Here is a 63,380-nt window from a genome sequence, read left to right on the forward strand (position 1 = left end):
CGTCGTAAAACAATAAGGTTTCATTTTCAAAATGATGCCAATATGAAGTAAACATGTGGGGAGTGTAAATTAATAACTATTATGGGGGGTATCAGTATTTTTGTAAAAAGCAGAGAATTTCAAAGTTAAAAAATTGCCGATTTTTCCAAAATTTCCGAATATTTAGCATTTTTTTATATAGAAAGGTAAAATATATTGACTCCCATTTAGCACTGACGTGAAGTACAATATGTCACGAGAAAACAATCTCAGAATGGCTTGGATAGGTGAAAGCGTTCCAAAGTTATTAGCCCATGAAGTGGCACAGGTCAGATTGGCTTAGGCACTTGGGTACAAATAGGCCTAGGGCTGAAGGGGTTAATAAGCTACGTATATGTAAGGGCTATCATATCAAAAAATAAACTACAGACATGCATCTACCTAAAAATACCAAAGAGAATTAGTCACTCCGCTTGGTACCGATATCGTCAAATTTGGTTCTTGGCTCATGGACTATATGGTGGAAAATAAGTATTTGGTCATTAACAAAAGTTCATCTCAATATTTTGTTATATATCCTTTGTTGGCAATGACAGAGTCAAACGTTTTCAGTAAGTCTTCACACGGTTGGCACACACTGTTGGTGGTATGTTGGCCCATTCCTCCATGCAGATCTCCTCTTGAGTAGTGTGTAGTGATGAGCGAATATACTCGTTACTCAAGATTTCCAGAGCTTGCTCGGGTGTCCTCCGAGTATTTGTAACTTCTCGGAGATTTAGTTTCCATCGCCGCAGCTGAATGATTTACAGCTACTAGCCAGCATAAGTACATGTGGGGGTTGCCTGGTTGCTAGGGAATTCCCACATGTAATCAAGCTGGCTAACAGATGTAAATCATTCAGCTGCGGCAAAAGAAAACTAAATCTCCGAGCACTAAAAAATACTCGGGGGACACCCAAGCGTGCTCGGGAAATCTCAAGTAACGAGTATATTCGCTCATCACTAGTAGTGTGTTTTGGGCCTCTCTCTCCCGCACCCTGTTGTTGAAGCAGTGAGCTCAATGATGATTGCATGACTACAGGCAAGATTTGCTTCAATATTCCTTATATACTTTATACATTCATGTTCTGAGTCATATATCATTGCTACAGTTGTTGCGTGCTTGTACTGGATCTGACACAATACTCATCATTAGTGTTGAGCATTCCGATACTGCTAATATCGGGTATCGGCCGATATTCGCTGTATCGGAATTCCAATACCGAGTTCCGATATTTTTGCGATATCGGACACCGGAATCAGAAGTTCCTACAGTGCAAAAATGCAGTATAATTGAGTGTGGGCGGTACGTGGGCGGAGACTGAGTGTCTCTGTGTGGGCGGGGTCTGTGCGGGACCGTGGGTGGTCTGTGCGTGCCTACTGGCGGTCTGTGCGGCCTGCCGGGGGCTCTGTGCGGCCTGCCGGGGGGTCTGTGCGGCCTGCCGGGGGCTCTGTGCGGCCTGCTGGGGGATCTGTGCGGCCTGCCGGGGGATCTGTGCGGCCTGCCGGGGGATCTGTGCGGCCTGCCGGGAGGTCTGTGCGACCTGCTGGGGCTCTGTGCGGCTTGCCGGGGGGTCTGTGTGGCCTGTCGGGGGTCTTTGTGTCTGTGCAGTCATCGTCCGATGGGACTACAAGTCCCATCGGACAATGCCTGCTGCAATGACAGTAATTGACACGTAAGCCAATGATGGGACAGTAGTAGTCCCATCATCCGGCTAATGTGTTGAATGTTAAAAAAAAAAAAAAAACTCCAAACATAATACATACATGCTACATACAACATACATACATGCTACATACATGCTACATACATGCTACAAACTACATACATGCTACATACTACATACATACTACATGCTACATACATCCTACATACTACATACATACTACATGCTACATACATGCTACATAATACATACATACTACATACATACTACATACATACTTAATACATACGACATGCTACATGCATGCTACATACATACTACATACATGCTACATACATGATACATACATACTACATACATTACATACATACTACATACAACATACATACTACATATAACATACATACTACATACATACTACATACATACAGTGGGGCAAAAAAGTATTTAGTCAGTCAGCAATAGTGCAAGTTCCACCACTTAAAAAGATGAGAGGCGTCTGTAATTTACATCATAGGTAGACCTCAACTATGGGAGACAAACTGAGAAAAAAAAATCCAGAAAATCACATTGTCTGTTTTTTTAACATTTTATTTGCATATTATGGTGGAAAATAAGTATTTGGTCAGAAACAAAATTTCATCTCAATACTTTGTAATATATCCTTTGTTGGCAATGACAGAGGTCAAATGTTTTCTATAAGTCTTCACAAGGTTGCCACACACTGTTGTTGGTATGTTGGCCCATTCCTCCATGCAGATCTCCTCTAGAGCAGTGATGTTTTTGGCTTTTCGCTTGGCAACACGGACTTTCAACTCCCTCCAAAGGTTTTCTATAGGGTTGAGATCTGGAGACTGGCTAGGCCACTCCAGGACCTTGAAATGCTTCTTACGAAGCCACTCCTTCATTGCCCTGGCGGTGTGCTTTGGATCATTGTCATGTTGAAAGACCCAGCCACGTTTCATCTTCAATACCCTTGCTGATGGAAGGAGGTTTGCACTCAACATCTCACGATACATGGCCCCATTCATTCTTTCATGTACCCGGATCAGTCGTCCTGGCCCCTTTGCAGAGAAACAGCCCCAAAGCATGATGTTTCCACCACCATGCTTTACAGTAGGTATGGTGTTTGATGGATGCAACTCAGTATTCTTTTTCCTCCAAACACGACAAGTTGTGTTTCTACCAAACAGTTCCAGTTTGGTTTCATCAGACCATAGGACATTCTCCCAAAACTCCTCTGGATCATCCAAATGCTCTCTAGCAAACTTCAGACGGGCCCGGACATGTACTGGCTTAAGCAGTGGGATACGTCTGGCACTGCAGGATCTGAGTCCATGGTGGCGTAGTGTGTTACTTATGGTAGGCCTTGTTACATTGGCCCCAGCTCTCTGCAGTTCATTCACTAGGTCCCCCTGCGTGGTTCTGGGATTTTTGCTCACCGTTCTTGTGATCATTCTGACCCCACGGGGTGGGATTTTGCGTGGAGCCCCAGATCGAGGGAGATTATCAGTGGTCTTGAATGTCTTCCATTTTCTAATTATTGCTCCCACTGTTGATTTCTTCACTCCAAGCTGGTTGGCTATTGCAGATTCAGTCTTCCCAGCCTGGTGCAGGGCTACAATTTTGTTTCTGGTGTCCTTTGACAGCTCTTTGGTCTTCACCATAGTGGAGTTTGGAGTCAGACTGTTTGAGGGTGTGCACAGGTGTCTTTTTATACCGATAACAAGTTTAAACAGGTGCCATTACTACAGGTAATGAGTGGAGGAAAGAGGAGACTCTTAAAGAAGAAGTTACAGGTCTGTGAGAGCCAGAAATCTTGATTGTTTGTTTCTGACCAAATACTTATTTTCCACCATAATATGCAAATAAAATGTTAAAAAAACAGACAATGTGATTTTCTGGATTTTTTTTTCTCAGTTTGTCTCCCATAGTTCAGGTCTACCTATGATGTAAATTACAGATGCCTCTCATCTTTTTAAGTGGTGGAACTTGCACTATTGCTGACTGACTAAATACTTTTTTGCCCCACTGTACATACTACATACATACAGGGGCGTAACTACCGCGGTCGCAGGGGTCGCCAGTGCGACCGGGCCCGGCAGGTCAGGGGCCCGGCAGGTCAGAGGCACTCAACACCATGTTCAGGGGTGAACCTAGCCTCTCTGCTGCCTGAGGCGAACTGAAAAATGGCGCCCCCCCGCCCCCGTAATAAGATCAGTACAAATAAATCTGGTTTACTCTTTACTAGCCTAACCTGACGCACATGGAAAATACATACACTTTTAAATAGGAATATATTTGAAACATCGATCTTTACACTTCTTCAGGGACTAAATGCCGCCTGAGGTCAAGTGATCAACTTGCTTCATTTTTAGTGTGCCCTTGGCCGGGGAACAGTGCTTACTGTAGCGCTTCTTCCCCGGCAGGCATCTGTGTCGTACAGATGAGGCACACAGTTGCCACACGTATTACACACACGGACACGGATATCTCCAGTACCATTTTTTCCGGTACCGGAAATATCAGGATGTGTGAAACCAGCCTAAAGCCACATTCACACGTTCAGTATTTGGTAAGAATTTTACCTCGGTATTTGTAAGCCAAATCGGGAGTGGGTGAGAGATCCAGAAGTGGTGACGTGTTTCTTTATGCTTTCCCTCTGATTGTTACTCTCCTGGTTTTGGCTTACAAATACTGAGGTAAAATACTGACCATGTCAGTGGGGGGGGGGGGGGTGCGGGCCGCCCCGGGTGGCACAATGCGGGGGTGCCGGGGGCCCTGATCGGAGGGGCCGGGGAGCCAGTACTACTGGCCACTCTCCTCCAGCGATGCCGGCCTGATGCTTTCCTGCTGCACAGTAGCATAGCTACTGGGGGGGCAGAGGGGTCCATAGCCCCGGGCCCGGTCACATGAAGGGGCCCACCGGGAGCCAGGGCCATTTCTGTGAAGAGGCAGAACACCGCACAGGAGCAGAGCAGTATATTGTCTGCTCCCATCTGACGGAGAATCTGCACGCTGACTGTGACTAGCACAGTGGCCGGCTGCAGTCTCCCTCCTGCAGTGAATGGTGCTGCCCATCTGACCTGATCATGAAGCTTTTCCTGGCTGCAGTTTTCTTCACTCTGTGCACGCTGGGATTGGCTCAAGCACGCTGGGTCCTAGTGCCCACATGTTGCAGTTCAACTAGACACTTCCTGGTCCTGCCTGCAAACTTTATCAGTAAGTGCTGGGGATGGAACATTTTAGGTTTATTAAATTCAGGTATGTCACTGTGAGGTGAATGTGAGACCATTGGGGTGTTGTGGGTGAGGGGGACAGGGTACTGAGGGGGTGGATGTGAGATGATGGGGGTATTGGGTACTGAAGTGGGGGAGGGGAGACAGGGCACTGGGGGGTGAATGTGAGACCATGGGGGAGTTGTGGGGGCTGAAGGTGGGTGAAGTGGGACAGGGCACTGGGGGGGTGGATGTGAGTTGATGGGGGTATTGGGGCTGAAGTGGGGGAGGGGGGGACAGGTCACTGGGGGCTGAATATTATAATGTTTTGATACGATATTATATGTATTCCATCACATAATATTTGCTGTCTGGGGAGGCTGGAGATGGGGGGGGTCGGGGGCCTTTGATACGTACCACCTGGATCTTTTATGAGTATTAGTATAAGGAGCCCCCATATAGTAACCAGGAGCTGCATCACATTTACAGCACCACTCCAGCATTATTTTTTATTTCACTGCTGGAGCGGTGCTGAAAATCCACGTCCCCTGCCCTCTGTCTGATACTCACCTTCTGGCGTTTTCATCTGTTTTAGTCTCCGCTCGGCTCCGTCTCCTGCAGTTTGTGGCCTGTCCGAGGCTCCAGTGTTTTATGGAGCAGCGCAGAGGTCACTAATCAGTGTGAGTCTGTGGGAGCCTCGTTCTGGCCTCTCTCTCACTGTCAGGCTATGTGCACACGTTGCGGATTTGGCTGCGGATTTGCAGCACTTTTCCATGCGGTGTACAGTACCATGTAAACCTATGGAAAACCAAATCCGCAGTGTCCATGGTGTGGAAAATACCGTGCGGAAACGCTGCGTTGTATTTTCCGCAGCATGTCAATTCTTTGTGTGGATTCCGCAGCGTTTTACACCTGCTCCTGTATAGGATTGCGCAGGTGTAAATACGCAGGCAAAATCCTCACAAAAAACGCAGGAAATCCGCGGGAAATCCACAGGTAAAACACAGCACGTTTTACCTGTGGATTTTGCAAAAACGGTGAGGAAAAATCCGCACACGAATCCTCAACGTGTGCACATAGCCTCATAGTCTTACATTGAGCGCTTGTGATATAGATTCTCACTTCTGGCCTGTCAGAAGCTGCGCTCACAAGTTTGAGCTGTGGGACTGCAGCAGTGCCACAAAATAGTGAATACACCGGAGGATGAGTAAATGACCAGGGCAGGGGACTTGCGCTTAAAACACCACTCCAGCGGTGGAAAAAAAACCCTGCTAGAGTGGTGCTTTAATAATTTAATAATAAGCTATTTAGCACTATAAAGTTGATAAAGGCTTGGAATAAATGTCTGCAGTCACATTATGTAACTGCAGACTGCCAAATCATGACAGAGAGCTGCAGGCCCATCATACTGTGTATAAGGGAGCTGTGGGCCCATCATACTGTGTATAAGGGAGCTGCGGGCCCATCATACTGTATATAGGGGAGCTGCGGGCCCATCATACTGTGGATAAGGGAGCTGCGGGCCCATCATACTATGTATAAGGGAGCTGCGGGCCCATCATACTGTATATAGGGGAGCTGCGGGCCCATCATACTGTGTATAAGGGAGCTGCGGGCCCATCATACTATGTATAAGAGAGCTGCGGGCCCATCATACTGTATATAGGGGAGCTGCGGGCCCATCATACTGTGTATAAGGGAGCTGTGGGCCCATCATACTGTGTATAAGGGAGCTGCGGGCCCGTCATACTGTGTATAAGGGAGTTTCGGGCCCATCATACTGTGTATAAGGGAGCTGCGGGCCCATCATACTGTGTATAAGGGAGCTGCGGGCCCATCATACTGTGTATAAGGGAGCTGCGGGCCCATCATACTGTGTATAAGGGAGCTGTGGGCCCATCATACTGTGTATAAGGGAGCTGCGGGCCCATCATACTGCGTATAAGGGAGCTGCGGGCCCATCATACTGCGTATAAGGGAGCTGCAGGCCCATCATACTGTGTATAAGGGAGCTGTGGGCCCATCATACTGTGTATAAGGGAGCTGTGGGCCCATCATACTGTGTATAAGGAAGCTGTGGGCCCATCGTACAGGGGAACTGTGAGGGACATCATACTGTTTATAAGGAAGCTATGGACCCACCATACTGTGTATAGGGAACTGTGAAGGCATATTGTGCATATGGGAGCTGTTGGCCCATTACACTGTATATAGTAGAGCTCTGTCAGCATTACACTGTGTAAAGGGGAGCCATGCGAACATCATACGGTGTATCGGGGAGTTATAGAATCATCATACTGTGTATAATGGAGCAGTACATGAGGGAACTTAGGGGACATTATTAAATGTAAAGTGGGCACTTAAGCATTACTGTGTTGTTATAGGGGCACTCAGAGTATTGCGACCATCAAAGTTGTATATCATCACAATATGGCGGTAAAATCAATGTTCGTTTTTGTATATAGATTTATTTTCTATAACTGTGCTTTCATATTCTGAGGTTCCACTATATTCACCATTAGAGTGCGCAACCGTAACTGTAATCAGGGTTAGCTGGTTAGGGGCCCACTCAGATGTTTCGCCCCCCCCCTAAGTTGAAACCCTAGCTACGCCTCTGCTGCTGCACCATGTCGCTCAGCCATGTACGCAGGTCCAGAGGGGAGGAGGACGGTGGCGGCTCCTGGCTCTTCTGGAGTTGGGGTGCAGAGAACTGCGTGCTGTGCCCCGGCCCCCCAAAACTTGGCTGGAGGAGGAGGATGGGCACGATCCTCTCCAGGCTGCACATGGGTCTGAAGTGGGTTTGATCGCTGCCGTGTGCCTGGGGGAGGTAGGAGAAGGCGGGCATGGTGCAGGAGGAGCTGTGTGCGGCTGTCCCCGGCCCACACCGTGGCGTGTATATATACACAGGGGACCTGGAAATAGCCCATGTCATCAGAGGGAACAAATAGCATGGGCACGATCTGCTGCATCACCCACACTAGGGGGAAATACCTGCACTGTGCATCATCAGCTCCATGGTGCACACACATTCCCCACTAGTGCCTCAAACCTGCAGATAATAGGGCTGTGACGGGCCATACTGCACCCTAGTATTGCCCCTCTGCTTCACATCTGGACCTGCAGGTCGCAGTCCTCTTACTGCCTATGACTGGAATAGTTCAACAAGAATCAGGAATGAAGGCAAAGGTGAGTTTATAGTTAAAGGGTTATTCCCAAGAAGAAAGGAAGTCATCCCCTATCCTATCACTGATCACTGGGGTCCGAGTGCTGGGGCCCCTAAGTGATACAAGAGAATGGGGCTGGGAGCTGGGCTCGCCCTGGCTTGAGTGGAGGTGCAGGTGCTCGACCTCCGCTCCGTGCGTTGTCTATGGAGCTGCTGGAGATAGCCAGACCCTCTACTCGGCTTTAGGCATGGGTCACACCAGTGTATACTCTCTCATCGGAGAGAATCGAGCCAACTCAGATCAGTCAACAACGCACGCTTTTCCAGCATCTCTAGGTGTGTGTGTGATATCTGTAGTATGTGTGTGTGTGTGATATCTGTAGTGTGTGTGTGTGTGTGATATCGTATTGTGTGTGTGTTTGATATCGTAGTGTGTGTGTGTGTGTGTGTGTGTGTGTGTGTGTGTGTGTGTGATATCTGTAGTGTGTGTGTGTGTGTGTGTGTGTGTGTGTGAGGCAGGGGCGTAATTACCACAGTTGCAGCGGTCGCTGCTCCAAGCGGCTCTGGCAGGTCAGGGGCCCGTGTGTCCCCTTGAGCCTGTCTCCCTTGTCCCCTTATGCTTGTGTCCCTTGTCCCCGTGTGCCAGTCTCCCTTGCCCATTAGTCCCTGTGTGTCCCCATGTGCCTGTCTCCTTTGTCCCCTTGTGCTTGTGTCAGTCTCCCTTGCCCACTAGTCCCTGTGTCAGTCTCCCTTTCCCACTTGTCCCTGTGTCCCCTTGTGTGTCTCCCTTGCCCACTTGTCCCCGTGTGCCCCTTGTGTCAGGCTCCCTTGCCCACTAGTCCCCTTGTGTAAGTCTCCCTTGTCCCCTTGTGTCAGTCTCCCTTGCCCACTAGTCCCCTTGTAACCTTCTCCCCTGCCTCCTAGCCCCCATGTGTCCCCTTGTGCCTGTCTTCCTCGCTCCCTAGCCCCCTATGTTACCCTTGTGCCTGTCTCCCCTAGCCCCCTTGTGCCCTCTCCCCTGCCCCCTCGTCACCATTTGCTCGTGTCTTTCTCACTGCCCCTGTATGGAGGGGCTGCATTATACTATGAGGGAGGCTGCGTTGTATTCTATGCGGGTTACATTGAGTTGTATGGCAGGGCTACAAGGGGGGCCCCATTTGGAAGTTCGCACCGGGGCCCATAACTTTGTAGTTACGCCACTGTTGTATGCATACATACTACATACATACTACATACAATACATTCATACATTATATACAATACATACATATAGACATTCAGTACATTAAACATAGATTACATACTCACCATTACTTGTCACTTTGTTCCCCGAAGCCAGTGTCATCTGTAAAAAAGATTAAAATAACAAACAACCAATATACTCCCTGTCCGCAGAAATCCACGAGTGTCCCACGACGATCTCCCGTGGAGAACAGCAGCATCAGCTGGTGCGACCGCTCTCCAGGGGCTCCAGGAACACAATGACGGGAGGAAGGTATCCTTCCGCACTGTATTCCTCCGCCGCTGTAAAAAAAAAAAGTCCCTAGTCTCACTTTATGCCATTGCTGTGTGAGAAATTTTCCCAGGCAGCAATTGCCATAAAGTAAGACTTTAAATTCAGCCATTGTCTCCTGTCAGTGTGTCACTGAAGGTCCTATAGAGCAGTGACATCACCCGATGTCACTGTTCTATAGGGGAGATCGTCGTGGGACACTCGTTATTAATTGGACTACGGCGGACAGGTAGTATACGGTTTATTATTTTACGTTTTTTGCAGGCGCTGAAGTATGGTAAGTATGGTTAAATGAAGAATATTAAAATACTTTTTTCCTAATGTGTGTGTGTTTTATTAACCCTTTATTATTATTGGATTAATAATGGATAGGCGTCTTATTGACGCCTCTCCGTTATTAACCCGTCTTAATGTCACCTTACAATAGCAAGGTGACATTAACCCCTTATTACCCCATATCCCACCGCTACACGGGAGTGGGAAGAGAGGGGCTAAGTGCCAGAATTGGCGCATCTTACAGATGCGCCATTTCCGGGGCGGCTGTGGACTGGTATTTGTAGCTGGGGGGGCCAATATCCATGGCCCCTCTCTAGGCTATGAATATCAGCCTGCAGCTGTCTGCATAGCCTTTCTGGCTATAAAATATAGGGGGACCCCACGTCATTTTTTTTTGGGTCCCCCTATTTTAATAGCCAGTAAAGGCTACGCAGACAGCTGTGGGCTGATACTCATAGCAGGCTACAAATATTGGCCCCCGGCCGTCGGCTTTCCCCCTCTGGTGCAGTTTTTTTTCCGTTTTTTTTTAAATTAAACGCTCATTAAGGCCTCTTTTACCCTTGTGTCGGGCCGACGTACCGATGCACGTTGTGAAATTTGTGCACGTCATGGGCAGCGGATGCAGTGTTTCAACGCATCCGCTGCCCATTCTGAAGTCCGGGGAGGATGGGGCAGATTTTCGGCCGCGCATGCGCGGTAGAAAATGGCGGACGTGACGGACAAAAAAACTTTCACTTGAACGTTTTTTCGTGCCGACGGTCCGACAAAACACGACGGATCCATTGCACGACGGACGCGGCGTGTGGCTATCCGTCGTGATTCGTCGCTAATACAAGTCTATGGTTAAAAAAATGCATACTGTGAGCACATTTGCAGGATCCATTTTTTACCGCCGGATCCGATTTTTACCGCCGGATCCGTTTTTTTCCACCAGATCCTTTTTTTTCCGCCGGATTTGTTTTTTCTCGTATTAGCGCCGGATTGCGCCTGATGGCCACACGTTTCATCCGTTTTTTGCAGGATCCGTTGGCGCGGTTTTTGATGCTGTTTTTGATGCTGTTTTTCATGCAGTTTTTGGTGCAGCTCTTGGTGCTTTTTTGATGCAGGTTTTTGGTGCGGTTTTTGATGCAGTTTTTGATGCAGTTTTTGGTGCAGCTTTGATGCAGTTTTTGGTCCAGTTTTGATGCAGGTTTTGATGTGGTTTTTGGAAATAAATAAACGTAAAATGTGCATGATTTGAATGGAAACATGCATGAAAAAACGGATTCAGAGGCCGGATTCATCATGTCACGTCTCAGTTTCATATCTATTTTTGCCGGATCCGTCGTTGTGCGTTTTTTCGCCGGACAGAAAAAACGTTCCTCTTTTCCGTCCGGTGGAAACAGCTTTTTTTGACAGATCTGGCAAAAAACGGATGAAACGTGTGGCCATCAGGCGCAATCCGGCGCTAATACAACTCTATGAGAAAAAACGGATCCGGCGGAAAAAAATGGATCCAGTGGAAAAAAATGGATCCGGCGGAAAAAAACGGATCCAGTGGAAAAAAATGGATCCGGCAGAATAAAAAAAGGATCCAGCAAAAAAACGGATCCAGTGGAAAAAAATGGATCCTGCAAATGTGCTCGCAGGATGCGTTTTTTACTTGTATTAGCGACGGATCGCGACGGATGGCCACACGTCGCGTCCGTCGTGCAACGGATTCATCGTGTTTTGTCTGACCGTCAACACGAAAAAATGTTCAAGTGAACTTTTTTTTGTCCATCGCGTTCGCCATTTTCTACCATGCATGCGCTGCCGAAACTCTGCCCTATCCTCCCCGGACTTCAGAATGGGCAGCGGATGCGTTGAAAAACTGCATCTGCTGCCCAAATTTAACAACGTGCGTCGGTACGTCGGCCCGAAGCATAGCGACAGACCCGTACAGACGGAAGGGTGAAAGAGGCCTTAATGAGCGTTTAATTTAAAAAAAAAAAAATGGAAAAAAACGGCGTGGGCTCCTGCTCAGAGGGGGAAAGCTGACGGCCGGGGGCCAATATTTGTAGCCAGCTATGAATATCAGCCCGCAGCTGTCTGCGTAGCCTTTACTGGCTATTAAAATAGCGGGACCCCCCAAAAAATGGCACGGGGTCCCCCCTATATTTTGTAGCCAGAAAGGCTATGCAGACAGCTGCAGGCTGATATTCATAGCCTAGAGAGGGGCCATGGATATTGCCCCCCCCCCCCTGGCTACAAATACCAGTCCGCAGCCACCCCGGAAATGGTGCATCTGTAAGATGCGCCAATTCCGGCACTTAGCCCCTCTCTTCCCACTCCCGTGTAGCGGTGTGATATGGGGTAATAAGGGGTTAATGTCAACTTGCTATTGTAAGGTGACATTAAGCCGGGTTAATAACGGAGAGGCGTCAATTATGACACCTATCCATTATTAATCCAATAATAATAAAGGGTTAATAAAACACACACACATTAGGAAAAAAGTATTTTAATATTCTTCATTTAACCATACTTACCATACTTCAGCGCCTGCAAAAAACGTAAAATAATAAACCGTATACTACCTGTCCGCCGTAGTCCAATTAATAACGAGTGTCCCACGACGATCTCCCCTATAGAACAGTGACATCGGGTGATGTCACTGCTCTATAGGACCTTCAGTGACACACTGACAGGAGACAATGGCTCCTGCAGTGTATCACTGAAGTTACCTGACTTCAAAGTCTTACTTTATGGCAATTGCTGCCTGGGAAAATTTCTCACACAGCAATGGCATAAAGTGAGACTAGGGACTTTTTTTTTTACAGCGGCGGAGGAATACAGTGCGGAAGGATACCTTCCTTCCGTCATTGTGTTCCTGGAGCCTCTGGTGAGCGGTCGCACCAGCTGATGCTGCCGTTCTATACGGGAGATCGTCGTGGGACACTCGTGGATTTCTGCGGACAGGGAGTATATTGGTTGTTTGTTATTTTAATCTTTTTTACAGATGACACTGGCTTCGGGGAACAAAGTGACAAGTAATGGTGAGTATGTAATCTATGTTTAATGTACTGTATGTCTATATGTATGTATTGTATGTAATGTATTTTATGTAGTATGTATGTAGTATGTATGTATGTAGTATGTATGTAATGTATGTAGCATGTATGTAACATGTATGTAGTATGTATGCAGTATGTATGTAGCATGTAGTATGTATGTAGTATGTATGTAGCATGTATGTAGGATGTATGTAGCATGTATGTAGCATGTAGCATGTATGTAGTATGTATGTAGCATGTATGTAGTATGTATGTAGCATGTATGTAGCATGTATGTAGTATGTATGTAGTATGTATGTAGCATGCAGTATGTATGTAGCATGTATGTAGTATGTATGTAGTATGTTGTATGTAGCATGTATGTAGCATGTATGTAGTATGTTGTATGTAGCATGTATGTAGTATGTTGTATGTAACATGTATGTAGTATGTTGTATGTAGCATGTATGTATGTAATCTGTTTAATGTACTGTATGTCTATATGTATATATTGTGTGTAATGTATGAATGTGTTGTATGTAGTATGTAGTATGTATGTATGTAGTATGTATGTAATGTATGTAGTATGTATGTTGTATGTAGTATGTATGTAGTATGCTGTATGTATGTATGTTGTATGTAGTATGTATGTAATGTATGTAGTATGTATGTAGCATGTATGTAACATGTATGCAGTATGTATGTAGCATGTAGTATGTATGTAGCATGTATGTAGCATGTAGTATGTATGTAGCATGTATGTAGTATGTATGTAGCATGTATGTAGCATGTATGTAGTATGTATGTAGCATGCAGTATGTATGTAGCATGTATGTAGTATGTATGTAGCATGTATGTATGTAGCATGTATGTAGTATGTTGTATGTAGCATGTATGTAGCATGTATGTAGTATGTATGTAGCATGCAGTATGTATGTAGCATGTATGTAGTATGTATGTAGCATGTGTGTAGCATGTATGTAGCATGTATGTATGTAGCATGTATGTAGCATGTATGTAGCATGTATGTAGTATTTTTTTTTTTACATTCAACACATTAGCCGGATGATGGGACTACTACTGTCCCATCATTGGCTAATGTGTCAATCACTGTCACTGTAGCAGACATCGTCTGATGGGACTTGTAGTCCCATCGGACGATGCCTGCACACCGCGCAGAGCCCCGGCAGCCCATACAGAGCCCCGGCATGCCGTACAGAGCCCCGCACAGAGGCCTGGCAGCCCATACAGAGCCCCGGCACGCCCGCACAGACCACCGGCAGCCCATACAGAGCCCCGGGAGGCCCGCACAGACCACCGGGAGCCCATACAGAGCCCCGGGAGGCCCGCACAGACCCCACCCGCACACACAGACACGCACAGTGTCCGCCCACGCACCGCCCACACTCTTCCTCCCTCCGGAACAGGATGTAGAAGCACAGAAAGGGCTTATTTACATTCCGATATTTGTGTCCCATTGACTTGCATTGGTATCGGGTATCAGTATCGGCGATATCCGATATTTTTTGGATATCGGCCGATCCAATCCGATACTGATACTTTTGGATATCGGAAGGTATCGCTCAACACTACTCATCATATTAATTGCACATGAACCATACAAAGGATTTTTGTGGATATAGTCCGCGCTGCTGAACAAACGGAAATATAGATGTATTGATGAAAAGGAATGGTGGTTTTATTCAATGGTCGTTTTATTTATTCATTATTTTGAATAAAACCACCATTCCTTTTCATCAGAATAAAACCACCATTCCTTTTCATCAATATGTCCAGATTTCCATTTGTTCAGCATAACACAGTAAACATACCTGTGGGTGTTGTCTTTCTATTAATTTTCCCCATGTGTTTTTTTAATTGATTTTTTTTTTTTTTAATTCTATTAATAAAGTTCATTTTTTATATCTATGGCAAAGACTTCTATTTCTCTGTAGGTTTAGTGTTTGATTTGGAAGTGCCAATTATTTAGGCCTTTATTTATAAGGTTCATATACAACACCAAGAATTTTTAACCATTGCAGTTGTCATGACTGATTTGCATCTTGACCTATCTATGATTTAAGAATGTTAAAACAGTGGAGCAAGATGTGTATTGCACTCTGGGGAGTTTAAATAAAGTATCTCTGCCAAACCTGTAGTTCATTGTCTTCTTAACAAAGCCAAACACTTATCAGCACCACTCAGATTTAATATTATTCTCTCTGGGGTACGACCTCCGCCTATTTCCAGGCTCCTACAGAAGGCACATTAGCTGCTATCTGTGATACCACTGATGATCCAGGAAGAATACAATAGAATAATACAAAATGTATTCATTTACAGACTAAAATAGGATATAGATAGGAAGATTCTGTATACAAAGGATAATCAAAACAGTAATATAATGGAGGGGATATGAACGAGTAATAAGGAGAAAGTTAATATGGGTACCACTTACTATAAAAAGTAAAACTAGTAAAACAGAAAAGAAAACATTACCATAAAATACAAATGTACCATAAAATGCTTGATAATGAGCGAAGAAAATACTTTATTTAGGGGTTAGTGAAGGGGAAGAATTGTGAAAATCATCAAGTGACATAGTGACAAATAGAAGGCTTTGAGTGGAAGAAGATCATAATCGTTATTAATGCGAGGAAGGAGTAGCATTTTTAGCTAATAGGATGGGATCATTGTTTAACCTAGGAAGCCAAGTGCTGACAGATCGGGAGTTTGTGTTTCCCAAGTGGAAAGTTCTTTGAGGTGGAAGATTAGGTGGACCTTTCATAGCCATTCAGAAGAGTGGATTGTTTCCAGTATAGAGGAATTAAGTGTTTAGAAGTTGCCAAAAACAGTGCAATTAGGTTATGTTTGAATAGTTTATGGTTCTTGGAAGACAATACCACATCATCAGGAGACAGGATGAAAGGATGCCTAGATCAGGTAAGGTAGTTTCTATTTCTGATCAGACCAACTTTACTTTTGCACAAAACATAAAAAGTGTGAAAGTGTTCCTAGGTGTGGAGAGCAGCTCTAATAAATGAATGTTTGATTCCGCTAACGCTAAATGCCACAATAATTCAGGTATCTTATAATAATGGGAAGTGAATTTTCAAGATTTTTCTGGTAGAAGTATACATCTGGAAAAACCATGGGCGTTTAGTAAAGTATCTTTTTAATTTGTCAAAAAAGGCTATTTTAATTTTATTTTCCAGGAAAGTAAATAAACTAGTTTGCTTGAATTTGGCAGGGGGAATTAGGTGGTCATAGATTTTAGGAATCAACCTAGATATAGGGCATGTTAATTTTTAAAGTAAATCAAGGACCAGATTCTGGGATGTGGGAACTCTGAATAAAGGTTGGTGATGATACTTTGACATGAAGTGTTTGTAGTAAGTTGAGGGGTGACGTGAAGCAGTTGCTGATCCATAGCAAGTCTTTGGGTTATAATTAGAGAGACATCAACATACAGACATCAACATAAGGTTTAAAAAATAGGGAATAGAACTTATTGGAAATAAGGCAGAGGGAATCAACAAAATCCCTTTTCTACTTTAAGCTTAATTAATTAAATTAAGTTAAAGTTATTTCAGTAATAAAAGTATTGGTATAAGAGGAGAGTTGGTCCAGACGTATGGAAGGACATTTTGCTCAACAGAAGGCTTTCTACTTCTGTATCACAGTTTGGTTTCTATAGGTGTGAAAATCTAACCCATCCACCTAAGTGAATGGATTTACAGCAGGAATGGATGTCAGGAAGACCAAGACATACATGCAGTGGGGAAAATAAGTATTTGATACACTTCCGATTTTGCAAGTTTTCCCACCTACAAAGAATGGAGAGGTCTGCAATTTTTATCGTATGTACACTTCAAATGTGAGAGACAGAATCTTTAAAAAATCCAGAAAAGCACATTGTATGATTTTTAACTATGCAATCTCCAGATTTCACTCATTAAAATATTTTATGTGCCATCATCGGCGGCGCTAATCCAAGGGCAGGTAGCATTCCTGAAGCTTCACTGCCGGCAAAAGGGAATGGCAATGAAGGTATAGCTTAGTTCCTATTGCCTTCCCTATGAAGTAACTCACTGTGACGATATGTGCACACCGGTCACAAGAGGAAGTGAAACCACTTGAGATAGCAGGAGATAAGTGTTAAAAACTTTTTTTTAATAAAGTGAATGAAATGGAATGGAAGAAAGGAAATTATAATGAATTGAAGGTGGGGGTTAGGAGAGAGAAGATTATAATGAATTCAGGGTGGGATGTGGGAGAGATTAAGGTATATTATAATGAATTGAGGGTGGGGGTGAGAGGGGATATGACAATGAATTCAGAGAAAGGGCATGTAAATATCATTAATTGGGGGAGCAGAAAGTGCACAGTGGTGGGGCATTGAGGACAAAGGAGAGTGACTGGTAATGAATTGGGGGAAAGAGTTGTTAGTGGTAGTGCAGTGGTCTCTGGATTATAGGCCAGGGCAGGTGTTTCTGCTTATTGCAGCTCTATTAGGTATTTAGGTTTGTAGGATCCATCAATCCCTGCCAGTTGTCCATTGTATCTTGGAAGGATTGCATCTCTGTCTGGCTCCACTGCCCTGCTGTCATTTCAGCTAAGATAAGTGCCTTGTTTTGGTTCTCTGTAGCACGCATGCAGTGTGCTTTTATGTGCAGTGCAATCTATTGTGTTTTTGTCCAGCTTGACTTGTTTGGATTTTTCTATCATGCTGGTTTCTCTGGAGATGCAGATATACACCCTATGTCTTTAGTTAGATGTAGTATATAGTATTTTCTGCTGTGGAATTTTCTAGTGTTTTAATACTGACCGCTTAGAACTCTGTCCTATCCTTTCTATCTAGCTAGAAGGGCCTCTTTTGCTAAACTCTGTTTTTTCTGCCTGTGTACGTATTTCCTCTTAAACTCACAGTCAATATTTGTGGGGGGCTGCCTATCATTTGGGGCTCTGCTCTGAGGCAAGATAGGATTTCCCATTTCCATCTTTAGGAGTATTTAGTCCTCCGGCTGTGTCGAGGTGTCTAGGCCTGGTTAGGTACATCCCACGGCTACTTCTAGTTGCGGTGTCAGTATTAGGATTGCGGTCAGTACAGGTACCACCTACTCCAGAGATAGTCTCATGCGGCTCCAGGGTCACCGGATCATAACAGTACAATTGGCCAACAATGAGTTAAATGCATCTCAGAAGAAGGGAAGAAAAGTCCTGAGCCATTTTTTTTCTGCAGTCTGTTTTGTCTTTCCTTCCCTCTTTTCCTCTGGGTGACTGAGGAGCTGTGTGCTAGCATGGATGTTCAGGGATTAGCTTCTCGTGTAGACCAACTAGCTGCTAGGGTACAGGGTATTTCCGATTATATTGTTCAGACTCCAGTTTTAGAGCCTAAGATTCCTACTCCTGTTATTTTTTGGGGACAGGTCTAAATTTTTGAGTTTTAAAAATAACTGTAAACTGTTTTTTGCTCTGAAACCTCATTCTTCTGGTGATCCCATTCAGCAGGTTAAAATAGTCATCTCCCTGCTGCGTGGCGATCCTCAGGATTGGGCATTTTCCCTGGAATCTGGGAATCCTGCCTTGCTTAATGTAGAAGCCTTCTTTCAGGCTCTAGGGTTATTATATGATGAACAGAATTCTGTGGATCATGCTGAGAAGACCTTGTTGACCCTGTTTCAGGGTCAAGAAGCGGCAGAATTGTATTGTCAGAAATTTAGAACATGGTCTGTGCTGACTAAATGGAATGAGGATGCTTTGGCGGCAATTTTCAGAAAGGGTCTTTCTGAATCTGTTAGAGATGTTATGGTGGGGTTTCCCACGCCTATTGGTCTGAGCGATTCTATGTCTCTGGCCATTCAGATTGATCGGCGCCTGCGTGAGCGCAGAGTTGTGCGCGCTGTGGCGTTGTCCTCAGAGCAGATACCTGAGCCTATGCAGTGCGATAGGATTCTGTCTGGAGCTGAACGACGGGGATTCAGACGTCAGAATGGGTTGTGTTTTTACTGTGGCGATGCTTCTCATGTCATTTCGGTCTGCCCTAAGCGTATTAAGAGAATCGCTAGTTCAGTTACCATCAGTACCGTACAACCTAAATTTCTGTTATCTGTGACATTGATCTGCTCATTGCCGTCATTTTCTGTCATGGCGTTTGTAGATTCTGGCGCCGCTTTGAATTTAATGGACTTTGAATTCGCTAGACGTTGTGGTTTCCCCTTGCAGTCTTTGGAGAACCCTATTCCTTTAAGGGGCATTGATGCTACACCTTTGGCTAAAAATAAACCCCAGTTTTGGACACAGGTGACTATGTGCATGGCGCCAGCCCATCGGGAGGATTGTCGCTTTTTGGTGTTGAATAATTTGCATGATGCTATTGTGCTGGGTTTTCCATGGTTGCAGGTACATAATCCGGTGTTGGATTGGAAATCTATGTCTGTGACTAGTTAGGGTTGTCAGGGAGTTCATGGTGACGTTCCTTTGATATCAATCTCCTCTTCCCCCCCTTCTGAAATTCCAGAGTTCTTGTCTGATTTTCAGGATGTGTTCAATGAGCCCAAGTCCAGTTCCCTTCCACCGCATAGGGACTGTGATTGTGCTATTGACTTGATTCCAGGTTGTAAGTTTCCTAAGGGCCGACTTTTCAACCTGTCGGTGCCTGAACATACCGCTATGCGGAGTTATATTAAGGAGTCTTTGGAGAAAGCGCATATTCGGCCATCTTCTTCACCATTGGGAGCGGGATTTTTTTTTGTTGCCAAGAAGGATGGTTCCTTGAGACCTTGTATTGATTATCGCCTCGTGAATAAGATCACGGTCAAATTTCAATACCCTTTGCCTTTGCTTTCTGATTTGTTTGCTAGGATTAAGGGGGCTAGTTGGTTTACTAAGATTGACCTTCGAGGGGCATATAATCTTGTTCGTATTAAGCAGGGTGACAAATGGAAAACTGCGTTTAATACGCCCGAGGGCCATTTTGAATACTTTGTGATGCCCTTCGGGCTCTCTAATGCTCCATCTGTTTTTCAGTCCTTCATGCATGATATCTTCCGGAATTATCTTGATAAATTCATGATTGTATATTTGGATGACATTTTGATTTTTTCCGATGATTGGGAGTCTCATGTGAAACAGGTCAGGATGGTATTTCAGATCCTTCGAGATAATGCTTTATTTGTGAAGGGGTCTAAGTGTCTCTTTGGAGTGCAGAAGGTTTCTTTTTTGGGCTTTATTTTTTCTCCCTCATCTATAGGGATGGATCCGGTTAAGGTTCAGGCCATTCATGACTGGATTCAGCCCACGTCCGTGAAGAGTCTTCAGAAATTCTTGGGCTTTGCTAACTTTTATCGCCGTTTCATTGCTAACTTCTCCAGTGTGGTTAAACCCCTGACCGATTTGACGAAAAAGGGGGCTGATGTGACGAATTGGTCCTCTGAGGCTGTCTCTGCCTTTCAGGAGCTTAAACGCCGATTTACTTCTGCTCCGGTGTTGCGTCAGACAGATGTTTCTCTTCCTTTTCAGGTTGAGGTTGACGCTTCTGAGATTGGGGCAGGGGCCGTTTTGTCTCAGAGGAATTCTGATGGTTCCTTGATGAAACCATGTGCCTTCTTTTCCTGAAAGTTTTCGCCTGCTGAACGTAATTATGATGTCGGTAATCGGGAATTGTTGGCTATGAAGTGGGCGTTCGAGGAATGGCGACATTGGCTTGAGGAAGCCAAGCATCGCATTGTGGTTTTGACCGATCATAAAAATCTGATTTACCTCGAGTCTGCCAAGCGGCTGAATCCTAGACAGGCTCGATGGTCTTTGTTTTTCTCCCGTTTTGATTTCGTGGTCTCGTATCTTCCTGGGTTCTAAGAATATTAAAGCTGATGCCCTCTCTAGGAGCTTTTTGCCTGATGGAGGTCCTTGAACCGGTCGGCATTCTAAAGGAAGGGGTGGTTCTTTCTGCCATCTCCCCTGATCTACGACGGGTCCTTCAGGAATTTCAGGCTGACAAACCTGACCGCTGTCCAGTGGGGAAACTGTTTGTTCCTGATAAATGGACTAGTAGGGTGATTTCGGAGGTTCATTGTTCTGTGTTGGCTGGTCATCCTGGTATTTTTGGTACCAGAGATTTGGTTGGTAGGTCTTTTTGGTGGCCTTCTTTGTCGCGGGATGTGCGTTCTTTTGTGCAGTCCTGTGGGACTTGTGCGCGGGCTAAGCCTTGTTGTTCCCGCGCTAGTGGGTTGCTTTTGCCTTTGCCGGTCCCTGAGAGGCCTTGGACGCATATTTCTATGGATTTTATTTCAGACCTTCCGGTTTCCCAGAGGATGTCAGTTATCTGGGTGGTTTGTGACCGGTTTTCTAAGATGGTTCATTTGGTGCCTTTGCCTAAGTTGCCTTCCTCTTCTGATTTGGTTCCATTGTTTTTTCAGCATGTGGTTCGTTTGCATGGTATTCCGGAGAATATTGTATCCGACAGAGGTTCCCAGTTTGTTTCTAGGTTTTGGCGAGCCTTTTGTGCTAGGCTGGGCATTGATTTGTCTTTTTCTTCCGCATTTCATCCTCAGACAAATGGCCAAACCGAGTGAACCAACCAGACTTTGGAAACTTATTTGAGATGCTTCGTGTCTGCTGATCAGGATGATTGGGTGGCTTTCTTGCCATTGGCCGAGTTTGCCCTTAATAATCGGGCTAGTTCGGCTACCTTGGTTTCGCCTTTTTTTTGTAATTTTGGTTTTCATCCTCGATTTTTTTCAGGGCAGGTTGAGCCTTCTGATTGTCCTGGTGTGGATTCTGTGGTGGACAGGTTGCAGCAAATTTGGGCTCATGTGGTGGACAATTTGGTGTTGTCTCAGGAGGAGGCGCAATGTTTTGCTAATCGTCGTCGGTGTGTTGGTTCCCGGCTTCGGATTGGGGATTTGGTCTGGTTGTCTTCTCATCATGTTCCTATGAAGGTTTCTTCCCCTAAGTTTAAAAGATTTTGGATTCTCGTTTTTCGAGATGGAAGCTTCAGTACCTTGTCAAATGGAAAGGTTACGGCCAGGAGGATAATTCTTGGGTTTTTGCCTCTGATGTCCATGCTGCTGATTTGGTTCGGGCCTTTCATCTGGCTCATCCTGTTCGGCCTAGGGGCTCTGGTGAGGGTTCGGTGACCCCTCTTCAAGGGGGGGTACTGTTGTGAATTCTGTTCTTGGGCTCCCTCCGGTGGTTGTTAGTGGTAGTGCAGTGGTCTCTGGATTATAGGCCAGGGCAGGTGTTTCTGCTTATTGCAGCTCTATTAGGTATTTAGGTTTGTAGGATCCATCAATCCCTGCCAGTTGTCCATTGTATCTTGGAGGGATTGCATCTCTGTCTGGCTCCACTGCCCTGCTGTCATTTCGGCTAAGATAAGTGCCTTGTTTGGGTTCTCTGTAGCATGCATGCAGTGTGCTTTTATGTGCAGTGCAATCTATTGTGTTTTTGTCCAGCTTGACTTGTTTGGATTTTTCTGTCATGCTGGTTTCTCTGGAGATGCAGATATACACCCTATGTCTTTAGTTAGATGTAGTATATAGTATTTTCTGCTGTGGAATTTTCTAGTGTTTTAATACTGACCGCTTAGAACTCTGTTCTATCCTTTCTATCTAGCTAGAAGGGCCTCTTTTGCTAAACTCTGTTTTTTCTGCCTGTGTACGTATTTCCTCTTAAACTCACAGTCAATATTTGTGGGGGGCTGCCTATCCTTTGGGGCTCTGCTCTGAGGCAAGATAGGATTTCCCATTTCCATCTTTAGGGGTATTTAGTCCTCCGGCTGTGTCGAGGTGTCTAGGCCTGGTTAGGTACATCCCACGGCTACTTCTAGTTGCGGTGTCAGTATTAGGATTGTGGTCAGTACAGGTACCACCTACTCCAGAGATAGTCTCATGCGGCTCCAGGTGTTGTGAACTCTGTTTTCAGGCTCCCTCTTGTGGTCACTGGTGGTATGGTGTGACTTTTGCTTTGGGCTCCCCCTGGTGGCTTTGTTTGTTATCCTGCTGGTCTCTGGCTATCAGCTGGTTCGTTATCCTCTGGGAGGTTCCTATATAGCTCTGTTTTACTTCCACTTGTTGCCGGCTGTCGATGTAATCAGTGCTACTCAGATTCCTTCTGACTACCTCGCTCCCAGTCCATCCAGGACAAGCTAAGTTTTGTTTGCTCATTTTTTGATCAGCAGTGTTTATCATGTTTTCTTGTCCAGCTTGCTAAAATGTGATTCCCTCGCTTGCTGGATGCTCTAGTGGACTGAGTTTCTCCCCACACACCATTAGTTGGTGCGTGGGTTCTTGAAATCTCAGGATGGATATTTTGTAAGGGTTTTTTATTGATCGCATAGACCCCTGCTCTATTTTCTGCTTTCTAGTACTAGTGGGCCTCTTTTGCTGAATCTGATTTCATCCCTACGTATGTGCCTTCTTCTTACTTCACCGTTAATATTTGTTGGGGGCTTCTATATCTTTGGGGATTATTTCTCTGGAGGCAAGCGAGGTCTTTCGTTCTCTTTAGGGGTAGCTAGTTCCTCAGGCTGGCTCGAGACGTCTAGGAATTTTTTAGGCACGTTCGCTGGCTACCTCTAGTTGTGTTGGATAGGTTCAGATTTGTGATCAGTCCAGTTACCATCTCCCTAGAGCTTGTCCTTAGTTTATTCACTTGCTGGTCTATTCGTGATCCTTAGCCACTAAGGATCATAACAGTACAGCCGGCCACTAAAGTGTTAATTGCATGGCAGAAGCAGGAGAAAAAAAGCCTTGAGAATTTTTTTTTTTTTTTTGTTGCCGTGTGTCTAGCTGCTGTGGCTAGCTTCTCTCCTCCTCTTAATCTTGGTGTGGCTCTGAGTTCAGCTGCTGACATGGATGTCCAGAGCTTGGCTTCCAGTCTGGATCATCTTGCTGCTAGGGTTCAAAGTATTCAGGATTTTGTTGTTCACAGTCCTATGTCAGAGCCTAGAATACCTATTCCGGAGTTGTTTTCTGGAGATAGATCTAGGTTCCTGAATTTTAGGAACAATTGTAAGTTGTTTCTTTCTTTGAAACCTCGTTCCTCTGGTGATGCCGTTCAGCAAGTTAAGATTATCATTTCCTTTTTGCGTGGTGACCCTCAAGATTGGGCCTTCGCATTGGCGCCAGGGGATCCTGCATTGCTTAGTGTAGATGCGTTTTTTCTAGCCCTTGGATTGCTCTATGAGGAACCTAATCTTGAGAACCAGGCTGAAAAAACGTTATTGGCCCTCTCGCAGGGGCAAGATGAAGCAGAGGCATACTGCCAGAAATTTCGGAAATGGTCGGTGCTTACTCAGTGGAATGAGTGTGCCCTGGCTGCAAATTTCAGAGAAGGTCTTTCTGAAGCCATTAAGAATGTCATGGTGGGGTTCCCTACGCCTGCAGGTCTGAATGAGTCAATGACTCTGGCCATTCAGATTGATCGGCGTTTGCGGGAGCGCAAACCTGTGCACCATTTGGCGGTGTCTTCTGAACAGACACCTGAATCTATGCAATGTGACAGAATTCTGACCAGAAGTGAACGGCAAAATCATAGACGGCAAAATGGGTTGTGCTTTTACTGTGGTGACTCAGCTCATGTAATCTCAGCATGCTCTAAGCGCAAAAAAAAGGTTGATAAATCTGTCACCATTGGTACTTTACAGCCTAAGTTCATTTTGTCTGTTACCCTGATTTGTTCCCTGTCATCTTACCCGGTTAATGCTTTTGTAGATTCAGGTGCCGCCCTGAGTCTGATGGATTTGTCATTTGCCAGGCGCTGTGGTTTTGTTTTGGAGCCTTTAAAATTCCCTATTCCACTAAGGGGAATTGATGCTACACCATTGGCTACGAATAAACCTCAGTACTGGACACAAGTGACCATGTGCATGACTCCTGTTCATCAGGAGGTGATTCGCTTTCTTGTACTACATAATTTGCATGATGTCGTCGTTTTGGGTCTACCATGGTTGCAGACTCATAATCCAGTCTTGGATTGGAGAGCTATGTCGGTGTCAAGTTGGGGTTGTCAGGGAATTCATGGTGACGCTCCTGTGGTGTCAATTGCTTCGTCCACTCCTTCTGAAGTCCCTACGTTTTTGTCAGACTACCAGGATGTATTTGAGGAGCCCAAACTCAATTCTCTACCTCCTCATAGGGACTGTGATTGTGCTATAAATTTGATTCCTGGTAGTAAGTTTCCTAAGGGACGACTTTTCAATTTATCTGTGCCGGAGCATGCTGCCATGCGGAGTTATATAAAGGAGTCTTTAGAGGAGGGACATATTCGCCCGTCCTCATCCCCTCTTGGTGCAGGATTATTTTTTGTGGCTAAAAAGGATGGTTCCCTGAGACCCTGTATTGATTATCGCCTTTTGAATAAAATCACGGTCAAATTTCAGTATCCTTTGCCATTGTTAACTGATTTGTTTGCTCGCATTAGGGGGTCTAGTTGGTTCACCAAGATAGATCTTCTTGGTGCGTATAACCTTGTGCGTATAAAACAGGGTGATGAATGGAAAACTGCATTTAATACGCCTGAAGGCCATTTTGAGTACTTGGTGATGCCTTTTGGACTTTCTAATGCTCCTTCAGTCTTTCAGTCCTTTATGCATGACATCTTCCGTGAATATCTGGATAAGTTTATGATTGTGTATCTGGATGATATTCTGTTTTTTTCGGATGATTGGGAGTCTCATGTTAAGCAGGTCAGGATGGTCTTTCAGGTCCTGCGTGACAATGCTTTATTTGTGAAGGGCTCAAAATGTCTTTTTGGAGTCCAGAAGATTTCTTTTTTGGGTTTCATTTTTTCTCCTTCTACTATTGAGATGGACCCAGTCAAGGTTCAGGCTATTCATGACTGGACGCAGCCTACATCTGTTAAGAGTCTTCAGAAGTTCTTGGGTTTTGCTAATTTTTACCGTCGCTTCATAGCTAATTTTTCTGGCGTTGTTAAGCCTTTGACGGATTTGACCAAGAAGGGTTCTGATGTGACTAATTGGTCTTCTGCGGCTGTGGAGGCCTTTCGGGAGCTGAAGCGCCGGTTTTCTTCGGCTCCGGTCTTATGTCAGCCAGATGTCTCACTTCCCTTCCAGGTGGAGGTTGATGCTTCCGAGATTGGAGTGGGGGCTGTTTTATCGCAGAGAAGCCCCGATGGCTCTGTGATGAAGCCATGTGCTTTCTTTTCAAGAAAGTTTTCGCCTGCCGAGCGGAATTATGATGTCGGTAATCGGGAGCTGTTGGCTATGAAGTGGGCATTTGAGGAGTGGCGACATTGGCTCGAGGGAGCTAAACATCATGTGGTGGTCTTGACTGATCACAAGAATTTGATTTATCTCGAGTCGGCCAAGCGGCTGAATCCCAGACAGGCTCGTTGGTCGTTGTTTTTCTCTCGTTTTGATTTCATGGTCTCGTACCTGCCGGGTTCGAAGAATTTGAAGGCTGATGCTCTTTCTAGGAGTTTTGTGCCTGACTCTCCTGGAGATTCAGAGCCGGCTGGTATCCTTAGAGAAGGGGTGATTTTGTCTGCCATCTCCCCAGATTTGCGATGTGTGCTGCAACAGTTTCAGGCGGATAGACCTGACCGCTGTCCACCGGAGAGACTGTTTGTCCCGGATAGATGGACCAACAGAGTCATCTCCGAGGTTCATTCTTCGGTGTTGGCGGGCCATCCTGGAATATTTGGTACCAGAGACTTGGTGGCCAGGTCTTTTTGGTGGCCTTCCTTGTCGCGGGATGTGCGTTCCTTTGTGCAGTCTTGTGGAATTTGTGCTCGGGCTAAGCCTTGCTGTTCTCGTGCCAGTGGTTTGCTGTTACCTCTGGCTGTCCCGAAGAGGCCTTGGACGCACATTTCCATGGATTTTATTTCAGATCTCCCTGTCTCTCAGAGAATGTCTGTCATCTGGGTGGTGTGTGATCATTTTTCTAAGATGGTCCATTTGGTGCCCTTGCCTAAGTTGCCTTCCTCCTCCGAGTTGGTTCCACTGTTTTTTCAAAATGTGGTTCATTTGCACGGGATTCCTGAGAACATTGTTTCTGACAGAGGATCCCAGTTTGTGTCTAGATTTTGGCGGACCTTTTGTGCTAAGTTGGGCATTGAATTGTCTTTTTCGTCGGCCTTCCATCCTCAGACGAATGGCCAAACCGAGCGAACTAATCAGACCTTGGAGACTTATTTAAGATGTTTTGTTTCTGCTGACCAGGATGACTGGGTTACTTTTTTGCCGTTGGCCGAGTTTGCCCTTAATAATCGGGCTAGTTCTGCTACTTTGGTTTCTCCTTTTTTTTGTAATTCGGGGTTTCATCCTCGTTTTTCCTCGGGTCAGGTGGAGCCTTCTGACTGTCCTGGAGTGGATGTTGTGGTGGATAGGTTGCATCAGATTTGGAATCATGTGGTGGACAATTTGAAGTTGTCACAAGAGAAGGCTCAGCTCTTTGCCAACCGCCGTCGCTGTGTGGGTCCCCGACTTTGCGTTGGGGACTTGGTGTGGTTGTCTTCTCGCTTCGTTCCTATGAAGGTCTCCTCTCCTAAGTTCAAGCCTCGGTTTATCGGTCCTTATAAGATTCTGGAAGTCCTTGGCCCTGTGTCATTCCGTCTGGACCTCCCGGCATCATTTGCTATTCATAATGTGTTCCATCGCTCGTTGTTGCGGAGGTATGTGGTACCTGTGGTTCCTCCGGTTGAGCCTCCTGCCCCGGTGCTGGTTGAGGGAGAATTGGAGTACGTGGTGGAGAAGATCTTGGATTCTCGTGTTTCTAGACGGAGGCTCCAGTATTTGGTCAAGTGGAAGGGCTATGGTCAGGAGGATAATTCTTGGGTTGTCGCCTCTGATGTTCATGCGGCCGATTTGGTTCGTGCCTTCCATGTGGCTCATCCTGATCACCCTGGGGGTTTTCATGAGGGTTCGGTGACCCCTCCTTAAGGGGGGGTACTGTTGTGAACTCTGTTTTCAGGCTCCCTCTTGTGGTCACTGGTGGTATGGTGTGACTTTTGCTTTGGGCTCCCCCTGGTGGCTTTGTTTGTTATCCTGCTGGTCTCTGGCTATCAGCTGGTTCGTTATCCTCTGGGAGGTTCCTATATAGCTCTGTTTTACTTCCACTTGTTGCCGGCTGTCGATGTAATCAGTGCTACTCAGATTCCTTCTGACTACCTCGCTCCCAGTCCATCCAGGACAAGCTAAGTTTTGTTTGCTCATTTTTTGATCAGCAGTGTTTATCATGTTTTCTTGTCCAGCTTGCTAAAATGTGATTCCCTCGCTTGCTGGATGCTCTAGTGGACTGAGTTTCTCCCCACACACCATTAGTTGGTGCGTGGGTTCTTGAAATCTCAGGATGGATATTTTGTAAGGGTTTTTTATTGATCGCATAGACCCCTGCTCTATTTTCTGCTTTCTAGTACTAGTGGGCCTCTTTTGCTGAATCTGATTTCATCCCTACGTATGTGCCTTCTTCTTACTTCACCGTTAATATTTGTTGGGGGCTTCTATATCTTTGGGGATTATTTCTCTGGAGGCAAGCGAGGTCTTTCATTCTCTTTAGGGGTAGCTAGTTCCTCAGGCTGGCTCGAGACGTCTAGGAATTTTTTAGGCACGTTCGCTGGCTACCTCTAGTTGTGTTGGATAGGTTCAGATTTGCGATCAGTCCAGTTACCATCTCCCTAGAGCTTGTCCTTAGTTTATTCACTTGCTGGTCTATTCGTGATCCTCAGCCACTAAGGATCATAACATCCAGGGTCACCGGATCATAACAGGAAAGTGGCTAATTATAGTTAACAGGGACACAAAGATGAATTATCAATTTACATTTGGAATGGTGGGTTGTATAGTAGCTAATTATATATTAATGAAACATGTACAAATATGTGAACATTTTTAGTTTCAGGGGTAAGGTTATTAGTATGCAAATTCAGAGCTTAGAAAGAATACGTTAGGGATTTACAATTGTAACAAATTCACCTAAGAGACTCCAAATTGATCACAATAATATTAAAATATAACTTTTATTTACCAATCTAAAAAATTACAAAAAAGGGCAAATAACAAAATACCACCACCATTAAAATATGTCAAAAGGACACTAGATCGAGGTGCCAGGGGGAGGTGTCTGCCCCTGCTTTACTACTGTACAACCCTACCTATCAGCTCACCCTATGTCTGCGCATGTGGCGCTCCCGCTCACCGGCGGCTCTACCTTGTAACCCTGAGAGACCCTGTATAGGAGGTAGGATAAATTATATATTGATCTAACAGGATATTTAAAATGGCTGGCAAATGTACAGGTGTAATTTTACTCCATGAGCTTGTTAATGGGCTAAATGTCAGCCAATACGGTAGGAAGAAGGGAAAAAGAATGACTAGTGAACAAAATATATATAAGGAAGGGAGGGGAGGATAAACTCTCCCTATTGTGCCCCTGCCTAACTGTGAGGGTTGGTACCCTAAGGCTAGGTTCACATTAGCATTTCTGTGCGCAGCGTATCATTTGCATGCGCAAACACATGCAAAAACGTATGCAGACGCATGTTTACGCAGCATTTTTATCTGCATGATCTTACACATGATGGCAAAAAAACACTGCGTGCGCATGCGTTTGTATACGTTTTTGTTGTTTATGCACATGCATTCAATAGGACAATGCTTTTCCAGTAGAATTTCCTTGACACAAGACGCACACAAAGGGCGTGTCTCATGGGATTTCTATATATAGAAACACTGCACAGATGAAATCTTCATCTTTTGATGGTGTATTCAGCTGCAAGATGGATCTTAGCGTGGAGAGCTTCAATATGAATCTGGATTTGTCACTGGAATTGGCTTTTGCTTTGGCTTCTGAGAAAGAAAGGAGGAGAAAGACGGAGAAGACGTCGTCCTCACTATTGGCAACACCCCATTGTTGAAATCCGAGAGAGCCGTGGAGCCTACCACTCATTGTACTCCGAGCTTCGTGAAAACCCACAAAAGTTTTTCGAGTACACGAGAATGTCGCAACAAAACTTCGAAGAATTGCTGCTACATATCCATGGATCCATCACCAGGCAGGACACACAGCTACATACAGCAATTCCTGCTGAGAAACGTCTGTTGGTGACCCTAAGGTACGTAATTTTGAAAAAGAAACACCTGTCGTTAATATTATTGTTCTAAAAGCCATGTACTGATTTTTTTTTCCCATTTTCTTTTCCACAGATTCCTGACTACCGGAGAAACCTTAAGAACTCTAGATTTTCAATTTCGGATTGGAGTGTTCACCTTTTCTGGGATCGTTGGAGACACCTGCCGTGCATTATGTGATGTTCTGCGTGCAGAATTCCTCCCCCAACCCACAACTTAACTCTGGCTGAAAAATGCAGAACAATTCAGTGAAATTTGTAATTTTCCAAACTATGTGGGGGCTGTGGACGGCAAACACATTCGGATTCAAAACCTGCTGGAAGTGGATCCCAGTACTTCAATTATAAAATATACTTTTACATTGTTCTCATGGCGATTGCAGATGCTGAGTGTCGATTTTTCGCCGTTGACGTTGGCTCATTTGGACGAGGAAAGATTTACAAAAACTGACATGGGCCAATGTTTGTATGGTAATAATTTTAATTTTCCACCGCCACAACCTCTTCCGAACACTGAAGGACCGCCAATGCCGTTTGTTGTGGTTGGGGATGAGGCATTTCAAATGTGTGCCAACCTCATAAAACCGTACTCGAATAGGGACTTGATTCACACAAAAAAGATTTTCAACTACCGACTGACAAGGGCATGAAGAACTGTGAAGTGTGCCTTTGGTTTGCTGGCATCTAAATGGCGCATTTTGGGTACAGCTATCAATCTTAAAATTGAGAAAATTGATGAGGTTGTGAAAGCGTGTATTCTGCATAATTACATCCTAGTAAAAGAGCGACCCCACTTAGAACTTGAGGAACCTGTTAATACACATTGCAGGATTACCAAGCTCACCCTCTGAGGACTACAGTGGAAGTTGCCCAAATGAGGGATAAATTGGCTGCCTACTTTGTTTCGGATATTGGACATGTGGCATGGCAAGATGAAATGGTTTAAGCCGCTAAGTAAAATGTACCTGTAATGTTATTTACCTGTACTGTTTGCTGCCTGTAATACTAACACCTTGACTGTAAATTTAATAATAAAAACCTTGACTGTAACACCCTTTAATACTTCACTCAACAATACACACGTTTACATATAGAGATAAAGAAAACACAGGAAGACCGTTATTGTGAAAACAAAAGAATTTTTACTAACAAAAATAAAAACAATTGGAAATTTAACAAACAAATAAATACATAAAAAAGGAAAATATTGTGATTTACTTTCGGGGTCTGCGGGAGGGAGTCACATTGTGGACCTGGGGGGTGTCGGGCGGTGAAGATAGGCTAGGAGTGGTTGGGGAAGTTGTTACAGGGGAAGTGGCAGTTAATTGGAGGATTGGGTCAGACACATTGGGAGAAGAGGTCACATTAGGAGTGGAAAACAAGTTGGAAGGGATTGACACATTACAAGAACTAAGGGAAGGTGTGGACAAACTTGAAAATAAAGACACATTTAGAGGTGAGGGTACAGGGGGTCAGTAATGTCTCTTTCCTTTTCACTTCCTGGTCTTTGTTTTGCTGCTTCCTCAGACCTTTTGGTTCCTGTTGCTGCGTGGTGGAAGGGGAAGGCTGGGCTGCTGCACTCGGCTGCATGGTGTAGCTGGGAACAGTTGGAACAGTCCTAACATACCTCCCAACTTTTGAAGGCAAAGAGCAACAAATTTTAGGCCACACCTCTGGCCACACGCATTTCACAACTGGCCACACCCATATCCACGCCCCAAACCACACCCATTTAGCACTGCTGATCACACTGTTTCATAAACAATTCTAAACAAAAAAAATGGCCACACAGGGCTCCATACTGCATAATGACCACACATAATGCTCAATACTGTATATTGGCCACACAGCGCTCCATACTGTATAATGGCCCCACATGATGCTCAATACTGTATGATAGCCAAACAGTGCTCCATACTGTATAATGGCCCTACATGATGCTCAGTACTGTATAATGGCCACACAGTGCTCCATACTGTATAATGGCCCCACATGATGCTGCATACAGTATAATTGCCCCACATGATGCTCAATACTGTATAATGGACATACATGATGCTGCATACTGTATAATGGCCACACATGATGCGCCATACAGTATCATGGGCCCACATGATGCTCCATAAAGTATAATGACTCCACATGATGCTCCATACAGTATAATGGCCCCACATGATGCTCCATACTGTATAATGGCCCCACATGATGCTCCATACTGTATAATGGTCCCACATGATGCTGTGTACAGTATAATGGCCCCACAAGATGCTGCGTACAGTATAATGGCCAGACATGATGCTCCATACAGTATAATGGGCCCACATGATGCTGCATACTGTATAATGGCTCCACATGATGCTGGGTACAGTATAATGGCCCCACATGATGCTGCATACAGTATAATGGCCACACATAGTTACCCCACCCCCTTTATTGACTTCTCCCCAACTCCCATCATTGCCTTCTCCATCAACACAGACACACACCTACACACACACACACACACACACCTCTCACCACGCTCCCTCGCAGCAGCCGGCAGCTTCCTCTCCCACGGCGCTGAATGATGTAATCCAGCCGCATCGCGCCACTGACTGCTCATGTCGTTGCAGCTCCATTACGCCACTGATAAAGACCTCTCCGAGTCTCCTGTGCCAGTCAGTGTCAGTGCAAGGAGCAATATCTGCTCCGATCCGACACAGCTAGCGATCGCGCTAGCAGTTAAAAGCGGAGGTACATTTGGTCTGAGGCTATGAGGGAAAAGGAGGATCCCGGCTGGGACAGCAGGACAGAGTCTCAAAATTGGGACTGTCCCCCTGGATCCGGGATGGTTGGGAGTTATGCACATGCGACTCTGCTCCATACACACACATGGCTCTGCTCCGTACACCTCGTACACACACGGCTCCACTCCGTACACCTCGTACATATGCGGCTCCGCTCCATACACCTCGCACACATGCGGCTCCGCTACATACACCTCATACACACACAGCTCTGCTCGGTACACCTCGTACACATGCGGCTCCGCTCCATACACCTCATACACACGCAGCTCCACTCCATACACCTCGTACACACGTAGCTCCGCTTGGCGGACCTCGTACAAACGCGGCTCCGCTCCATATACCTCACGCACACGTTGCTCCGCTCCGTACACCTTGTACATACGTGGCTCCGCTCCATACACCTCGTACAGACACAGCTCTACTCCATACACTTTGTACACACACGGCTCCACTCCGTACACCTCATACATGCGGCTGAGCTCTGTACACCTCGTACACATGTGGCTCTGATCTGTACACCTCATACGCACACGGCTTTAATCCATACACCTCATACGCACATGGCTCCGTTCTGTACCGCTCGTACGCACACAGCTTTGCTACATCCACACTGTAAACCCCTCCTGACCCCACACATAAACTTACCCTCATCCAGCACCATGACAACCAGCACAGCAGAGTCCTGCATACACGGAGGCCCCTGATCATGTGACCCCCTGACTCCTCCCCACCTGTGACCTCATCACAGGTCTGGTGCTCACAGAGCAGCCATCCGGATGTTGTACAAAAGCTGCAGAGGAAGTTTCCAGATGTCTCTTAGCAACCAGTCTGTGAATAATGGATCACAGTGCAGTGCGGGAAAAGTAAGATCCCGGCTGTGACAGCGGGACAGAGTCTCAAAATCGGGGCTGTCCTGCTGGATCTGGGACAGTTGGGAGGTCTGGTCCTAATGTCCAGCGATGGTGGTGGTGGATAGGTCACTTGGTGAGCAGACTGGTTGTTATGATTCCTGGAGTGGACCCACAGGATCGTGTTGACGACCGTTCCCAGGAGAGCTGACCAGGTGGAACCGACCCCTATACAGGGACCGTTAGGGGCATGCCTAGGAGGGAGATACACCTTGACAGCTTGTGCCAGAGAGGCGGATCGAGGACAACGAGGAGAATCAGGGTACTCACCAAGGACCAGATGGGCGGAGAAGTCAAAGAGAAAACCCGGGACTCAGGACACGGCAGGGTTCACATGGAGGGTACCAGATCCTGGATGGAGCAGAGCACGTACTGTATGTGTACAGGGACTGAGCAGAGCACGCACACACTGGAAACATACAGGGACAGAGCAGAGCACACACTGGAAGGGTACAGGGACTGAGCAGAGTACACAAGCACTGGAAGCGTACAGGGACAGAACAGAGCATGCACTGGAAGCATACAGGGACTGAGCATAGCACGCACTGGAAGTGTACAGGGACAGAGCAGAGCATGCACTGGAAGCGTACAGGGACTGAGCAGAGCATGCACGCACTAGAAGCGTACTGGGACAGAGCAGAGCACGCACTGGAAGCATACAGGCACTGAGCAGAGCACGCACGCACTGGAAGCGTACAGGGACTGAGCAGAGCATGCACGCACTAGAAGCGTACAGGGACACAGGGACAGAGCAGAGCACGCACTGGAAGCATACAGGGACTGAGCAGAGCACGCACACACTGGAAGCGTGCAGGGACAGAGCAGAGCACGCACACACTGGAAGCGTACTGGGACCTGACGTACAGAAACCTTAGTGGACCTGGATGGAGCACGGAAAGGCACAATAATAATCAGGTGCTTCCTCTAGCAGGAAGCTACCTGATATATCCGGAGGCCACTGCCCAGGCAGAACAGCGCTTCAGGGTCAGTACAACCCGGCAGCATAAAGAAGCCGGGAGTGCACGCGACTGCGACCTAAGCGGCCTAGTGCACATGTGCGGGGAACGGGATCCCTGGTGCGGCCAAGGACCCGGAAGAGGAGGAAGAGGGACGCGGCCAGGGACCCGGGAAGCAAGGTGAGTATCGCAGTGCGCCATAATACTGGTATCCAAGTCCTTGACTTGTGATGTTGGGAAAAGTGCTGGTGGATTCTGCCACTGATGCTGTGCTGGAGCTTGTTGCCCTGTAGTGAATGAAGTTTGTGCATGCTGCTGATATCTGGACCGCTGCATGGCCTCGGTGTAAGCAGCCTCACAGGCCTTCATCACATACAGCTGGAGATCAGGACTAAGGTTTTCCGTCACGCCTGTTCTATAGCGGAAAAATAATGTTTCACCGGTCTATTAAGGTCGGCTTTCAGGCGGTCAAGGCGTCAGTGGACTTCCTGGAAAAGTGTGTTCACCTGAGTGAACCCACTATCCAGTCTTTCTACAACCGCCTTCATCCCAGCCTGGAAGACCGAGCTTAAGTGAATAAACTCGGACATGACAGTCCTCTCCAAGGCCCTCTGCCGCTGACAAGCAGACCCAAGTAAAGTAGTGGCAGAGGGCTGGGAGAGCGGAAAACCAGATGGACCGGCTTCCTGTTCCCCAGCCTGTGAAGCCTGCCTGGTTGCTCCATCGTTGATGGATGATTGGGATTGTGCCTGTTCGTTGGCTGGTCAATGAGGGGCCGCTCCAACAGAGGACGATCCAGGTTGTGTGGTGCTGCAGGTTCTTTGTGGAAAATAAATGAAAAACATTTGTGAAAAAATTAAAAGTTTAAATAATAGTAAGACAACACAAAAGATACATTCGCTGAGCAACCGCAGGCTTCAGAAAAGAAAGCTGAAGATGGCACTTATATTTTGTTAGTTTTCGAGCAGCACCACTTCAAACCCGTATCTCTCTCTCATGTCCTTATTGAAGCGATCATTCATCAAGCGCCAACGGACTTTTATTCTCTTCACTGTGAAGAGGAAAAATAAGGAAAAAATTAATTGTAAAACAATGCAGCTACATTAACAGGTTCACTGCCGCGTCAGACAACATTACAATACTTACGAAATCCTTTTTGGCATGTGGCATGGCATGGTCCCAATCAGCCAGCAGCGATGTTGCCACTTCTTCAAAGAGTTGTCAGATCAAGGCTGAGTCGGCATGATTCCGATCACGGGGGTCCCACAACGCTGCTCGCTCTTGCACAGCTTGAATAAGTAGGTTGTTATCTATGTCACGTTGTCCTTCCTCACGTTGTGGAACGTATAGATGAAATACAAAAAAAGAATTTGTAAGTAAAACTGAAAACCAATTCAATTACAACTCTAATAAAGGCTACTTACACCCCGTCTTTCCTCCTCAGCAACTTGAGGCCGACGACCCTGGGAAGAATCATTTCCACTTGACTGCTCCTGCTCTTCTGCAGTGTCAGGTACCTGTAAAGAAAATACATGATTTAACACACACAAAAAAAAGAACAATGGACACCAATACTTACATTACAGGCAGTAGTCCAACAGCACAGCAGTCAGGCAGCAGCAGTCAGGCAGCAGCATCATGCAGCAGCAGTCAGGCAGCACCAGGACGGCAGCAGCAGTCAGGCAGCACCAGGACGGCAGCACCAGGACCGGAGCAGCAAACAGTCTACAAGGAACAGAAAAAAATTAGTACAGAGTACAGACTGCAAAGATAAACAGACATTTTCAAAGCTTCTATACTTACATCCAAAGTGTTGTGCTTGCATCCAGAGTCTTGAGAGTAATGAAATTGCTGTGTCCTCACCCCTTTTATACCAGTTCCTGGACATGTTCAGTCTAAAGTACGCATGCGTACGCATGTCCTTGTGTACCAATGTGTTCCCATAGACAGTAATGCGTTTTTTACTCATCCGCAATCATTTGCATGCGCATGATAGCGCAATATTTGACGCCTCAAAAAATGCACAATGTTGCGTTCACCGCACACCGCCGCACACCGCGAAATGATGCGTGTGTACGAATCCGCATGCAAATGCATGTCCCTGCGTACACCATGTTAAAGATATGTACACATGACGCATGCGGATCTATATGGATCATACACTGCGCACAGAAACGTTAATGTGAACCCGGCATTACAGAGGATGAAAATGGCGCCCCTGCTCCTCGCCGGCTATCCCTGCTAGTCCTAGTGCAGGCAATTGGATAAGGGATTATAGCCCATATAAAGTGCATATAAGGTGTGTTAAACTGGCCATCGTTATTGTAAGCCCAGACAATGATGAGCGGGGTCCACATTCAAAACTTCAGTATGTGGCTCTGGCTGTTCTAGTTATATCCCTGACACAAAGGCTTTTCTCATCCTTTACACACCACTCTGTTCCCTATCACTGGTATTTGTGGTGTTGGCCACTTTATTTCCATGGAAAAATCAGAGATCCATTTCTTGAATTTCTGATATGTTCACATGGGATGTTAATGGAGCAGAAAAACCTGTTTGAATCGCATGAAAGTCATTTATCATGGAATTTGTCTGGATTGTATTGGGGATAATCTCACCCACTTTACTGATACTGTAACACGCTGGGGATTTTTCTTCCAGAAAATCTGAGCAGATAATCGTCAGCAGCGCGTCGGACCTGTGTGAACTTACCCAATGAAATGCCAGGGCCGGACTATGGAGTCATTACCTGGCTAATTCATCATGGGAATGTCTAGTTACAGGACATATAATCAGCACTGCAGGGTCAGTGGCTTCCAGATTACCAGAATGTCACATTGTGGTGCGGCCATTTTATGGTTTTATGATGCGGTACTACCACCAAGTGTGCGCCTGGCAAAAAGCAGCTTACAAATAGATTTATTGTAAAATCTGTATCTACAGCACCTTCCTGGTTTATTCATTCTGCAAAGTGACGTCTTCTGTGTATAATAGGAAGAATTATTTATTAATGGAAAAAGAAAACCCTAAGCGCCGGTTACCAGGATGGCATCACACTTTTCTCCAGAGCGACTATGGCCGCGGTCCAGCAGCCAAACCCAAACCGCACAAATTCCAAGTTACTCCTTGTAAATAAGGAGATCGGAGGAGAACGATGGGAACATTACCTTTAATATTGGGCTGGGGGAGATAGCACCAAAGGATCAGTGATACAGATGCTGGACTCCATTATGCCTTTATCTCTCTATAGGAGGGTAATCGTCCATTTAATTTCTAATTAACTGCCGGCTTAATGGCGCAGTAATATGCAAAGCCTGAAATCTCATTATCTCTGCACATCAGCGGTTCAGCATTTCGAGCCTCTAGTGGATCTTCATGCCATCAGCAATACTTCACTTCATGGCTGACCTCATCATGGCTGACCCTGTCACACAGGTGACATTTCCCAACGCAACAATGTACAGCAACATTCACTTATATTACCATATATATTGTTTTACTCATATATAAAGGTCGCCACTTAGTGGTCACTCTCCCACATTACAAGGCTCAGCTATAGCTAAACAGTGCCACGTAGTGGCCATTGTGCGGCATTACGATGCTCACATATTGTTAAACAGCGCCACTTAGTGGTCACTCTGCAGCATTACCCGTTATCTTAGTGTGAGTAAGAAAAACGATTACATTTTCGTCAAATTCATTCACAGGTGTAAAAATAAGGCGGCTTTACCTCATGTCATCACTTACCAGGATGATATTGAATCTAGGAGCTCCTTTACAGAAGTGAGCATGCGTCCTAGCTAAGAACTACAATTCCCGAAAGGCTTTGTGTAGTATCGCGATAACCGCAGACGTGATTTACATGCTATAAAGGTTTGCTTTACGGCTCTGTTTGGTCTCTTGCACAGCGGCGGCCGAGGAGGAGAGGTGGAAAATGCGGTGTTGGCAATCTGAGGCCATCCTGGCCAGGTGGGCATTGGAGGGGCTTCTGGGGTCTGCCCTACACTCCCACTGACAGAGTGCTCATGCTCTTGCTGTCTCCGCAGAGCCCCCCGTGTGCACGCTCCGGCAGTGCACATCCGGGATATGTCCCACGTGTATCCCCTGACATTGCTGCACGGAGGCTGGGAGTTGTAGTGCTGTAGGTGACGGAGCTGTAGGCGGCACTGCCATGTCTTCTGTGCTCGTACACTGAGTGGGTGGGCTGAAAGCCAATTCTGCACATTTAGCGACAGCTGTTAATAGCATAACTGGAGACTGGGGCTGGCTGTATTTATGGGGGGCTTCTGTGGGGAGTTGCTCAGCCTATATCAGTGCTAGGGGTCTTTTAGGCTACGTTCACATTAGCGTTAAGCTAATGTGCGTCGGGTTTGCGTCGGCGACGCAGCGGCGACGCATGCGTCATGCGCCCCTATACTTAACATGGGGGACGCATGCGTTTTTTTTTGTTGCGTTGTGCAACACATGCGTCTTTTTTGCCGCAAGCGTCGGACCAAGAAAACGCAACAAGTTGCATTTTTCTTGCGTCCGATTTTCGGCAAAAACCGACGCATGCGTCGCAAAACGCAGCGTTTTTGCGTGCGTTTTTGCGTGCGTTGTGCGTTGCATCGCCGACGCAACGGCGCACAACGCTAGTGTGAACGTAGCCTTAGAATGTGATCAGTGTGGCAGAAATGGCCTGGGCCTTAGCATGGTCTCCAGTCCACACGTGCACCAGCTCTTATAGCTAGCTCTTATAGCTATACAGGCCAGGAGACCCCCAGTCAGGAACTGGTGGTTTCCTATAAAGATTGGCGCAGTGTAATTGATGGACGTTGATATTGCTGGACGTTGATATTGCTGGGCGCTGGTTTCTCATCCAATGATTCTCACTATACCAGTAATGTTCTCCCTTTATAGGGCTGCTCTCCAGAGGTCCGTTATGGAGCAGATGGACCCAGGCTGACATTCGGTGAGTTCTGTCGAATACTTGTGTCATGATGTATTAGGACTTCGCCTTCTGGAGCAGTAAGACTTATAAAAGTTGATTGGTCTCTATGGCCTGGTTTACACACTGACAATGATGGGGACAGAACCACGCGGTAATCTGATGCCAGCAACATTAATGGCACAAAAAAATCCCATCACCTGCTCATGATGGGTGATCGCTAGATGTATAAATGGGGGATAACTGGGTTCATGTGTTCTATGAACACTTTTTCACAATTATGTGAAACAGTGCACATTTTTTGATAAGTTGATAGTCCTGCACTTTCATGACACCTGGTGCCCATGCTAACTTGTTAACTTTAATCAATGGGTGTTTGAAGAATAATTTCCACAACTGGATGTTTTAAAAAATAAAATGTTCCTGTGCTGAGAATCTTATAACTGTGTAATGACCATGTCTGATCTGACCAGTAATCTCATGATTGCTGCCACTTTGTCTCCTGGTAATCCCTTATTCCCAATAGCTGTGCTCTAGTGATTGCTTGGTCTGGTTTTAATAGTATACATAATTGGAGTGGTCACATAGCGTTCCTTATACATCCTACCTATTCCCTATATGACATGTTCCAATCCACACGTGTCCAATGTATTCTGTCTGTCAGTTCTGGGTGAATGTGCTGATTTACCTGTCATGTATAAAGCCGATGATGCCTTGTTATCCCTGTCTGAAATAATGAGGGACACTGTACTTACTGAGGCTTTTCTTGGGATTATTAGCCATTTCCCACCTGAGGGCATGTAGACTAATTCTCCTGAATCTCTTGCAGGTGTCCATTGTAGGATAAGGCTGCCATGACCTAATGTTGCCAAAGGTAAGGTCATAGCTTATATTTCTTGTACATGTCTGCTGCCGGTGTCCTGCCATGATGAGATTAACCTATAAATAGCTGGAATTACCGTCAGACTGTAGGTGGTGACACAGGTCTCTCTGAGCATGTGATGTGTGTAGTGGTTAATGCTATGGATGTGGTATATAATGTGCTGATTGGGCTCTTGTATCTTTCAGGCATGAGTGCATTGGTTCGGGGAAAAGCCAGAGAAGTGCGGAACTGGAAGGTAACTTTCAATTTCATTGTCTACAATGATCACCATACTGCTTGGCCTCTAGACTGTGATCAGATTGCTGTATTATGGATTTGCTTTATGGCAGCGTATATGTTTGGTACCTGCTCGATTTAATATGACCTGACCCTCTTTGTTACTCTTGGTTGGTGACATGATGAAACCAGGAAATAGGAAGTGCCGTCAGATGCGATAACTGACGAGGAACATTCCTGCTGATTGTCCCTATCTCCTTACTTCTAGAGACTTGCGGTAGTATGTTGAGATCTTACATTTTATACGTTTGTTTGTTTTTTTTCTAGAATCCCCTAACTTTTACAGTATCTACCAGATGCAACAAGATGTACGTGGAGGTCAGGTAAGCACGACTGTGGGTCTATATGTAGTTTGGAGAGCCTGTGATGTTACGTTATCCCTGTCTGACATGTTATACATGAAGACATTCAATAACTGAGGCCGCTCATCATACTTTTTAATCTGGTATAAGTACACTTGACTTTTGGCTGGTTCCCTACTTTGAATGTGTTGCATAGTAGAAGTAATTGTTGGCAGTCAAGCTTCTGAGACCTTTCAAAGTGCTGCTTTTACCCTGGAAGTCAGTTGAGAGCTAAAATTAATCATGACAGTACTGTACAACTTGTACCATAACACCTAGTTTTCATGTTATTGGTAGTGTTGAGCATTCCGATACCGCAAGTATCGGCCGATATTTGCGGTATCGGAATTCCGATACCGAGTTCCGATATTTTTGTGATATCGGAATCGGAAGTTCCCAGTGTATGGTTCCCAGGGTCTGGAGGAGAGGACTCTCCTTCAGGCCCTGGGATCCATATTCATGTAAAAAATAAAGAATTATAATAAAAAAATATGGATATACTCACCCATCCGGCGGCCCCTGGACCTTACCGATGTAACCGGCAGCCTCCATTCCTAAGAATGAGGAGTTTAGGACCTTCGATGACGTCACGGCTTGTGATTGGTCGCGTGAGCAGTCACATGACCAATCACAAGCTGCGACGTCATCGCAGGTCCTAAACTCCTTCTTGGGAACGGAGGCTGCCGGTTACATCGGTAAGGTCCAGGGGCCGCCGGACGGGTGAGTATATCCATATTTTTTATTGTAGTTCTTTATTTTTTACATGAATATGGATCCCAGGGCCTGAAGGAGAGTTTCCTCTCCTTCAGACCCTGGGAACCATCCAGGATACCTTCCGATACTTGTGTCCCATTGACTTGTATTGGTATCGGGTATCAGCGATATCCAATATTTTTCGGATATCGGCTGATACTATCCGATACCGATACTTTCAAGTATCGGAAGGTATCACTCAACACTAGTTATTGGTGTACACTTTTTTTTTTTTTTTAACCCAGTCTGGGGCCAGCATGACTTGTGATGCTGATCAGGTCCAAGAGCTGTTAGTGGTTCTAGGCCATAGTGTGGACTCCTGCATGGTGACCAGCCTTTGATGTGAGGCTAATTAGAGTAATGAGTGATCTTAGAGAAACTTCCTAAGGGTATGTGAACACCTTTGGTTATTGCGGAGAAAAAAATCTACTGGAGTGTTGGTAGGAAAACATTGGTTTTTACTATTCATTTGGATGGGTGAGAACACTGAAATTGACATGCAGATTTGAGAAAAACAACTTAAGGCCACACTTTCAGTAATTGGTCAGTGTTTTATCAGGATTTGTTCCACTCCTGGCTTACAATTAGAGAAAAAGTATAATAAAAACACATCACCACTTCTGTATTTCTCACCCACTCCTGGCTTTGGCTTACAAATACTGATGTAAAATGCTGACCAAATACTGATTTGTGAAATTTGCCTTAAAGGGCCACGGTCACCCCCTCCAGCCGTTATAAACTAAAAGAGCCACCTTGTGCAGCAGTAAGGCTATGTGCACACATCAGGATTTTGTCAGGATTTTTCATCAGGATTTGTAGCCAAAACCAGGAGTGGAACAATTAGAGGAAAAGTATAATAGAAACATATGCACCACTTCTGCATTTATCACCCACTCCTGGTTTTGGCTACAAAACCTGATGAAAAATCCTGACAAAATCCTGACGTGTGCACATACCCTAAAGCTGCATTCTAACAAGGTGGCTTTTAGTTTTTGGTGCATGTATTCCCAAAATAAAGCGTTTTATAACTTCTCCAAAATACCGGTCTTTCGCCAGGGAGGCAGGTCCTCACCCCCCTGCTTGAAACGCCACACTGCCGTCACTCCAATCTTCAGGGGCGCCACCCCCTCCGTGCTGTTTTATTGGAGGCTGCCCTTCCCGTGGTTGTTCCTTCCCGGGGAAAGGCCTGGCTATTCACTGCTTGCGTTGAGAAACACGTGATGGTGTCTCCGCAGCTCCTCTACATGCATTTGCATATTTCCCATAAGGGATGGGGGCAGTGTTCTGGATCACTGCGTTGAGAAACACGTGATGGTGTCTCCGCGGTGTTGGATGTTTTGGTCTCCCCGAGGTCAATCATCTGTGCCTTTACTGCGCTGTGTAGTACTGTCTGGTGCAGGCGCAGAGAGCTCTGGCAGTCTGACCTCCAAAGCAGTCTTGCAGACTGCGCCTGTGCGGCTGCCCTGCTTGTGAATCCCAGCCCCGCACTCTGCATAATGCATAACACACTGCGGGGCTGGGATTCACAAAGTGGGTGGCCACACAGGCGCAGTCTGCAAGCCTGGCTGTGACGTCAGACGGCCAGAGCTCACTGCGCCTGCACCAGACAGTACTACACAGCGCAGGTGCCGGATTTCATGCGAAAACGGCGTGGAGGGGCCGGCGCCCCTGAAGATTTGAGTGACGGCAGTGTGGCGTTTCAAGCAGGGGGTGAGGACCTGCCTCCCTGGCGAAAGACAGGTATTTTGGAGAAGTTATAAAACGCTTTATTTTGTGAATACATGCACCAAAAACTAAGAGCCACCTTGTTAGAATAAAGCATTACTGCTGCACAAGGTGGCTTTTAGTTTATAACGGCTGGAGGGGGTGACAGTGACCCTTTAAGATTCAAATCTGCAGGGGGCAAAATAAGTGGCACGACTTAAGTGAATAATACATTAAAAATTGTTAGCTGATTTTTACAGTATAGGGGAATAGGAGTCAGGAAAGAAAAAGCAACCAATCTGCAGATTTATTTTTTAACTGTTAAGTTTTTAGTCTTAAAGTGTTTTTTTTTTTTTTTTCTATTGACAAATTCATTTCTTTCTAGATTCCAAGCAGTTGGCATTGCTGCAGTTGACATTAGCTCTTGAAAGTGGTTGCTGTGATCACATGTGGCCAAAAACTCTCAACGGAAGTGAAACACATTAGTCTGAAAAGACCTATCCGATAGAAGTGCTCTGTGGCCAAGGGAACATGTTTGTACATTCTGCAGAAAAGGCCCATATGTCCATGGAACATCGGTGGTGAATGAATGAAGAATCCTTTCCATGGTGAAGAAAAATCCCTTTCACAACATGCACCCAAGTGAAGAACTCCCCACCAGTAAATGGGGTTTTCAGTATTGAAATCTCTTCAGTGACTGAAGACAGAAGCAGCCAGATGAATTCTGAAGTGTACAGGGCGATAGTTTGTGCTCAGATGCAAATGTAGCAAGGTTGTTTGATTTGTATTGTAAACCCCAATGAACAATGACAGAAAACATCATGTGAAAGCCGCCCAGAAAAAAAGCTGGGCAAAGCATCACGCAGGAGGAAAGCCATGGTTTGGTGATGTCCATGGCTTTTAGACTTGGGTTAATGTAAAAGTAATAGACAACCTCTGCCTGTCTGATCGGCCAGGGTCTAACACCTGACATCCCCCCCACCCACACTGATCAGCTGTTAGCAGTGTCTGCCATCAGCCAGGTGTACTCACTTGCTGACCTGTGACTCTACTTGTAGTGGCTGTTGCACAGTACTGCACACTTGCCTCCTTTTTTAATTTCAATATGAGGCAGCTGTGCAGTTCCAAGCCTCATCCACTAAAAGGAGCAGCTCGGCAGGTGAGTATTTCTGGCCGACATTGGTAACCGCTGAGCGGCAAGTAGTCAGACGAAGCCAGATCAGACATTGATGGCCTAGCCTCAAGGTAGGTCAAATGTAGAAGTAGTGGACAACCTCTTTAAGGCAGTCATTGCAGAGAATTCTTTGCCAGCAAAGTATAAAATAAAACTAAAATGTGTGATCTGTCCAATTTTAAGCTTAAATGAGGCTTTGTAGAAAAAGTTTGACTTTTTGCATATTTCACAGGATACTTTAATTAAACTTGAATGTCTTCAATTTGAATCTCCGTTTCATTTTAAATCCAAAATAGTGTCATTCAGAGGCCAACTATTTAGTCACTGAAATATTTCTGGACCTATTTATTTAACCCCTTTCTGCCAGGTGACGGGATAGTACATCAGCTGGCAGTATCCCCCGCTTTAAGGCGGGCTCCGGCGGTGAGCCCACCTCAAAGCCACATGTCAGCTGTTTTTAATAGCGGACATGGGCATGAGCAGAATATCGTGCCCATTAACTAGTTAAATGCCGCTGTCAAACTCTGTGACGGTGGCATTTAACAAGCGCAGCTGGAAGTATGTGCATATGTGCACCGCTGACCCTGTCACGTGATTGGGGGTCAGCGGTGCATTGCCACCTCAAAACTTCTATGGTTGTTGATGGCAGATTGCTATGAGCACCACCCTGTGGTCGGTGCTCAAAGCAATGCTGTTCTGCTGCATAGTGGTGGATGCTTCTAGCCTCCCATGGAGGCTATTGAAGCCTGCCAAAATTTTAAGTGTTTAAAAATATAATAAGTTCAAATCATCCCCCTTTCGCCCCAGTCAAAATAAAACGATAAAAAAATCAAACACACATTGGGTGGTGATTCTGAACATGGCGATACCAAATCTATCAATAAAAAAAAAAATAAACCTGATCGCTAAATGGTGTAAAGAGAGAAATCAAAATGGCCTTTTTTTTTTTTTTTTATTTGGTCGCAGCGACATTGCCTTAAGATGCAATAACGGGCGATCAAAAGAACGTATCTGCACAAAAGTGGTATAAATAAAAATGTCAACTCAGTACGCAAAAAAAAAAAAATAAGCCCTCACCGACCCCAGATCACAAAAAATGGAGATGCTATGGGTATCAGAAAATTGAGGGGTTTTTTTGTTTTTTTTCCTTAGATAAAAGAGAACCTAGACATGTTTTGTCTATGAACACGTAATGACCTGGAGAACAATAATTTCAGGTCAGTTCTAGCATTTAGTGAACCTAGCAGAAAAGCCACACAAAACCAGTATGGGATTGCACTTTTATTCAGTCGCCATGACAGCACCATGAGAGAGGATCCACCCTTCAGGGACAGGAAACCTACAGACATAAAGGGCAGCACCTCTTTCCCGCATCAGTTGGTTTCCTGTCCCTGACAGGGGAACCTCTTCAGACAGGCCTTATGAAGAAGGTCGAAGAAATGAAGATAACCCAGTCCTGGCAGGCCAATTCACGTAGCGGCGGTCCCCTACCTCGGTCTATCAAGGATGCCGGAAGCACCACACTGCAGGGGAACTGCTGGTGTCGGTGTCAGCAGAGGGGTAGCTTTTATTTAAATGCTTGCCTCTTAACCCCTTCATGACCTTGGGATTTCTGTGTTTGTTTTTTGCTCCCCTCCTTCCCAGAGCCATAACTTTTTTTTTTTTCCCCGTCAACTTGGCCATGTGAGGGTTTATTTTTTGCGGGACAAGTTGTACTTTTGAATGACATCATTGGTTTCACCATGTCGTGTACTAGAAAACGGGAAAAAAAATTCCTCCAATTGTGGTGAAATTGCAAAAAAAAAAAGTGCAGTCCCACACTTGGTTTTTTGTTTGGCTTTTTTGCTAGGTTCACTAAATGCTACAACTGACCTGCCATTATGATTCTCCAGGTCAGTACGAGTTCATAGACACCTAACATGACTAGGTTATTTATTTAAGTGGTGAAATAAAAATCCCAAACTTTGCTAAAAAAAAAATAAATTGCACCTTTTTCCGATACTCGTAGCGTCTCCAATTTTTCATGATCTGGGGTCGGTTGAGGGCTTATTTTTTGCGTGCCGAGCTGGCGTTTTTAAGGATACCATTTCGGTGCAGATACGTTCTTTTGATCGCCTGTTATTGCATTTTAATGCAATGTCGCGGAGACCAAAAAAAGTAATTCTGGCATTTCGATTTTTTTTTTTTTTTTTTTTTTTTTTTTTTTTTTCCTCTCTCGCTACACCGTTTAGCGATCAGGTTAATGGTTTTTTTTTTATTATTATTGATCGGGCGATTCTGAACGCGGCGATACCAAATATGTGCAGGTTTGATATATATATTTTTTTTTTTTTTATATATATTTTCATTGGGGAGAAAGGGGGTGATTTAAACTTTTATATCCCATGGGAGGCTAGAAGCTGGCACAACGCGATTGGCTCTGCTACATAGCAGCGATCATAAGATCACTGCTATGCAGCAGAAATGCAGGTGTGCTGTGAGCGCCGACCACAGGGTGGCGCTCACACCTACCGGGGATCAGTAACCATAGAGGTCTCAAGGACCTCTATGGTTATTCTGACGCATCGCCGACCTCCAATCATGTGTCGGCGATGCGCTCATTCCCGGCCGGAAGCGCCGGTTAAATGCCGCTGTCTGCGTTTGACAGCGGCATTTAACTAGCTAATAGCGGCGGGTGAATCACGATTTCACCCGCCGCTATTGCGGGCACATGTCAGCTGTTCAAAACAGCTGACATGTCCCAGCTTTGATGCGGGCTCACCACCAGAGCCTGCTTCAAAGCGGGACTTCTGACCTCGGACGTACTATCCCGTCCGAGGTCAGAAAGGGGTTAAGTGGTCCGTCGCCGTCAGGTACCAGGTGAGTATATGGGGTCCTCTGCTGTGGCCATGCCCAGGGGTCCTCCCAGTGTCTGCTGCCTGGCGATGATGTGCGCGTTGGTCCGGGCGGTGCTGGCTTCCCCGACCGCGCATCGGCTCGCTCACCGCGGTCGCGACCCGAAGGGGCATGTCCGGATGGCGGGGCATGTGCAGTGGGACCGTGCCGGCTGATGGCATTACTATCGCATCCACACCTGATCCAGGTACCCGGCGATTATGCGGTGGGCTCAGGATCGGCCTTCGGGGGGGAAGGGGGAGGAAGCCTGTTTATGGTTGGTCCGGGGCGTGGCCCTGGTGGAGGCACTCCCAACAGTTAAACATGGTACCGGGCAGATCACCTGGAGCCTGCTGACCTTAGGGGTATTTAATGAGGAGTCTGACGACTGCTGAATGCTTCTGATTCATTGTGATGGAGTCGCCGGAGCAAGGTGCACCACTGCCTGACAAGCAGCAGATTCAGCCCATTGTGGAGCCTCGAATTATATCCCAGCGGCGATCTAGTGGCAGTAGTCGCGCTGGTGGAGACAAGAATATCTAAAAATCAAGGCAGAGCAAGTCCTCAAGCTGTAAAACATCGCCGGCCAGGAAGGACCCCCCACTGATTGCGGTACCAATCACTGCACGTTTTGATAAGTGATCTACGTGAAAGTTCACTTAGTGATTTCCTATTCCTCCTTATATTCCCTCTCTCCTTGTTAGGGGAGAAAATGTTCTGCCAAAGCCAAACGGAGTGTGCCGAATGTGGGGAACCACTCCCAGATGGCCATGACAGAAAGCTATGTAAACCCTGCAAACAACGCTTAATTGAGGAAGAAGACCTGACCTTGCTTCCACTCTAAGGTATATGGTTAGACAGGAAGTTAAAGGTTCTATTAAATCCATGTCCCAGAAAACGGATGTCAGGAGAAGCAAACATATTAGGTCCCAGTTTCGGATTTGGGTTTGGACTCAGGTGAACTGAGCTCTGATTCCTTTCTGTCATCCTCTTCATCCATAGAGACCGACTCCGGTCACTCCTGCTTGCCGCTAGACAGAGTTAACCATCTTGTTAAAGCGGTAACACAATGGGGATCGAGGAGACCCAGTCGGAATGCTCCATGCAGGACATTATGTTTTAAAGGCCTAGATCGAAAATCCTGAAGGTCTTTTCTTGTGTTGGATAAGATAAATACGTTGATTACAAGGGAGTGGGAAAAAAACCGAAAGGAAAGGCTTGCTTCCACCTGCATTTAAGAGGAGCTATCCATTCGAGGAGGAAGCTTAGTCCTCATGGGACAAGGCTCCGAAACTGGACGCAGCAGTGGCCAAGGCGTGTAAAAGGACCTCTCTTCCGTTTGAAGATCTAGGAAATCTAAAAGATCCGCTAGATAGGAAGGCTGACGTTTTCCTGAAAGGAGCTTGGGAAACATCAGCAGGATCCCTAAGACCAGCAATTGCAGCCACTTGCACAGCACGGTCACTGTTGGTGTGGCTTGACCGCTTAGAGGATCAACTCAAAAATAAGGCTCCCAGGAATTAGATTTTATCCTCCCTCCAGCAGCTTTTCTGTCAGACGCATCGGCAGATTCTGTTAAATTAGCCGCCAGATCTTCATCCCTTTCTAATGCAGCCCGTAGAGCTCTATGGATTAAATGTTGGCCTGGAGATTTGCAAGCCAGATCAAAACTGTGTAGCATTCCATGTGAAAGGTCACATTTATTTGGACCAGTTCTTGATGAACTATTAGAAAAGGCGGGCGATAATAAGAAACGGTTCCCTTACCTAGGAAGACCCTCTTTTAGGCCTCTTTCACACGTCAGTGTCTCCGGTACGTGTAGTGACAGTTTTCTCACGTACCGGAGACACTGACACACGTAGACCCATTCAAATGAATGGGTCTATGCACATGTGCGTGTTTTCACACGGACCGTATGTCCGTGCTGAAAACACGTCGACATGTCCGTTTTCCACCGGCAGCGCGGACCACAATACGGACAGCACACGTGCACACGGAGAACAGTGTGCACTCTCGTCCGTGTGCACATACCGCCCGCAGGAGAGACAGCGCTACACTAAGCGCTGTCCCCCCCGCGTGTGGTGCTGAAGGCGGAATTCATCTCTTCCCCGCCGGAGAGAAGAAATGAAAGTTGTTTTTTTTTTGTTTGTTTGTTTGTTGTTTTTTTTTTTTTTTGGGGGGGGTGAATAATAAAGTTTGCATGTGCCCCCGCGTCCACCCCCCCCCCCCCCAGTGCGCCGCCTGGCCTCTTGCCGCAGAAATACTCACCCGGCCAGCTCCTGCGATGTCTCCTGTGTCCTCTCCGCGCTGCCAGCTTCTCCTGTGTGAGCGGTCACGTGGTACCGCTCATTACAGTCAGGGATTATTCACTGACTGTAACCACGTGATGCGACGTGTGGCAATCCGTCGCTAATGCATGTCAATGGAGAAAAAACGCATCCTGCAAGATGCGTTTTTTCTCCAAAACGACGCATTGCGACGGAGGCCAAACGACGCTAGTGTCAAAGTAGCCTAAAATGCCCTTGGTACAAAGAGGTAAAGAGTTCTACTCCCCTCTCTTTCTGGTCAAAAAACCTGACGGATCTTTTCATACCATCATTAATTTGAAAGGCCTGAATAAATTTTTGCTGGTCCCGTCTTTTAAAATGGAATCTGTAAAGACGACAATAAAACTTCTTTTTAACAATTGCTTCATGGTTGTCCTAGATCTGAAAGACTCCTATTATCACGTCCCGATACACGTAGATCACCAACAGTTCCTTAAGGTGGCGGTTTCACTAAATGGCTCAGTACAGCACTTACAATATCGACACTTCGGTGTCGCAGTTGCACCCCGGGTTTTTACTAAAGTCATGGTAGAAGTTATGGCACACCTTCACGAACAGGACATATTAATAGTTCCCTATCTAGATGACTTATTGATTGTGGGACATTCAGAGTCACATTGCAAAATTCAATTGGAGAAGGTGACATCCTTGTTACACAAATATGGGTGGATTATAAATGTAAAAAAATCTCGTTTACAGCCTTTAAAAGTTCAGGAGTTTCTGGGTCTTACCATAGACTCCAATCAGCAGGAGTGTCGTCTGCCGGATTCAAAAGTGGATGGTATCCAGCGACTAGCGACCAGAATGATTAATAATCCATCAGTCTCTGTAAGAGGGGCGATGTCACTATTGGGTTCACTCACATCGTGTATTCCGGCGTTCTCTGGGCTCAATATCATACTAGAACACTACAGTGGGACGTTTTACTGAATTGCCGTCGCGTAAAAGCTCATCTTGATAGTAAATTTTCATTGTCTGTTGAATCCATTCAATCACTACATTGGTGGACGCACGGACCAAATTTACATAGGGGGGTTCCCTGGACAAATCCTATAACTCGGATAATAACTACAGATGCTAGCCCCAGGGGATGGGGGGCACACTTGGAAAGTAGTTGGGTCCAGGGGCTGTGGTCTCAGTCCGAACAGAGTTTGTCATCCAATCTAAAGGAGTTATTAGCAGTAGAACGCGCTTTAAGTAGTTTTCTTATACCCCTACAGGGTTGGCACGTCAGACTTTGCTCCGACAACCAGGGTACCGTAGCCTACATTAACCATCAAGGAGGTACTCGGTCCGGTTCATTAATGGAGGTCGCGGATCATATTTTTCAGATGGCCGAAAATCATCTACTATCACTCACGGCTCTTCACATAAAAGGAAAGTACAATATCATGGCCGACTATCTAAGCCGCAACCAACTCAGACAGGGAGATTGGATACTAAACTCATCCATCTTCAATCAGATGATACAATTGTGGGGATGTCCAGACATAGATCTCTTTGCCAACCGAGAAAACAGAAAGCTACATCGATTCTGCTCCTTAAACCCCAGAGACAGTCCGTATGCGGTAGACGCTCTTCTAATTCCATGGCACTTCAATCTCGCCTATGCGTTTCCCCCTCTGAACTTAATCCCAATAGTTCTGAGGAAAATACGGGAAGACGGGGCCCGAATAATCCTGATAGCCTCGTTCTGACCCAGAAGATCATGGTTTCCTTGGCTGAGGAAAATGTCCATTTTCCAGCCATGGATTCTTCCAGAAATACCAAATCTCCTCTGCCAGGGGCCAATCCTCCATCCACGAGTGGCCAATTTACATCTAGCGGCGTGGAATTTGAAAGGTCGTTACTAAGGGGGAGGGGTTTTTCGCGGGACCTGGTAAATACATTACTTAAAAGTAGAAAAGACTACAACAAACATTTATGTCAGGATTTGGAAGAAATTCTTATCAGTTTCAGAAACACGGATTTGTCAGGAACCCTGTATTAACCAAATTTTAGAATTCCTGCAAAAAGGATTAGATATGGGCCTAGCCACAAGTACGCTTAGGGTTCAAGTATCGGCTCTAAGGGCACTATTAAATAGAAATTTGGCCAGCAATCATTGGATAGTCAGGTTCTTCAAGGCAGTTACGAGATCTAGACCAATCATTAAACCAAAAGTAGTTCCATGGGACCTAAATCTTGTTCTCTCAGCTTTAACGCAAGCTCCATTTGAGCCTATTGATGATGCCCCGATCAAAATCCTACCCTTGAAAATAGCTCTCTTGGTTGCACTTACATCCACGAGAAGGATTAGTGATATACAAGCTTTGTCCAGACAGCCTCCGTACATGCAGTTTAGGGAAGATAGAGTTGTTATGAGACCTGATCCTCTTTATCTTCCAAAGGTAGCTTCACAATTTCATAGGTTACAAGAGGTTATTCTTCCCTCATTTTGTCCTAATCTCACTAATGATAAGGAACATAAATTTCATACTCTGGATGTTAAAAGATGTCTTCTTAAATATATTTCAGCTACAAACGCTTGGAAAAAAGATAATTCCCTATTTATATCCTTCCAGGGAGTTAGAAAAGGATTTAAAGTATCTAAAAACACACTAGCTAGATGGATCAGGGAGGCAATATCTCTGGCTTATACAGAAGGTGGCATGGAGATCCCAGAAGGTGTTAAAGCTCATTCCATTCGAGCCGTGGCCACATCCTGGGTGGAGAGATCTGAAGTGACTCCATTAAAACCACGCTCCCAATGATCAGGGGAGCGGCGGCCTTCTTGGCAGATGCATCGGCCGACTCAGCCAGGGTTAGCCGCACTAAGGCTGGTTTCACACTAGCGTTTCTGTGCACAGCGTAGGCCAGCGTACTTCTTTCCTTAAGATTCGCATGCGTCTTGCTTATTTTTAACATTGTGTATGCAGGGACATGCCTTGTATGCGGATGCGTCTCCATGCGTCGCTTTGATGTGCCCGTTGAACGCAACATGTTGCGTTCAGCGAGCACGTCAAAACGACGCACGGGGACGCATCCGCATACAACGCATGCCCTGTGTACAAAATGTTAAATATAGGTACGCAAGACGCATGTGGATCTTGAAGAAAGAAGTATGCAGGCCTATGCTGCACATAGAAATGCTAATGTGAAACCGGCCTAACGCAGGCAAGTTCAAAATGCAGTCAATAAAGTTGGCAATTTAGCTAGTCTCTCCAGATTGCTATATGGCCGTCCTGGACCTGAAGGATGCGTATTACTACGTGCCAATACACATAGCGTTCAGAAAATGTCAGGGTGACGATACCAGTGTGAGGCACCGTAAGACACTTCCAGTACAAGTACCTTCCCTTTGGTCTGGCAGTGGCCCCTCGGGTTTTCACGAAGCTGGTAGCGGAGGTTACGGCCCACCTCAGAGCAAAACAGACTAGTCATCCCGTACCTGGACGATTTCCTAATAGTAAGCCGTTCTTTCACTCATTGCCACAATCAAGTGAAGGACACATCCACCATCTTAGAAAGCTTAGGGTGGTGTTTGAACCTGGAAAAGTAAAGGTTGCGGCCACAAAAAAACAAATCTTTTTAGGTCTCTTGCTCGATTCTGTCCAGCAGGAATTTCGCCTGCCAGAGCAAAAGAAGGAAAAATTGCTCACTCTTCTCTCCAGATCGATACAAAATCCAGCGATGTCCCTCCTGGGCTCCATGATCTCATGTATCCCGGCAGTGATGTGGGCCCAGATCCACTCGAATTGCAGGGGTTCATCTTAGAAAGTAAACATTCATTGCAGGGATATCTGGAAGGTACACTGACACTACCACGGGAGGTTATACATTCACTCCGTTGGTGGTTGGGCACAAGATCCCTTCGGGAGGGGGTCCCGTGGTTTCCTCACATCACCAGGTTAGATACTACAGACGCCAGTCCCAGGGGGTGGGGAGTGTTGTGAATTCCGTTCTCGAACTCCCTCCTGTGGTCATGAATGGTACTTCGGCGAGTTCTGTCCGTGGACTCCCTCTGGTGGCTGTGAGTGGAACTGCTGGTTCTGAGGTTGCTTCCTCAGCTGCCCTCGTTTGCGGCTAGGTTGGCTTCTCTATTTAACTCCACTCAGATCGTTACTCCATGCCAGCTGTCAATGTATCTGCACTGGTTCAGATCTCTCTCGGATCTTTCTGATGACCTGTCTACTCCAGCAGAAGCTAAGTCCCTGCTAGTTCATTTGTTGTTCATTGTGTACTGAATATATTTCTTAGTACTTGCTAAGTTCTTGTCCAGCTTGCTAACATGATATTTCCTTGCTAGCTGGAAGCTCTGGGTTGCAGAGTGGCACCTCCGCACCGTGAGTCGGTGCGGGGGTCTTTTTGCACACTCTGCGTGGCTTTTTGTAGATTTTTGTGCTGACCGCATAGATCCCTTTCCTATCCTCAGTCTATTTAGTAAGTCTGGCCTCCTTTGCTGAAACCTGTTTCATCCCTGTGTTTGTGACTTTCCTCTTAACTCACAGTTAATATATGTGGGGGCTTCCTTTATCTTTGGGGAATTTCTCTGAGGCAAGGAAAGGCTTATTTTCCTATCTTTAGGGGTAGTTAGCTCTTAGGCTGTGAAGAGGCGTCTAGGGAGAGTTAGGTACGCTCCACAGCTATTTCTAGTGTGTGTGTTATAGGATTAGGATTGCGGTCAGCAGAGTTCCCACTTCCCAGAGCTTGTCCTGTCTTTTAGTTTAACCATCAGGTCATTCCAGGTGCACCTAACCACCAGGTTCATAACAGCACAACTGGCCCACAAAGTGTTAATGCATCTCAATAGAGGGATAAGAGAAGTTCTGAGACCATTTTTTTTTCTCTGCAGTGTGTTTTGTCTTTCTTTTCCCCTTAACTTCTGGGTGGTTCAGGACTCAGGTGTAGATATGGACATTCAAGGTCCTCTTGTGTTGATCAACTCACTGCAAGGGTACAAAACATTCAAGATTATGTAGTTCAGAATCCTATGTTAGAGCCTAGAATTCCAATTCCTGATTTGTTTTCTGGGGATAGATCTAGATTTCTGAATTTCAAAAATAATTGTAAACTGTTTCTTGCTTTGAAACCCTGCTCCTCTGGTGACCCCATTCAGCAAGTAAAAATCATTATTTCTTTGTTACGTGGCGACCCTCAAGACTGGGCATTCTCCCTTGCGCCAGGAGATCCTGCATTGCTTAATGTAGATGCGTTTTTTCTGGCGCTTGGATTGCTTTATGACGAACCTAACTCTGTGGATCAGGCAGAGAAAGTCTTGCTGGCTTTGTGTCAGGGTCAGGATGAAGCGGAGGTATATTGCCAGAAGTTTAGAAAGTGGTCTGTGCTTACTCAATGGAATGAGTGTGCCCTTGCAGCAATTTTCAGAAAAGGTCTCTCCGAAGCCCTTAAGGATGTTATGGTGGGGTTTCCCACGCCTGCTGGTCTGAATGAATCAATGTCCTTGGCCATTCAGATCGATCGGCGCTTGCGTGAACGCAAGGTTGTGCGCCATTTGGCGGTATCCTCTGAGCAGAGGCCTGAGCCTATGCAATGTGATAGGACTTTGACCAGAGCTGAACGGCAAGAACACAGACGTCAGAATGGGCTGTGTTTTTACTGTGGTGACTCCACTCATGCTATCTCTGATTGTCCTAAGCGCACTAAGCGGTTCGCTAGGTCTGTCACCATTGGTACTGTACAGCCTAAATTTCTTTTGTCCGTTACTCTGATTTGCTCTTTGTCATCCTACTCTGTTATGGCATTTGTAGACTCAGGCGCTGCCCTGAATTTGATGGACTTGGAGTTTGCCAGGCGCTGTGATTTTTTCTTGGAGCCCTTGCAGTATCCTATTCCATTAAGGGGAATTGATGCTACGCCTTTGGCCAAGAATAAACCTCAGTACTGGACTCAGTTGACCATGTGCATGGCTCCTGCACATCAGGAAGATATTCGCTTTTTGGTGTTGCATAATTTGCATGATGTGGTCGTGTTGGGTTTGCCATGGCTACAGGTCCATAATCCAGTATTGAATTGGAAATCGATGTCTGTGTCCAGTTGGGGTTGTCAAGGGGTACATGGTGACGTTCCGTTATTGTCAATTTCTCCTTCTACTCCTTCTGAAGTCCCTGAGTTTTTGTTGGATTACCAAGATGTATTTGATGAGCCCAAATCCAGTGCCCTACCTCCTCATAGGGATTGTGATTGTGCTATTAATTTGATTCCTGGTAGTAAATTTCCTAAGGGACGGCTTTTCAATTTATCTGTGCCGGAACACGCCGCTATGCGGAGTTATATAAAGGAGTCCTTGGAGAAAGGGCATATTCGCCCGTCGTCGTCACCGTTGGGAGCAGGGTTCTTTTTTTGTGGCCAAGAAGGATGGTTCTCTGAGACCTTGTATAGATTACCGCCTTCTCAATAAAATCACGGTCAAATTTCAGTACCCTTTGCCTCTACTATCTGATTTGTTTGCTCGGATTAAGGGGGCTAGTTGGTTCACCAAGATAGATCTTCGAGGGGCGTATAATCTTGTGCGTATTAAACAGGGCGATGAATGGAAAACAGCATTTAATACGCCCGAGGGCCATTTTGAGTACTTGGTGATGCCATTCGGGCTTTCTAATGCTCCATCTGTGTTTCAGTCCTTTATGCATGACATCTTCCGAAAGTATTTGGATAGATTCATTATTGTATATTTGGATGATATTTTGGTCTTTTCGGATGATTGGGAGTCTCATGTGAAGCAGGTCAGAATGGTGTTCCAGGTTCTTCGTGCTAATTCTTTGTTTGTGAAGGGGTCTAAATGTCTCTTCGGAGTTCAGAAGGTTTCCTTTTTGGGCTTCATTTTTTCCCCTTCAACTATCGAGATGGATCCTGTTAAAGTTCAGGCCATTTATGATTGGACTCAGCCTACATCTGTGAAGAGCCTTCAGAAATTCCTGGGCTTTGCTAATTTTTACCGTCGCTTCATTGCTAATTTTTCTAGTGCTGTTAAACCGTTGACTGATTTGACCAAGAAAGGTGCTGATGTGGTGAATTGGTCCTCTGCGGCCGTTGAGGCTTTTCGGGAGTTGAAACATCGTTTCTCTTCGGCCCCTGTGTTGTGTCAGCCAGATGTTTCGCTCCCTTTTCAGGTCGAGGTTGATGCTTCTGAGATTGGAGCAGGGGCTGTTTTGTCTCAAAGATGTTCTGATGGCTCTGTGATGAAGCCATGTGCTTTCTTTTCTAGAAAGTTTTCGCCTGCTGAGCGTAATTATGATGTTAGCAATCGGGAGTTGTTGGCTATGAAGTGGGCGTTCGAGGAGTGGCGACATTGGCTTGAGGGAGCCAAGCATCGTGTAGTGGTCTTAACGGATCACAAGAATTTGACTTATCTTGAGTCTGCTAAGCGGTTGAATCCTAGACAGGCTCGATGGTCGCTGTTTTTCTCCCGTTTCAATTTTGTGGTTTCATACCTTCCGGGTTCTAAGAATGTGAAGGCCGATGCCCTTTCAAGGAGTTTTGTGCCTGATTCCCCGGGAGTTCCTGAGCCGGCTGGTATTCTCAAAGAGGGGGTAATTCTGTCTACCATCTCGCCTAATTTGCGGCGGGTGCTGCAGGAGTTTCAGGCTGATAGACCTGACCGTTGTCCTGCAGAGAAACTGTTTGTCCCTGATAGATGGACTAGTAGAGTTATCTCTGAGATTCATTGTTCGGTGTTGGCTGGTCATCCTGGGATTTTTGGTACCAGAAATTTGGTGGCTAGGTCCTTTTGGTGGCCTTCCTTGTCGCGGGATGTGCGTTCTTTTGTGCAGTCTTGTGGGACTTGTGCTCGGGCCAAGCCCTGCTGTTCTCGTGCCAGTGGGTTACTTTTGCCCTTGCCAGTCCCGAAAAGGCCTTGGACGCATGTTTCCATGGATTTTATTTCAGATCTCCCTGTCTCTCAAAGGATGTCGGTCATCTGGGTGGTTTGTGATCGCTTCTCTAAGATGGTCCATTTGGTACCCTTGCCTAAATTACCTTCCTCCTCTGATTTGGTTCCACTATTTTTCCAGCATGTGGTTCGTTTGCATGGCATTCCGGAGAACATCGTGTCGGACAGAGGTTCCCAGTTTGTTTCAAGGTTTTGGCGGTCCTTTTGTGCTAAGATGGGCATTGATTTGTCTTTCTCTTCGGCTTTCCATCCTCAGACAAATGGCCAAACCGAACGAACTAATCAGACTTTGGAGACCTATCTGAGATGCTTTGTTTCTGCTGATCAGGATGATTGGGTGACCTTCTTGCCATTGGCTGAGTTCGCCCTTAATAATCGGGCCAGTTCGGCTACTTTGGTTTCGCCTTTTTTTTGTAATTCTGGTTTTCATCCTCGTTTTTCTTCAGGGCAGGTTGAGCCTTCGGACTGTCCTGGTGTGGATTCTGTGGTGGACAGGTTGCAGCAAATTTGGACTCATGTAGTGGACAATTTGACATTGTCCCAGGAGAAGGCTCAACGTTTCGCCAACCGCCGTCGCTGTGTTGGTCCCCGACTTCGTGTTGGGGATTTGGTTTGGTTGTCGTCTCGTCATGTCCCTATGAAGGTTTCTTCTCCTAAGTTTAAGCCTCGTTTCATTGGTCCTTATAAGATTTCTGAAATTCTCAATCCTGTGTCGTTTCGTTTGGCCCTTCCAGCTTCTTTTGCCATCCATAATGTGTTCCATAGGTCGTTGTTGCAGAGATATGTGGCGCCTATGGTTCCCTCCGTTGACCCTCCTGCTCCGGTGTTGGTCGAGGGGGATTTGGAGTATGTGGTGGAGAAGATTTTGGATTCTCGTATTTCGAGACGGAAACTTCAGTACCTGGTCAAATGGAAGGGCTATGGTCAGGAGGATAATTCCTGGGTTTTTGCCTCCGATGTCCATGCGGCCGAGTTGGTTCGTGCCTTTCATTTGGCTCGTCCGGATCGGCCCGGGGGCTCTGGTGAGGGTTCGGTGACCCCTCCTCAAAGGGGGGGTACTGTTGTGAATTCCGTTCTCGAACTCCCTCCTGTGGTCATGAATGGTACTTCGGCGAGTTCTGTCCGTGGACTCCCTCTGGTGGCTGTGAGTGGAACTGCTGGTTCTGAGGTTGCTTCCTCAGCTGCCCTCGTATGCGGCTAGGTTGGCTTCTCTATTTAACTCCACTCAGATCGTTACTCCATGCCAGCTGTCAATGTATCTGCACTGGTTCAGATCTCTCTCAGATCTTTCTGATGACCTGTCTACTCCAGCAGAAGCTAAGTCCCTGCTAGTTCATTTGTTGTTCATTGTGTACTGAATATATTTCTTAGTACTTGCTAAGTTCTTGGCCAGCTTGCTAACATGATATTTCCTTGCTAGCTGGAAGCTCTGGGTTGCAGAGTGGCACCTCCGCACCGTGAGTCGGTGCGGGGGTCTTTTTGCACACTCTGCGTGGCTTTTTGTAGATTTTTGTGCTGACCGCATAGATCCCTTTCCTATCCTCAGTCTATTTAGTAAGTCTGGCCTCCTTTGCTGAAACCTGTTTCATCCCTGTGTTTGTGACTTTCCTCTTAACTCACAGTTAATATATGTGGGGGCTTCCTTTATCTTTGGGGAATTTCTCTGAGGCAAGGAAAGGCTTATTTTCCTATCTTTAGGGGTAGTTAGCTCTTAGGCTGTGAAGAGGCGTCTAGGGAGAGTTAGGTACGCTCCACAGCTATTTCTAGTGTGTGTGTTATAGGATTAGGATTGCGGTCAGCAGAGATCCCACTTCCCAGAGCTTGTCCTGTCTTTTAGTTTAACCATCAGGTCATTCCAGGTGCACCTAACCACCAGGTTCATAACAGGGGAGCACATCTGTATGACCATCTGGTTCAGGCGACGTGGTCATCAAAAGAGAAGGAAGCCTCCTCAAATATGTTGGAGCTTCGGGCGGTAGAAAATGCGTTAGTCTCCTACCGTTCCTGTGAGGCCATCGTGTGAAGATATTGTCAGACAACTAGGTCACTGTGGCATACCTAAATCATCGAGGGGGGGGGGGCACACGGTCCCGGGCCCTAATGCAAAAAAAACAACCAAATTTTCAGCCCCGCGGAGAGCATCTTGCCACTGTCTGCACTCCACATCAAGGGAAAGGACAATGTAACAGAAGACTTTTTGAGCTGCGGGACATCTCTGCAGTGCGAATGGTCCCTCAAAACAACAATATTCAGATGTTTGGAGAACATGTGGGGGGGAACCGGATATCGACCTTTTTGCCACTCGACAGAACAGCAAGGTGAAGAGGTTCTGTTCTCTGAATCCGAAGGAAAATAACCAGGCAGTGGACGCCTTCCGAATCCGATGGTTTTTTCCTAGCCTACGCCTTTCCCTCAATCTGTAATGTGTTTGTTTTTTTTTTACATTCAACACATTAGCCGGATGATGGGACTACTACTGTCCCATCATTGGCTAATGTGTCAATCACTGTCACTGTAGCAGGCATAGCCGGATGGGACTTGTAGTGCCATCGGACGATGCCTGCACGGACAGCCCCGCCGACACGCAGACCCTGCCCGCAAGCAGAAACAAGCATATAGCTCCGCCCACACTCCGCCCACACACTTCCCTCCTCCCGATCTGCAACGTTTCATCCGCAGCTAAAATTACAGGGCAAGTGGGAAGAGCTGGAATTGGCACATCTAAATGATGTAGCTGTTCTGGGCAGCTGTGGGCTGCTATTTTTAGGCTGGGGGTACCAATATCTATGGCAGCCTGAGAATACCAGCCCCCAGCAGTCTGCTTTAGTAAGGTTGGTTGTCAAAAATGGAGGGGACCCCACAATGTTTTTTTACATTATTTAAATAATTTTAAAAACAGTGTGGGGACCCGTCTATTCTTGATAACCAGCCTTGCTGACAGCTGAGGATCTGGCTGGTTATCAAAAATACAAAGGAACCCACGCCATTTTTTTAAATTCATTTACAGCACGTACTCCCATAAGCCGGCGCCTGCTCTCACTGTTATTAGCGGCAGCAGGTGTAGGCTGATGGGAGTAGTAGTCCCATCAGCTGCATGCTCTCACTGTTATCAGTTGAATATAACTCTCAACATTCTCCCCTGCTTGAGCTGATCGCAAGCAGAGCAGGTGAGAATGATGAGAGCCATCTTTAGCACCCGGCGCCGGGGAACAGCTGTACTGAACCACTGCTTCCCTGTGCCAGTACGTGTGGTACTGATGCGGCACACGGTTTCCACATGTATGCCACAAGTATTACACACAAAGACACTGATATCTTTACTGGTTTTTCTGTTACCGGAAATATCAGGAAATGTGAAACTGGCCTTAGAGCAGTGGTCTCAAACTCGGCTGGGTATATGGGCTGCATATAGAAAAAAATTTAATTTGGGGGACCGCATTATTTGAAGGACAAATTGACATTTCTAGTGATACCATTTTTTTTTTTCTATACACCTTTTGTACATATTTTCCATGTTTATTTTATATTTTTAGAGCTTGATTTTGTATGTGGTGATAACAAATGTGCACTTTTCTTTGTTTACTTTAGCTTATATATAAAACAGCACCTTGTAGTAATGCCCCCCATCCTGGTCCCCATCTTGTAGTAATGCCCTATCCTTGTCCTCATCTTTGAGTAATGTCCTCATCCTGGTCGCCTTCTTGTAGCAATGTGCCCATCCTGGTCTTCATCTTGTAGTAATGTCCTCATCCTGTAGCAATGCCCCATCCTGGTTCTCATCTTGTAGCAATGTCCCCATCTTGCAGTAATGCTCTATCCTTTTCTCCTTTTTGTACTAATGCCCCATCCTAGTCCCTTCTTATACTAATGCCCCATCCTGGTCCCTTTGTTATAGTAATGTGACCTTGTCTTCATCTTGTAATGCTGCCCCATTCTTACTCCCATATTGTAGTAATGTCCTCATCCATGTCCCAATATCTAGGTCCCCACATTGTAGTTATGTCCCCATCCATGTCCTCATATTATAGTTATGTTACCATCCAGGTTCTCATATTGCAGCTATGTCCCCATATTGTAGTCATGTCCACATCCATGTCCTCATATTGTAGTCATGTCCCCATCAATTGCCTCATATTGTAGTCATGTCCCCATCCACATCCTCATATTATATTTATGTCACCATCCAGGTTCTCATATTGCAGCTATGTCCCCATATTGTAGTCTTGTCCCCATCCATGTCCTCATATTGTAGTCATGTCCCCATCAATGTCCTCATATTGTAGTCATGTCCCCATCCAGGTTCTCAAATTGTAGTCATATCCCCATCCAGGCTCTCATATTGCAGCTATGTCCCCATATTGTAGATATGTCCCCATCCAGGTCCCAATATTGTAGATATGTCCCCATCCTGGTCCTTATATTGTAGTTATGTTCTCATCCTGGTCCCCATCATATTGTAGTTATGTCCCCATCCAGGTCCCCATATTGTAGTTATGTTCCCATCCAGGTCCTCATATTGTAGTTATGTTCCCATCCATGTCCCCCTATTGTAGTTATGCTCCCATCCAGGTCCCCATATTGTAGTTATGTCCCCATATCCAGATCCCATATTGTGGTTATGTCCCCATATTGTAATTATGTTCCTATCCAGGTCCCCATATTGTAGTTATGTCCCCATATCCAGATCCCATATTGTAGTTATGTCCCCATATTGTAATTATGGACCCATCCAGGTCCCCATATTGTAGATATGTTCCCATCCAGGTCCCCATATTGTAGATATGTCCCCATCCAGGTCACCATATTGTAGTTATGGACCCATCCAGGTCCCATATTGTAATTATGTCCCCATCCAGATCCCCATATTGTAGTTATGGACCCATCCAGGTCCCCATATTGTAGATATGTCCCCTATTGTAAGATTCTTCTCCCCACCCTCTGTTCCCTCCGCATCCTTACTGTACATGTGGCCGCAGGCACTGTAGACCCCTTGAAGATTGTGGCCCTATACAGGAGCCGCCGCCGGAAGCACTTAATTTCAACTGAATGTGCATCTAAGGCCGGGATCACACAAACGTGATATACGGCCGAGTCTCGCAGGTGAAATCCCTCCTCTGGCGCCGGCACTCCGGAGCGGAGCGTGCAGCTGCACAGCAAAACATGGAGCCGCACGCTCCGCTCCCAAGTGCCGGCGCCAGCGGAGGGATTTCACCTGCGAGACTCGGACGTATCTCGCGTATGTGTGATCCCGGCCTTAGATGCCCATTCAATTGAAATGTATTGCCGAGCAGAGACTCTCTACACAGCAATACCTATGTAAGCCGCCCAGCCAATCAGAGACCAGCAGCTGACATCTGCCTGCAGCACATGACAGCGATATCATACGCACGCCTGTATCAGATTCTGAAAGAAAGAACCTGGCACTCAACTTAATGCTTGTGAGATTTTAATCGTAGTAGCCAAAACGTTTCGGTCCTATATCTGGACCTTCATCAGTTACGTACTATGATGAAAAAAGTAAATGACTGTAGTGTCATATAAGGCACAGCATGGTCTGCGTCTGGTATTTGCGCAGATAGGTTTAGGCACACAGAATGGACTTATTCCCACTGATAGGTGCTGTG

General features: G+C 45.9%; 1 long non-coding RNA gene and 2 other non-coding genes across 3 annotated transcripts; all 3 read left to right on the plus strand.

Annotated features, from left to right (window-relative positions):
* Positions 1-38,496: 38,496 nt before the first annotated feature.
* LOC143765308 (uncharacterized) lies at positions 38,497-44,926 on the plus strand. Its single transcript, XR_013213361.1, has 6 exons — positions 38,497-38,575; positions 39,506-39,557; positions 40,363-40,407; positions 40,602-40,651; positions 40,960-41,015; positions 43,876-44,926. It is a non-coding gene; the product is annotated as an uncharacterized LOC143765308 (long non-coding RNA).
* LOC143770871 (small nucleolar RNA SNORD65) lies at positions 40,457-40,529 on the plus strand. The gene has a single exon (XR_013214778.1). It is a non-coding gene; the product is annotated as a small nucleolar RNA SNORD65 (small nucleolar RNA).
* Positions 40,808-40,878, plus strand: LOC143770853 (small nucleolar RNA SNORD49). The gene has a single exon (XR_013214762.1). It is a non-coding gene; the product is annotated as a small nucleolar RNA SNORD49 (small nucleolar RNA).
* Positions 44,927-63,380: the final 18,454 nt, after the last annotated feature.

Source organism: Ranitomeya variabilis, chromosome 4 (assembly GCF_051348905.1).
Source record: "Ranitomeya variabilis isolate aRanVar5 chromosome 4, aRanVar5.hap1, whole genome shotgun sequence".
NCBI classification, from domain to species: Eukaryota; Metazoa; Chordata; class Amphibia; order Anura; family Dendrobatidae; genus Ranitomeya; species Ranitomeya variabilis.